This window comes from Pelobates fuscus, chromosome 3 (genome assembly GCF_036172605.1).
Source record: "Pelobates fuscus isolate aPelFus1 chromosome 3, aPelFus1.pri, whole genome shotgun sequence".
In the NCBI taxonomy this organism is placed as follows: Eukaryota; Metazoa; Chordata; class Amphibia; order Anura; family Pelobatidae; genus Pelobates; species Pelobates fuscus.
Window position 1 is genome coordinate 398,034,615 of NC_086319.1, and position 59,546 is coordinate 398,094,160.

General features: G+C 38.0%; 2 protein-coding genes across 2 annotated transcripts; both read right to left on the reverse strand.

Annotated features, from left to right (window-relative positions):
- Positions 1 to 2,167: 2,167 nt before the first annotated feature.
- On the reverse strand, positions 2,168 to 12,062 carry LOC134601900 (extracellular calcium-sensing receptor-like). Its single transcript, XM_063446405.1, has 6 exons — positions 12,010 to 12,062; positions 9,935 to 10,226; positions 7,746 to 8,576; positions 7,119 to 7,346; positions 3,733 to 3,862; positions 2,168 to 3,081 (listed from the first exon to the last, which is right to left on the reverse strand). The coding sequence occupies exons 1-6, from the start codon at positions 12,060 to 12,062 to the stop codon at positions 2,168 to 2,170; spliced, it is 2,448 nt and encodes an 815-aa protein (XP_063302475.1).
- An 8,914-nt stretch (positions 12,063 to 20,976) lies between these two features.
- On the reverse strand, positions 20,977 to 32,518 carry LOC134601901 (extracellular calcium-sensing receptor-like). The gene is made up of 5 exons (XM_063446406.1): positions 32,222 to 32,518; positions 30,060 to 30,890; positions 29,657 to 29,878; positions 25,087 to 25,210; positions 20,977 to 21,890 (listed from the first exon to the last, which is right to left on the reverse strand). Exons 1-5 carry the CDS (start codon positions 32,516 to 32,518, stop codon positions 20,977 to 20,979), a joined length of 2,388 nt encoding a protein of 795 aa, XP_063302476.1.
- Between the last annotated feature and the right edge of the window lie 27,028 nt (positions 32,519 to 59,546).

Consider the following 59,546-nt stretch of genomic DNA (forward strand, 5'->3'; position numbering starts at 1 on the left):
TATTTAGTGTACAGTGTTCCTGTGTCCTTCTAGTACCCTGCATCTAGCGTTCCAGTTTCATCTAACCTACTCTATGAACAGTGATTGTGGAGTGGTGACTATCCAGCCTGCACCACCTTCACTAAAGATGGGTAAGCAGGGGTTACACGTACTTATATATATATCTTTTTTAATTCTTTATTTTTGCCTCACTCCACTCGTGAGTATGCAACAAATGATCTGTTCATCACATTGGTATACATTAACACAGGCATATTGTTTAGACATTATGTATGGGTAAATACGGAGTGGTGTGAGGTTTTTTTTTATGAATAATTAAGCATGCGGGCCTAACAGGTAGTGTCCAACAAGATGTACACCATACTCTAAGTGCAAGGTAGCTCCCTCCCACAATATAACCATGGGGCATATGTTTCGTAATGTCAAGAGTGGGGAGGGTGGGGGCATCTTGAGTGTCGTGCACCCTCTTAGTAGATTCATCAGGATAGTGTCCTGGTCGGGGTGTATCAATTCCCCGTTGAGTTAACAGAGTTTGTTACAGAGGATGTGGAGGGTAATTTCGGTTGAGTAGGATCTCAGCAATGGATAACTATTCAACCAATAAACATGAACATAGTATTAGAGAATTATGAAGCATTCAGTATGCAGTTCGTCGGCATATTCCTGTGGTCACGTATAGTCCTTCAAGCTTGTTAGTGGAGATATCTCCTGCAGCCGGACTATGTGTCACAGGTCTGTCAGGTTACCGGTGGTCCAGGTGGGTGTTCAGAGAGTGACCTTGGTGTAAAAGACGGGATCCTGGACGGATCCATGTTGCGGAGACGGGAGGTCAATGTGTCCTGTTCAGGTAGCAGCTTCAGGCTGCGCATAGCGTCCTCCAGTTCTTGTGGGTTCTTGGCCCTGTAGGTGCCTCCCTGGTGGGTGAGTATGAGATGTCTAGAGTTTCCCCAGTGGTAGGTCACATCCTGGTCTCTTAGGGTGTGGAGAAGGGGTTTCATAGATCTGCACCAAAGTAGTGTCTTTTTGGTTAGGTCAGGGAATATAAGCAGGGATGAACCTTCGAATTGGATGGGGGTTTTCCCTCTCACTGCTGAAGAGATTAAGGCAAACCATTGCATGGTTTGAAAGCACAAAATAAGGTCCGCCGTGGCAGTGTCAGGGGTGTTTTTTGGTGTTGGTAGCCTGAACATGCCGTCCAATTTAAGTGCCTTTGCCTGTTTGGTCGGTAGCAGGGTGGATATGAGTCACCTTATGTAATGCGGCGTTTCCTCCGTACTCACTATGTCGGGGATGCCCCTCAGTTTAAGGTCGTGCCGTCACCTCGGGTCTTCCAGTTTGTCGACCCTGGCTTCCATTCCCCTCTGGGCCAAGTGGAACTTCTCAAGCCTCCGCTCCACTTTAGTGATTCTGGATTCTTGGCTGCTGGAGGTGGCCTCTAGGACCGTGAGTCGTGTGAGTGCCCCAATTACTGTCTCTTTAAATTGTGCAATGTCAGCTGCTATATTGGAGTGCAGCTCTGTTAGCATGGATTGCAGCATATCTTTAGTAATTGGTTCTTGGCCAGCAGGTGGGGTAGGTCGTACCTTCGGCACTGCTCCCAGCATGGCTCCTCCGTCCAGATCTGTATGGAAGTCCTCGGAGGAGTAAGAGGATGCTTAATCCGGAGGCGCCATATTGGGCCATGCGGTCTGCTGTGCGCGCCGCAGGAGTTCGCCGATATCTCGGCTGTTAGATGCCCAGTCCGACTTGGTTTTTTTAGATTTTCGGCCCATGATTGTGTGTCCACCTCCAGGGTAGGTGCCAGCCTGTTTGCCTCGGTTTTTGCGGGTCAAATTGGCCGTTTATCGCTTGTTCGCGTCGGAGCTCTTTAGACTTTCGTCTGGCCGGGTTCGTTGCTAGCTCCGCCCCCCACACGTACTTATATTTGAATGGCCCTCTTACAATACTGCAACAATAATGACAGATGTATTTCCACAGCAAAACTGTATATGTAAAAAAGTTGGTACATGAAAAATAGCATTAACAGAATTATTATAAATTGTATACTATGATGCAAATTAAAAAAGGTACTAAAACATGATGCAAAAAAATTTGATTTATAAAGGAATGTTGTTCACAACAACCATACAAATGGGTTACATATCAATGTATCTTCTTGTTATTAAACCTAATCAATTGGACTGCTGAATTGCTTCATGAGATTTTCTCTGGAGTTCAAATTGGGTTTAAACATTATAATAAAACATTTTGGAACAAACATGCACACTGTCAAGGCCCAGCTGGAACCCAGGATTGCAAATATCTCCATGGCCACAGTGTACTTGCTCTGAGCACTGAGTGAAGCTGGAATAAAGGAAACCCAGACACTGAGGAAGGCCAGCATGCTAAAGGTGATAAACTTGGCTTCATTGAATCTGTCAGGAAGTCTCCTGGCCAAGAAGGCAACAATGAAACTGACTGTTGCCAGGAGACCAAGGTATCCTAACATGCACCAGAAGGCAGTGGCTGAGCCTTCATTACACTGAAGAATGATAAGTTTGTTTTGGGTCCCTGTGTTCTGTTCTGGAAAAGGAGGAGAGACTGACAACCAAGTAATGCACAAAATAAACTGTACCAGTAAACATATCATAATAATCATATAGGATACCCAATGGTTTGAGAACTTCCTTAGGTTACTGCCTGGCTTAGTAGCTATGAAGGCAAAAACCACCATGATCGTTTTGGCCAAGATGCAAGAGATGCAGAGAGTAAAAACCATCCCAAATGCAACTTGACGCAGAAGACAGTTCTTTGGTTGAGGGTAGCCGATAAAAGCCAAGGAGCTGAGGAAGCAGAATGACAAAGACACCAGAAGGAGACAACTGAGAGAATAGTTGTTAGCTTTCACTATAGGGGTTGATTTAAACTGTATGAAAAGCTTCAGAACTCCAACTGGAACCAAAGAGGAGATGGCGCTTGCAGTAGCCAGCGTAGTGCCCAATGTATCTTCATAGGAGAGATAATCTATAGTCTTTGGAAGGCATTTGGATTTCTCTGGATTTGGCCACATGTCCCATGGACACTGAACGCAGGTGAAAGAGTCTGGAAGATAATATTATATGGAGTGGGATAAACTTACACAAACAAGCATTTATTATGCTGCACATCTTGTGGAAATCAAGCTTTGATTCTAATAAAGATATATAAAAATATCTCTTTATATAAAAAAATCCTCCTATCAGTACTCAATACTAATTTACTTTTTGTTTTTCTATATGTCCATGTATTTCTGTTAGCATAAACCATAAGAACTCGATACAGAATATGCAAGATTCTCGATGCACCAACATCACTAGATCAAGTTGTGACTGCTCAGTGAGTAATTTTTTTTTTAGGTAAATGGAGCACAAGGGGTATATTTTTACTTATTCTGAAGCTATTGACTTGCGTTAGTGCACCACCTTACAATTATTATGTATAATAGAAATATATACACAAATAAAAGCTCACTATTAGGAGTCCTTCATCATCCAACAATATCACTTAACATCTCACATTTTTATATTCACTTTTTAGAGTCACACTTATTCACAATGAATCGTGTGTCCTGAGGGTAGTGAATTGTGATCCCCAACAAAACCCTTTACTACCCTCAGGACACAATATTGTGTAGTTTATATTTGGAAAAAGTATATTTGGACAGCAGCACTAAACTTTAATAACTTTTATTAGTAAATTAAGCTATTAACTTGCCTGTTTGATTTGAGATCTCTCCTTGTGGACAAGGGACACACTGGAAGCAGCAGACAGGTTCTCCTTTTCTAGATGCCTTCCAAAAGCCAGGAGGACAGCTGAGACTGCAGACTGAGACTGGGACCTGGGGGGAATTTTAGGATTCAGTAAGTTCTAGTTTCTGACTAGCATAACTTCCTGGGACAAATGTGTTGAATCAACATCTGGTCCTTTTGAACAGAAAAATGCAAACAAACAAGAACTGCATAAAACAAGCTACATTCTGACAACTACACCAAAACAGAAAAGTAGATGGTATTATTTAAAGGGACACTATAGACCACTAAAGCACTAGAGCGTGCTATTATAATTTTTTTTATTTCATTTTACAAAATTTGCAGATTTTAATAGAATTTGACAGCTTTATTATTCCTCTGGAATATCAGTCAGAGGACCGTTCCTGGTTTGGTTAGCTCAGTGGAGCTATATTTAACCCCTTCAGGACCGCTGACGGTTCAGGACCGTCAGCGGTAAAACGTGCGTTTGGACCGCTGACGGTCCTGAACCGTCATAACGGTCTGGGGCTACTTACCTGATCGCCGTCGGTCCCACGGCGGCGATCAGTGCTCCACTCGGTCCAGGGGGACTGCCTGTCTGCCCGGGCAGTCCCCCCATGGCAGATCAGGACCCCACGGCCATGTGATCACTCGATCACATGACCGCAATAGGTGTCTGTGTATCTGCCTGCAGGGGGACTGTCTGTGCTGACAGGCAGTCTCCCTGCAAGTGAAAAATCCAAAAAATAAAGTAAAAAAAAAACAGTGTAAAATCAGTGTAAAAATAAATAAATAATATGTGTATATATATATATGATATATATACACATGTATTATATCTATATATAATATATGTATATGTATCATATATATAATGTCATATTAAGTGTATTTTTATATTTATATATACGTATATTAATATAAAAATACACTTATATTTAAATTACACACGAATATATACAATATATATATAATTGCTATATATATGGTATATATATATTATTATAAAATACAAATAATATGTTAATAAAAATAAATAACAAAAAATAAAAATAATTTTTAATAATTATAAAAAAATATTTATATATGCAATTTTATTCTAACAGTATTTTGATATATATATATATATATATATATATATTTATATCAAAATATACTTAGAATGTAATGATATATATATATCTATGTATAAATAAATAAATAAAAACAATACGAAATATACATATGTCCATATACATAATTACATAAATAATTTCATAAATATACACGTAGACGTCAAATATATAAATATGTATATATATTAAAATTCTACATGTGTATTTATGTAATATTTTTACCTAATTAAGTAATTTTAATGATTGCAATTTGAGGGACCTGCCTGCCAACCCAGGCCGAAAGTCCAGATAATTTAATTTGCTAGCACTGTGTTTAACCCTGTAACTTTCTATGACACCCTAAAACCTGTACATGGGGGTACTGTTTTACTCGGGAGACTTCGCTGAACACAAATATTAGTGTTTCAAAACAGTAAAACATATCACAGCGATGATATTGTCAGTGAAAGTGAATTTTTTTGCATTTTTCACACACAAACAGCACTTTCACTGAGGATATTATTGCTGTGATACATTTTACTGTTCTGATACACTAATATTTGTGTTCAGCGAAGTCTCCTGAGTATAACAGTACCCCACATGTAGAGGTTTTATAGTGTTTGTGAAAGTTACAGGGTCAAATATAAGGCTTGATTTTACTTTTTTTTTTTTATTGAAATTTGTCGGATTGGTTAGGTTGCCTTTGAGAGCGTATGGTAGCCAAGGAATGAGAATTAGCCCCATGATGGCATACCATTTGCAAAAGAAGACAACCCAAGGTATTGCAAATGGGGTATGTTCAGCCTTTTTTAGTAGCCACTTAGTCACAAACACCGGCCAAAGTTAGCGTTTCTTGCATTTTTAACACACAAACAAATATAAATGCTAACTTTGGCCAGTGTTTGTGACTAAGTGGCTACTAAAAAAAACTGGACATACCCAATTTTGAATACCCTGGGTTGTCTACTTTAAAAAAAATATGTACATGTTAGGTGTGTTTCGGGGATTTATGACAGATAACGGTGTTACAAGGTCACTATTGATACATTTAAAATATATATATATTGAAACAGCAATTTCCTACTTGTATTTATAGGCCTATAACTTGCAAAAAAAAGCAATAAAGCATGTAAACACTGGGTGTTTTTAAACTCGGGACAAAATTTTTAATCTATTTAGCAGTTTTTTTCATTAGCTTTTGTAGATAAGTAAAAGATTTTTCAAGTAAAAGTCCAAAAACATGTTTTTTTTTTACATTTTTCACCATATTTTATTATTTTTTTTAAATACAATATTGGACATAATACAAATAATGGTATGTAAAGAAAGCCCCTTTTGTCCTGAAAAAAACAATATATAACTTGTATGGGAACCGTAAATGAGAGAGCGGAAAATTACAGCTAAACACAAACACCACAAAAGTGTTAAAACTGCTCTGGTCCTTAACGTACAAACATCGCAAAAACAGGCCGGTCCTAAAGGGGTTAAATGGCAGACAATTGCTCAGAGCACCTGCCTTGAAAATACTTCTCATTAAGCTGTAATGGGAAGCCTGTGATTGGACAGCCACAGAAAATCTGGGCGGGATTAGAAGCAGGGCTTGCAAAGTATTCAGACCAGGTATCTGCAGATTTTGCAGAGTTTCTAGATATGCCCTCAATAAAAAAAAATGCATTACTAAATGTGTGCATGTTTTCATTGGGGGCTTATCTACTACATAAAGTTTTAATTTATTTTAATTTTTTTTCATTTGGGCGGTAGAGTACTCCTTTAATACTTTGATTGTACTAAAACTCTAGTTCCCTACTGTATTGTGGTTTTGCAACTCCTATGTTGAAAATAAATGAACAGTTATACAATGTTTTCCGAGTTTTTCCACACTCATAAAATCCATTCAGAGTCTATACAAGTGCAGTGACAAACACAAGTCTTAAGTTTTAGTGTGTTTTATTGGATTGCTGAGTGACAGATCTGCAGGATAAACTACAGAAAACGGGGTCGCTGAGTAATGCTCAGTATAATTGAGTAATTAAGTGTAACTATTTACACAAAACATAATTCACTACTCCAATTACTAGAGTGGAATCTAGTCCCACTCTAATAGAATAAATAGTGACTTTATATGTTTTGAATGAATGATACAGTTTATTGTATGGCCTGGTTTACTGTAGCTAAAGACAGGTTTTTTTTTACTGATATGCAAACCCTTCAGTTTACATTTTGATTTGAATGATATATGTATTATTTATGGTCATACCTTATTGTCTCCAGAGGACCACATGATGGCACTTGTGTTGATGGTGAAGATGTTACCCTGGGGAGCTGCAGTGTCATAGCTGCCCACTTTGACATATCTCATGGCACCACTAGGACTTAGCTGCCAATTTATAATGTCATAGACAGCAGGTGGGTCTCCATTTTCATCAAAGTAGATTGTTCTTCCACTGTTCAGTTTGAACCTCACCTTTTTCACATAGTGAAGGAACTGTAATTCAAGCAATATGAAGACTGAGTTTCTCCATGGTAATAAAAAGATGGCATCTCAGTTGCGATTTTTAATGTCTTTCATTGGTATTTTCTGAAGATAATAAACTTAAAAACATTTCTTGGGATGTGTGGATGGATGGATGGATGATGATAATGTTATGTAGATGAGATATGTGCCTTCCTCACAGCACAGTATCCTACACATAAAAGAAGCATTGAATATAAAACAAATGTATATGCACAGAACGTAATTAATTTTATTTATATATATATATGAAACCAAGAGGGCTGCATTATATTAATTGATTTAATGCTACGTAAAGATCTCATGTGGGATGGGCAAGTAAGAAGCATTTTGCTCACATCTTAGCTTCTTTATACTTAAATTAAATGTTACCTGCCATGGCCTGAAATTCCAAATGTCAGCACACAGCCCATGAGAAAATGGTCCTTCTCCTTTTTTGCAGTTTTTCATATCTTCCAAAGCTTTGACCACAACTTGGATTGCATTGTAGAAGCTATAAGTAGCTCTTAAACTGGATACATCATTGTATGCATTTTGCAAATGTCCTAGATTTTCTGCTCCTGTGCACTCTTTCATGGATGTGTTTAGATATACTGTTTCATTTTTATCAGTCACAAACCTGCAATTGAATGCTTTCTCCCAAAATATCTTTACCCAGTCTCTTCCCAAAGACATGAAGGGATGGATCATATTGAGAAACTCCTTAAGTCCAGGTATTGTTCCACTATGGAGGGCTAAACCGATTGTACCAGAAAGAAGTGTTGAAAAAATACCCAAAGAAGCTACAGTAGATGTTGACCAACCTTCACTTGCAACAAGTATGTTTTGTGTGATGTTCTGCTTTACCATCTCATCTAGAAGAGGAACAATATCAAAGTCGGTGGAATAAATAACCACAACCTTGGCTGTTGATAGTTTCATTACTTTGACTATGTGTGGAGCATTGCGGTTTGGATAACTTGTTAGAATGTTTTCAGTAAAAGCTACACATGCTCCTGCTTTGACTATCTCTTGTCGGAGAAGCTGAATTCCCAGTTGTCCATAGTCATTGTCTGTAGCTACTAATCCAACCCAAGTCCAACCTAAATGCAACACTAGATGTGCAAGTCCTTTAGACTGGAAGGCATCACTGGGAACAGTCCTAAAGAAAGAGGATTTCTCTCTTTTTTCACTGAGGAGGGCACTGGTTGAAAAATAGCTGATCTGTTGAAAAATTAACACTAGGTATAAAATACCATATATTTTCAAATTAAACTGATACTAACAGTCCACTGAACTCCAAAAAGATGTGGAAAGCTTGTGGTGGAACCTACCGCCAATTTCAATGTTTTGTCTTTTTTTGTTAGGGAGTTATGGTAAACAAACATTCTACATTCGACTCCTGAACAAGGACCACCCCTGTACCCCATTAGAACGTTCACACCAGCAACTTAAGTGTGAAACCGAAGGGAAGTAATTAATGAATGCCACCCTTTCGTATAACCGAATGCCATTTTGTCTCCCAAACGTGGGCAGAACTTGGTCGTCGAGTGCTTGGAACTCTTTGGTCATCGAGTGCTTGGAACTCTTTGCGGCTTGGCACTCACACGAACCCCAATAACAATTAGACCACTGCCCGTTCTACATCCCAACCTACTATGCAAATGATGTTCAGGAGATGGGAATTACCGACTAGGGGGAGCACTGGTACACTGAAATTAAGAGAATCCCTTGCATGGTGTTCACACAGGAACCACTGAACAGAGACTGGCCAGGGCACCTATTCACCTGGATCTGTTTTGGGCTATCTCCTTGTGTTCGGCCGGTCAAAATTTTAACCCGGTGGTAATCCAATTCCACCAAACCGATCTGAGTGATATTTGGTTATGTTATACACTCAGATCAGGGCTATCTAGGGGATATATTGTTTGTGGGGTTCCTAGTTATGGTGGGGTACTTTTGGAGTACTGTATATTTTGTATTTTTTTTGTACCTGAGAGATAATTGAATTATAGTTTTTTCTCACACAATTATCTCTCAGGCACAAAGGGAAGGAAAACCCTGGGAAGGAAAACCCTGTATTATTGTGTTGGAGACCCCATGTGCATAAAAACCATATGTGGCCTGAAATAAATCAGTTGACTCCCAGAACTATGTTTCGTCTGGTTACTGGGGGAATGGTTGTCTGCATGTTTTAATGGGTCCAGCCTGGTTGAGAGAAGGAATTAGCAGAAGTAACCAGCCAGGTAACCCGTGGTCCGCTACAAAGCTTGATAAGGTTAATAAAATATGTAAAGTTTAACACCTGCAAATAAATTACTTATTTACCTGGCCTGGTAAATTTTGCAATTTCTTGTTGACTTGAATAGTTCTAAGAAATATATTGTAACAAAGTTAAAGTAGCTGACACATTCCAGATTGACAAATTATCTTAAATAGCCATACATAAGAAGTATCTTGAAATTATTAAGTATTGTTACATATTTATATTCAAAGACTGTAATCTAGTATTGATTTTCTTGATTTGTGTTATGGATACTGAGTAACATACATGCATAAAAGACCATTTGAGCAAATCTTGCCTGTGGGTAATTGTAGATTCCTAGAACATGAGCCACAAGAATTGAGTGTGTGGAGATAGCAGGTCCAATTATGGAAGAGAGAGGAACATCATTAAGACATCGGTAATTTGGGATGACGCTTTCCTGTCCTGTCAACACTTGCAAAGCACCTTGTAGGTCATACTGAAGAACTGCACATGAATCATATGCTTGAAAACCAAGAGTGATGTTCGAGAGGATATGTGGATTTGAATTAATGTCATCCAGAGCAAATCGCAGGGTTTGGAGTTGCTGGTAACTCTCAAAGTGGAACCTTGAAGAAATATAAAAATGTACCATACTTAATGAGGAAAAGAGACATATTTTTTATTTTGACTAAATTAAAAAAATTTGGTTCAAAATATGTTATTGTTTTAATGTAAAGAAGAAAAATACAATGGGTGTTGGGTTTGCTATATCAAACACAATAACAAATAATCACATTTGTAAATTAAAGGGACACTCGTTGAAGTGGTCTCGGTGCAAGCTCCCATCACCCAGCCAGCCACCAGCCAGCCACCAGAGGGACTTCCAGAATTTAAACAGACTTTTGGTCTGTTATCTGATGCTGGATGTCCTCACACTCTGTATGAGGACTTCCAATGTCAGATTTTCCCCATAGGAAAGCATTGAATAATGCTCTCCTATGTGGAGATCCAAATGTGAGCGTGGGGGACATTGGTGGGTGAGGACGTTGGTGGGGGAGGAGCGTCGGCGGAGTTGAGCCAGCGCAGAGGGACATTGGCGCTGGACCCAGGTAAGTAACTGAAGGGGTTATTAACCCCTTCAGTGCTGCGGGAGGGGCCTTGTCAAATGGGAAATCTATAGTGCCAGGAATACTTTAAGCACTAAAACAACTTTAGCTTAATTTAGTGGTTTTAGTGTATAGATCATGCCCCTGCAGTATTACTGCTCAGTACTCTAGCATTTAGGAGTTAAAGCACTTTGTATCTGTTTATGCATCCCTAGACACACCACCTGATTGTGACTCACACAGCCAACATAAAAACATGGTTTTATTTTCAATTAGTGTGTTCACTTTAGAAGTCCTTATCTCCTGCTTTGTTAATTGACCTTAAATTATACACGTATAATTTATAGCAAGCTATTAAGAAAGCAGGAGATAAGAACTTACAAAGTTAGCACACTGTGCAAAATGGGGAAAAACACTTTTTGGGATGTAAGAAGGCAGTGTGAGTGTTAGCCAGGAGTGGTGAGGCTGAGGTGAGACTGCAGGGGGATGATCTATACACTAAAACCATTTAATTGAGATAAAAAATGCTTTGGTGCTTATAGTGTCTGTTCAAAAATATTTGTATATTAATTATCTTAGTCAGTTCTGGATGAAATGGACAAGAACATAAAAGAACAGAATGATAATTATTTGGTCATGTTAAAGTGGAGGTCTCCCATGAAGAAGTCGCAAAGAGTACCAGCCAGTAAAATTAAACATTTTGCAGATAATATTAATTTTGGAGTCAGATTATTAGCTGGACCTGCCATTTTTTACTTGATGGCAGAAAATAGTCAAGAAAAAAAGTCAAGAAAACCTCTCTACAGGAGCGCATTTGCGCGCCCCAGAGGTGAAATGCCAATTCTTTTGCACTTATTGTGTGCATGCTATATTATCTTGTGAGCACAATTTAGTAGTTCATACTCATGAGACAGTTAACACACGCGTACTATCTACTAAATCTTGCCCATGAGGTAATACACAGGGCAGCATGACAGGTGCATTGTCGCCATATGGGCTGGAGGAGCTGACCATTACCTTTTTCCAACCCACACCAATGAAACACTGACACTTTAGGGTATGGGTCAATATGTCCACAGCTTTTATTCATAATATATAATAATAATAATAATGATAATATATAAATAACATAAAAGTCATTGCCCACCCCCACATCCTCAGACATCCATCATTATCATTTTCCACATATCAATTCGCAAGGCAATGACCCATCACATATAACATAACATAACATTGTATAACAATCCATAAGTATAACAAAACAAGATCCAACATTTTCCACACGATCCTGGCAGGGGTATACCTTACCACCGAGCTCGAAACCACCAACATCTTACCAACAGGTAACCAGTCCATATTGAAACAGCCAACTCACTACTCTTGCTCTACGCTTCCTTAAGCAGGCCAGTTACCCCCTTAACTTTCCTTCCACTAGCCCGTCGCTGTGACCAAGCGGGTAGAATAAAACCCAACACTAAAGGGAGGGAGGGAAGGACCAATTCAGCCTGGTAAGTCAATTAGTAATGAGGTGTTATAAAATGGCCTACATTTATATCAGCCTACCCAGAATCCTGATCTGTCAATCACCAACCCCTGCTCCACCTAAGCCCGCCTCCAAGCCCTGTCAAGGCCCCCTCTGCTAAGCTGCGCTTTCTTCTTGGGGCTACAGTACTCGTGCCTCCTATTAGCACCTTTCTTCCTGCTGCCTCAGCTGGCTCTGGTGTTTATTGAGATGTGTTTCATCCCCACTGCTCGCGGCAATCTTCAGAAGCCCACCTTTTCAATGACACAGAGCTGCCTCAGCACATTCTACTCTTTTCTCTCTCCTCATTCTGCCATTTAAAATGCATTGACTTAGAAGGAGGGCAGAGGCAGAAAGGGGCTGATGCTGACAGTTCTATGTCACAGGAGAGGTGGGGTTCAGAGCACAGGGGGATACATAACACCTGATTCAGCCAAGTTATCAGGAAATGTCATCCCTGCTGCCAGGATAAAGTTATCTTGTGTGCATAATTTACCCCCCAATATTATTCAAAGGAGGCTCCAAGATTGCTCCTTTTCCTCTACCCCGTGGATCTTGGTGAATTGATTCTAATTCTTGTTTACCCCATATACTGTGATATGAAATGTAATCAATACTGGGTAGGGGCAAATATTAACTACCCCTTGATTTCCCACTGCTCACACTAATGTCAGGAAACTCAGCTAGCTAAACACAGAAATTCTCTAAAAAAACATAAAATACGAGACTCAAGCTCCCATGTACTAGTGTAACTGATTTCACTATGGATATATTTCTGTTCTGTCCTATTGTAACTCAGACTATATTTAGGACTCATTAAGCATGTGAGAATATTAACACTACAGCTTTCTGTGTTGTTGTTGTCAACAACAAAAAGGTTCTAAGTTCTATAAAATGTGTCAGATATGACCATTGAATTGATTTTCAATGTAAAGGAACTAACACTACAATCAACCTAAGCACTTTAGCTCACTGAAGTACTTTGAGGCTAAATTGTCTATGCCAGCAGGATTATTTTACAAATGTGTCACATTCAAGAGAAAAAAAACTTTCAGTGAGTGAGGGGGTTCATTTCTGTTCAGCTGAAATCACAAGACTAACAGCCTTGTATATTGCAAGGACTTCACATACATAATTTTGCACATGACCATTCTTGTTCCCCCTCTTCTAATAAGACACTACCCATGCATCCTCCTAGTCCACACCTAGTAATGCCCCCTAGATAAGCGTTAGAGCAGTGATTTGTTACATGCTGTTACCATGTTGCTCGCATGAGATGTCCTTGTTATTAGTTAATAGTTGATAATATTTGATTGGTAATTAATGATACTACTCCTAGACTCCCCTTTATGGCATGTTTTTATAAAACCTTTGTTCTGATTAATAAAGATCAGCCATTTTCCAAACTTTAATGCCTCTCAAGAGTGTTCCCAAGTAGGGGGTGGCTTGGTCTAGGTAGAACTGTAAGAACATGGCAGGTAATTCTGGTGATCACTATGGATATACACTGAACAAAACACAGCACTTTTGTTTTTGCCTCCATTTTTCATGAGCTGAACTTAAAGATCTAAGATTTTTTCTATGTACACAAAAGGCATATTTCTTTCAAATAGTATATAATCCATTCACCTCACAGGTGTGGGATATCAAGATGCTGACTAGACAGCATGATTATTGCACAGGTGTGCCTTAGGCTGGCCACAAAAAAAGACCACTCTAAAATGTGCAGTTTTACTGCATTGGGGGGATCCAGGGAGGTCAGGGGGGGGGGGGTCCAAAAACCTGTCAGTATCTGGTGTGACCACCATTTGCCTCACAAAGTGCAACACACCTCCTTCGCATAGAGTTGATAAGGCTGTTGATTGTGGCCTGTGAAATGTTGGTCCACTCGTCTTCAATGGCTGTGCAAAGTTGTTGGATATTGGCAGGAATTGGAACACGCTGTTGAATATGCCGATCCAGAGCATCCCAAACATGCTCAATGGGTGACATGTCTGGTGACATGTCTGGTGAGTATGCTGGCAATGCAAGAACTGGGATGATTTCAGCTTCCAGGAATTGTGTACAGACCCTTGCAAAATGGGGCCGTGCATTATCATGCTGCAACATGAGGTGATGGTCGTGGATGAATGGCACAAGAATGGGCCTCAAAATCTCGTCATGGTATCACTGTGCATTCAAAATGCCATCAATAAAATGCACCTGTGTTCATTGTCCATAACATAAACCTGCCCATACCATAACCCCACTGCCACCATGGGCCACTCGATCCACAACGTTGACATCAGCAAACCGCTCATCCACACAATGCCATGCACACTGTCTGCCATCTGCACTGTACAGTGAAAACCGGGATTCATCCGTGAAGAGAACATCTCTCCAAAGTACCAGACGCAATTGTTGCATCAGCTGTCTGGGTGGCTGGTCTCAGATGATCTAGGAGGTTAAGATGCTGGATGTGAAGGTCCTGGGATGGCGTGGTTACATGTGGTCTGCAGTTGTGAGGCCAGTTGGATGTACTGCTGAATTCTCTGAAATGCTTTTTGAGACGGCTTATGGTAGAGAAGTGAGCATTCAATTCACGGGCAACAGCTCTGGTGGACATTCTTGTAGTTAACATGAAAATTGCACGCTCCCTCAAAACTTGCGACATCTGTGGCATTGTGCAGTGTGATAAAACTGCACATTTTAGAGTGGCCTTTTATTGTGGCCAGCCTAAGGCACACCTTTGCAATAATCATGCTGTCTAATCAGCATCTTGATATGCCACACCTGTGAGGTGGATGGATTATTTCAGCAAAGGAGAAGTGAGGGGAGGGGCATTCAGCAGTTTTAACATGCACATATTCAGAGTACAATTTTCACATGAGTAGTGTACTAAGCTCTTATTTCAGACACTAGCTAGCTTGTGCATGTCAATGATTCAAGGACTGTAATGTTACATAAGATGGTGGATAGAAGGATTATACAGAGTGTCTATATCCCGGTGGGAGTCTATGGATAAGTTACATTTGTTGTATCACTTAAAAATAAAGACTGATCTGAGGTTATCTAAAGCAATTGATAGAGGATAGTGGTTACAAATATCTAGGGTGTACCGATATCCATGAGCTCCACACCTCCCAAGCATCAATGGTGGTTTGATGAGGAGGAAAGTGGTTTTCATAAATGTGCTCTTTGTCTATCTCTAAAAGCAAATTAGAACTGGATGGAGCCAACTGGGATTTGCAAGCACGTGCTATTAAGTATTGGGCTGTCAATAAAAGATGGTGAATTAGCTTTTGTATGTGACTGGGTATGTCAGTAGGTAGATTCATTAATATGTATGCTAAGGGTTGGAAGAGGAATGAACAACTTTTTGATACAGTTCCAAAATTGTGCAATTGGCTTGCACTGCCATCATATATGTTGTTCAGTGCCGTTGTGGGAGTCACATCTCCAGCACTGTAGAGAGGTAGTGGGAAATGTTTTAGTAAGTCACACCGGCACCATATACCACAAAGAGCAATTTTAGTGGTGACTGTACAATGTACAACAGCCATCAACAAAGGCATAAGTTGTAGAGCAGTACTCTGTACAATGGCCATAATGAAGGAGTTACTAAAATCTGGGTATATTTCAGAAGACACAGAGACAAGATACCTAGATCTAAACAAGAAAAACTCTAACTAAGCAAAGTAATAAAGAGTAATGTTTACAGAATTTACTACAGCATTACATATACTCTTACATTGTACACTTGGTTCTTGGTGGCTTTCTGCTGAAGAGGACCTGATGGTAGACGTTTCCAAGATGCAGAGGTAACAGCACACCTATTGTTATATCCCCAGACTGCAGCATCCCACTGAGCTCTGTGATGGGCAGTCTGCATTGATGGTCTTCAGAGTAAAACACTGGAATGAGGAGAAACACGATCAAATGCCAGATTGCCTTATACAGAAAGGCCATGATGAAGTGATATGCCAGACAGAATCTGCAAATACAACATGTCAAAAACATGATCATCTCGATGACCCCTTTGATTGTCCATATATCAACAATGTTTCCTGTGATAACACATGTAGATATGTTAGACTAATTGTAGACTGAAAAGTGATAAAATTCTGTCACAAAGAGTACATGCAAAATACACATTTGTGTGTTTATGAAACAGTCATAGAATTAGAAGTGGAAACCTCTCCTATGATAAAAAAATGTGTATTAAAACATAATAAATTGAGGATCTAGAATTAGAGATAACGGTGTACATTTTGTAGATTTTATTACAAACTGTTAATATTTCTTAACTCAGGAGAACACTGGCAGGCAAGACAGATGTACATACAGGGGACGTAGGCTGCGGTCTCACTGTACCACACTTGGCTGAAGAAAAGCAGTGGGAGGTGTGTTGGGATATCTGATACCACGCCACTGCCCCATTGAAGCAGCAAGAAGGAACTGTGCTATCCGAGCATAGTGTGGGCTTGTGTTTGGTATGATAGCCCTGCAGTTCTGATGCTCTTCAAGCTCAGACCTTCCACCAGGGATAGTTCCTTTGGATCTGGGTTTTGTGTGAAAAAAACAAACCTATTATTTTTCTTTGTACTTGTATTAATGCCTCAAATATCTTACTAGTCCCTTAAATTCTCATATGTAACATATCAAATAGATGCTATTGCATCATATTGAATCAGATGTAAAGAAACACTTAAATCACTGTAACAACTGCAGACTCTAGGGGTGTGTGTTTTTTTTTTAAACTGCTTAGTAGTGAAGGAGTTAACTGTTTCTGTTTCTCTTATCTGTTCTCCATAAAACATCATGTGTGCTAGCTGTGTATAAATTGTTTACACAGTAACAATCTTCATTTACATAAGAACCAATTGTATACTCAACACAAAGATATAAAAACAAAAAAAGAAAAACAGACCAAAATTATCTGACATCATCAGGTATGGAAGAATATAGCTATAAGACTCAAAAGAGACTGTGTATGTGCCTAGATGTTAAACGGAATGCATTATGTAGCTATAGGACATGGTCAGGTTACAGAGAGTGCAGAGTTTCAAAGAACAGCTGGAGAGAACATTGATGGACCGACCTGCTGAATAACATCTCTTGAAGGCCAAACAGGAACAGTCAGCCTGGGAACTGTAATCAAAGGAATAGCACAGTAATTTGATAAGGGAGATTCTGAGCTTTTACAACTAGAATCCTCCCCTTGCCTTTGTTCCATTCTCTTAATGGTGCCAATTATTGTATTTGTGTCTACCCATTGTACAGATCTGCGGCATGTGTTCTCACTTTATAAACAAATGGTCCACGTAAACATCTGCGTCTGTGGAGATATAAAAACGGTTTTCAGTGACAAATGGTTGTGGAGGGAATTGTTAGTAATACTAATAGGAAAGGCATTAACAATCCCATAATTATCATTCTACACAGGTGCTTGATAATGTCCTTCTACTCCCAAGTTCCTCACTCATAGCAGATACATGAAGATACTGAGCTTTCTGAGCTGTTTTAATAAGTGGACCTGTCAAGCTTTCGACTCATGAGTGACTTTATCCAGACGTAACAAATACTTCTTCTGTGCTGAAACATTAATTATTTAGTTGGACAGTTCAGTATAATTAAATTCTTACTTCAGTGTTTTTGTAGATTTTGAATTTATGTAATAAAGAATAATTAATGAGAGAATAGCAAGCCACGTTTATTGGGAATCTTTTAAGGTTTCTGTGTTCATGGCTTAACACAGCAGTGTTGAAACATTTCATACTTGCTGACATTTCTTGCATTACTTTGCAAATCTTAAAGACAGGAACTCTGTACTCACCAGAACCCAACATTTTACTGTGAGTGTCATTATACTTAATTGCTCTTTAATTGAGTGGTTAGTCACAGAATGTTTAGCCATAGAAAGGCCAGCAATTGAATACGCAGAATGGGCTGTGATCGAATTATCAAGCTTGATCAGTGACTGAATGAACAACAACAGAATAGTCAGAATACTGAGTGAAACAAAGGTTCGTAAAAGAATAGTACATCACACAAAAGTCAGTATCAGAATAATCAAAAATAGAGAAAAGGTTCGCACTCAATCACATATTCACAGGGTGCTAACTGAGTATGGGTCAGGATACCCCATAGAATATACCTCAAAGAAAAAAAATCACCTGTACCCAGGTCTTTATCAAGCTTGATAAAGACCTGGGTACAGGTCGAAATGTTGTGGATCCATTAAAGCTGTTTGAAACGTGTCACAGTTTCAGAATAATGATCAAACAAAATGGGCAGTAACACAGGAATCAGATAGTCAGTGACTTAACCCCTTAAGGACCAAACTTCTGTAATAAAAGGGAATCATGACATGTCACACATGTCATGTGTCCTTAAGGGGTTAATGGTCAGTAAAAGAATGATCAAGGACTGGATAGTTAGTTAAAGAATGGTCATTTTGATTAACAAAATATTCAGTGCCTGAATGGTTGATGTAAAGGATTATTATTATTAGAATGGCGATTCATAAAGTTACATGATTGGTCAATCACAACATACTTAGTAACAGAAGATTATGGAGGTGGCAGTGACAGGAATTGTATACCTTAGTGACTGTATCTGATTCTCTCTCTTCACAGTGTGTTGTCAAACAAGTCCTTTTTATAAAGATGATTCCCAATTGGATGTTCCTGTACGTGGTCCGTAGAGAGATTTTAAAAGGAAGATAATTTACCATAAGTATGATACCAGTGGGATCTACACCATACGGCATGGCTTTATCAAACTTAGAAAGTAATTGCATGGTCAATTTAACTGCTCACTCGAGAATCAAGCCAATTATGAGAAAACAGATAGATCCTTCGGTAGTAATATTTGCAATAGATAGATATATACATACATAAGGAAATAGGCGGAGTATAGTTGGTTTTCAGGTATAATATTGCTGCAAAAGACAAAATGACATGGCCAAAGCCTAGTGCAATATAGTTTGGTCTAAAATAGACAGATATGTGATTCTAATGGTATGGTACTCACAAAGATGGAGCCAATATAGGAGGCTCACCACAGGCACAGGTGGGGAAGTTGGAAGGGACCCCACTCCCTTGTGTTGTATTAGGAGTCTTCTTGTTGTCTAATAATTCCACTGCACATGAATTCCAGGGTCAGGAAATCCGAATAATGTTTGATAGCTGCTTCTCAGAGTCTGCTTTAGGGAAACACTTTTCTAACTAACACAATTTCGTCTATTAATCAGCCGGGATTTATTGATCACAAGTCACATATTATGTTCGATCCCTTTGTTGATAACATGTTGGGTGTATGTTACAGCAGGAATGTGTATATCAACAAAGGGAATACGCAATGTCATTAAAGGAAAACCCACCAGCTGAATTGTCTGATTGTCAGATGGGACACCCTATTAGGAAGAGGGAGAGTGATTTTAAATGGTGCCAGATGTAGATAATGGATCGGATTTACCATTTTTATTTTATATTGGTATTATCGTTTCTCCCCATCAGATGTGCAATATTTATAACATGAAGCCCCCCTGGAAGGCACTTTTGTGTGACAAAATATGTAGTTGACTGCAGCAGATGTTAACTGCAGCAAAAAGTCAGTTGGATGGAGATAAGCTTTTAAATTTTTTTTTTTTTATATGTTCAGTAAATTAATAATGTTCTTTTAAATTGCCATAGCAGCACTATTTAATATGTATGTTTTATTAGAAGTCTTTTATTACATACAATAAAAAATAAAGAAAAAAACGTACTTGCGCACTATCGCAAATCCCTATACACCTTTAACTAACTAGAATTTTTTTAAGTATCACTCCAATGGCCATTCAAGTGTAACCTCATATGTCACATCAAGGCAAAACCTTTTATGTGAGTCGTACACAATCAATTCACCTTGCTTTAAGCTTAAGGGTAAAGTCTATAATAAGACAGAGAGGGGTAGAAGTGGGAGTTTGAGTGCAGGATTTACCTTTGCAAGTTTCTCTTTTATTAAATGTTGAGCATGTAAATTACATACTCAGCACATAGACATATTACTTTCTCTCAGTTATTTAAATTATTGATTATACCAACATTGCCCAACTAGTAAGACCTTAAACATGGTCTCACTAGGGGTACTGTTTGCGCCATTAAGACTGTGAAATTCTAGTTAGCGAATAGCAGAAGTTTTTTTCCGGTTTCTATGGTTTCCTACAGAATAAGTGTGCTCCGATGAAACACTTTAGTAACACCAAGGTTACAGCAGTTAGTAAATAATAATTTGAATGTAGCTGTATTGCACCTCCAAAGGCCACTTGGGATCTGAGTGTACTGAATTGAAAAATAGATATTAAAAAATTACAAGATTATCATATTACCAGAGGAAGGGGAGGGGGAAGAGTTTATTGTACCTGATCATAAGCTTAGGCAGACTATGGAACACATATAGAATTGCCTTTTAATTACTTCCTATATTGTACTGTTGCAACATAATTTGTGAGATTATTACAGGATTTCTTCAGATGTGCTTAAATGTTAAAATTCAGTACATAAAACTACTGAGTGTGCTACTTTTAAAATACTGCACAACCAACATCAGTCTTATCTTTGCTGCAAGAATATTTTTAATTTGATACAATAAATACAGAATAGTAGTAATTAATATAGCTAGTACACTGTGACAAAGTATGTATAAATGTACAAAGTCTTTTATAAGCAGACCATGAGTGCAACAATTAGATTGAGCGCTAATTGTTTTTCATATTTACCAAATCTATCCCGTTTGACTCACAGATTTATTTGTGAGATGCTCTCTGGAGTTCATATCAGGTCGGAATAATATAATGAAACATTTAGGGAAAAACATACATATAACCAGGGCCCAGCTTGAAGACAGGATGGCAAATATTTCCATGGCTACCATGTACTTTCCTTTAGCACTGAGAGAAGCTGGGATATAGGACACCCAGACACTGAGGAAGGCCAGCATGCTGAACGTGATGAACTTGGCTTCATTGAAGCTGTCAGGGAGTGTCCTAGCCAGGAAGGCAACAATGAAACTGGTGGTGGCCAGTAGACCAAGGTAACCTAGCATGCACCAGAAGGCAGTTATTGAGCCTTCATTACATTGTGCAATAATATGGGTGGCCTGCATTTCAATGTTCTGTTCTGGAAAAGGGGGGCTGAGAGACAACCAAGATATGCACAAAATAAACTGTATAAATGAGCTTCCAGAAATTATTACATTGGATACCCGAGGACTCGTCCACTTCTTAAGGTGGCTGCCTGGTTTAGTGGCCATGAATGCAGACACCACCATGATTGTTTTAGCTAAAATGCATGAGATGCAGAGGGCAAACACCATCCCAAATGAAACTTGACGTAACAAACATTTCATGAATTCTGGATATCCAATAAAAGCCAAAGAGCAGAGGAAGCAGAAGGACAGTGATATCAGAAGGAGACAACTTAGAGAATAGTTGCTGGCTTTTACTATAGGGGTTAATTTAAACTTTACTAAAAGCATCAACATAGCAGCTGGAACCAAAGAGGATAAGGAGATAGTTGAAGCCAGTAATATTCCCAACGGCTCTTCATAGGAGAGATATTCTATGGGCTTTGGAAGACATTTGGATTTTTCTGAATTTGGCCACATATCCCATGGACACTTTATGCAATTGATAGAGTCTGAAAGATAATAAAACATAATGACTATGTGTGCATTACATGCATTAATCAAATTTACACTGTACATGATAATTTAAGGAGTAAATGTTAGTTGAAAGGGGTGGGTAACACTGGTAACATTACTGTACAGCTGGAAATAACTGAAGACAGACTCTGGACAGACCTTACCAGACTGCTTATTAAAAATGTATAAAACTTACAGCAATGCAACTCTCTTAGTGAGCACACTAAGTCAACACGCTACCTACAGATCTTTTTCAGCTGAACACTGCTGGAGGAATTCTCACACCTTGTCAGATTTTCTCCATCACAAATTAATTTTCTGCTCATACAGAACAGCTCTCACTCTTGATAAACAATCATACTGTTCCTCTTTCATAAGTACATGTTTCTAAAATCCCAGTGGTCTCTTTGATACTATCAATGCATGGCTACCCCTTAAAACCAACTTTTCAGCTTGTAGCCTTGCAAGCTGTTTTAGTGACCATATTATTAGGTTAAGGAAATAATTAACCACCCCCCCCCCTCCACTCCTGTCTCTCCTAACCACACTTGAACCATGCCTTTACAGCCCTCCAGGCCTTCTCTCCAGCTACTAAATAGCAGGTGACTGTGTTACTCCTTTCCACTCGCCCAACTAATTGTCCACTTGATTCTATTCCATCTTAACTTATCCGATCTCTCTCCCCTTGTCTTGTGCAATCCTTAATGCACATCTTCCCTCCATTAGTCTCTGTTACACTGTACTTTTGTGGTTCTCATACTATCTTTCAAAATTCATTCAGTGTCTCCATTTCTAATAACACCTCCTCTCCTCACCCTGTCTCAATTAGATCCCCTTAAGACTCAGTACTAGGTACCCTTTTGTTTTCTTTTTACACTGCTTCTCTTGGCAAACTTTATAATTATTTTGATCATCTGCCACTACCACTTGTACACTTGTGACACTCAGATATATCTCTCCTCCCCTGTTTGCTCCCCCGCTGTCCTAGAATTCATCACCTGTTGCCTTTCGTCCATCTTTGATTGGATGTTCTCCTGCTGTGTAAGACTCAATCACACTATAGCTGAAATTCTTATCTTTCCTCCTCATAAAGCTAATTCTCCTCTTTCACGCTACCTGCAAGTTGCATTAGCCTGTCATTGTAAGTTTGCTGTGTTGGTGTTATCTTTTATTTTGGCCTCACCTATACGCCTCACTTCCAATCTGTTACTAAATCCTGCCAATCTCCCCTTAAAAACATTGCACACATTTGCCCCTTTCTTGTTAATACCCTTGTCATTTTTCGGATTGATTACTCTAGTTCTCTCCTAATTGGTCTCCCCAGAAACTGCTTCACTACAGCACTACAGTCCATAATGGATGCTGCTTCTAAGGTGCTTTTGTTCTGTTACCATATAACAAAATGCAGAAAAGTGCTTTTTAGCAACACAGAACAAACAAAGACCTCGATTTTGAATTGTGAAATAAACTTTCTAAATGGTGTAATACCTTAAGATAATTATACGAAGAAAATGAAAAGAATTAACCTAGGGCCAAAATTTAGATATCACAAGGTAGAGGGCACAAAAAAGGTGGGTAACCCCTAAATGGTGAATATCATAGAGAATAAACAAAAAAAGAAAAAAATGCCATTCTACCTGTGTATGATTTACTGAGAAGATTATAGGCTTAAAAAGTAACTTTTAATAAATAAATCTAAAATAAAATTATAGAAAAGAAAAATCATATGAACAACAGGAGTGGGTGGAGACTATACAGCGAGTAAAACTCTGTGACTACTTATACAAGCTGTAAAAGTGTATACATAATAACACTAATGCTGAAGCAATACTGTTTTGCTACAATATAACATCGGTGTATTCCCAAGTAATAGAAGTGAGTTTTACTCACTGTATAGTCTCCACCCACTCCTGTTGTTCATATGATTTTTCTTTAATATATTTTTATTTTAGATTTATTTATTAAAAGTTACTTTTTAAGCCTATAATCTTCTCAGTAAATCATACACAGGTAGAATGGCATTTTTTTCTTTTTTTGTTTATTCTCTATGATAAATACCTTAAGATAAACTTTAAAAATTATTTTTATTACATTTTTTATTAAAATATAAAAAAATCATACAGAAAAAAATACCAATATATAAAAAAATACCAAAATACTACAACATTTTAACATTTTTCATAATATTTAATATTGTACATTTTTTAGCCAAAAGTATTAAATAATTTGGAAAGCTTATCCTAAGTTTAATAAGCTTTCCAATTGATTCCATATTATTAAAAAAAACTTGAAAAATAATTTGATGAAGTGCACACTCAGTATTGGAAATGAATAATAAAAACCACCACTGGTGTGCATGTGGAGCGCTTACAAATTTGTTGACTCACCCACGTTTTCCATACATATGTATGTTAACCCATATGGGTGAGTCAACAAATTTGTAAGCGCTCCACATGCACACCAGTGGTGGTTTTTATTATTAATTTCCAATACTGAGTGTGCACTTCATCTTTTTTGTACTAATCTATAGGGTAGAGAGTCCCTATTTGTGTGGTAGCTGCTATCATTCTATTCAATTATTACCTGAAAGCGCCTTGAAAACACACAATTTCTTATTTCTTTAAAAATAATTTATCTACGGAAGCCACTATTAATTCGATGGGAGTATGTGTAGATAAATAATTGGGAATATTTTTCTAACAGTACTGAATCATTTGGAAAGTTTATTAAATTTAAGTCATGCAGAGGAAAATGGTAAATTACTTTACACTAGCTTCGAGAATATATATAGTACAGCTATTCTGACCTTAAATTTAAAATTCACATTGAATTTACATTGAATTCTCACTTTAGTGAATAACCCTATCACAGTCTTCAACAAAGCCCTTATGTGTGAAACGTGTCAGGCTGCCCTACCCCCCATTTCTCTTTATACAAACAACACATTTTACCATCTGTCACTGCAAAAAAGAATTCAGATTTTTCAATGATGTTCTGGTGAAGGCTGCTTTACTGATGACATTTATTGTGATAATTTATTGCTTTTACTTTATTTAATTCAATGTCTCTCTGTCACAAAATGCATCCCAAATGTTTTATGCACATTGATGGTAGTGAATTGAATGAGTATCCACTTTACTCAGGCTCCATAAATCCTAAGATACATTTTGAAAAGTAATTGGATTAACCTGCCTGTATGATTTGAGATCTCCCCTTGCGGACAAGGGACACACTGGAAGCAGCAGATAGGTTCTCCTTTTCGAGAAATCTTATGGAAGCCAGGTGGACAGCTCTGACTGCAGGCTGACACTGGGACCTGAGAGAAATTCAGGGTTAATTACTTTCCAAATAATGTTTAGGATAACAAATTGGCATATACTGATAAAGGGTCTGTTAAAAATAAAGTCTAATTGTGCCATGTTTAAAGGGATTCTATAGAATCCTACAGTGCCCCCCTCCCTCGTGCCCCCCTCCCACGGCGCTGAAGGGGTTAACCTCCTTCAGTCACTTACCTGAATTCAGCGCCGATGTCCTTCGTGCTGGATCAAGCTCCGCCCACGCCTCTCCCCTGCAGATGTCAGCCGGTGGGGGAGACCTAATGTGAATGTACGGCACTGGCTGCGCTCGCATTAGGATTTCCCCATTGGAAAACATTATTCAATGCTTTTGCAATAGTGAAAAATCTGATGCTGCAAGTCCTCATGCAGAGCATGAGGATGTCAAGCATCAAATACCAGACCAAAGGTCTGTTTCAATCCAGGAAGTTCCTCTAGTGGCCAACTAGTAGACAGTCACTAGAGGTGGAGTTAACCCTCAGAGGTAATTATTGCAGTTTCTTAGAAACTGCCATGATTTCACTGTAGGGTTTAGGGACATGGGATATGGCACCCAGATCACTTCAATGCGCTGAAGTGGTCTGGGTACCTACTGTGTCCCTTTAACATCTGCACAAATACTTGTAAGACGTTGGTTTATGATAATGCTTAAAAAAGCACCACAACAAGAAATGGACAGAGGCAGTACACAATTGTTAGTACATTTAAGAATTTATGTAAAAAAAAAAAAAAAAAAAAGTCCATCTATTTAAAACTTGCACAAAGATCTCAAACTTCACAAACCTTTCTTTATCCATGCATAAAAGTTCAATTGTATCAGTTTTAAAACAGTCTTTCCTTAGGAAAAAAAAAGTGTTAATTCAATGTTCTCTTTATTCAGCAGGCTTTTATTATCGAGACTATCATAACTATCATATTTATGATGTTATATTATCTTTTGTTAAAAAAAAAAATCGAAAACAATGTCTTAAAGGCACCTGCTGTGATTAGTTAAACAGCGCCTTATCTATCTCACACTAAATAAATCTCCTTCTGTAATTATCCATATTTACAATTCTTTTTCTAAATTACCGTCAGACAAGTTTTACAATTTTGCAAGGTCTGATTTCTTCAAAAATGAATTTTGTATGTCGGCAGATTGCAGGAAAATTACTGACACTGCAAAGAAACAACTCTTTCTTATATGTTACAATCGTGGAGATAGAATAAAAAAAGTGAATTCGGGGAATGTGTCAACAACTGAATTGTTAACAATAATCTGTCAATTTAAGGGGCTGAAACAGAGATTCTAAAACAGCAAATCTTGCATGCAACTGAAACGCGTGCCTCTGTCAACATTCAATATTGTAGTGGGTGGAAGATGGTGAAAACTGTATTAGATGGAGGTACCTGCATCTGTTCATGGTTTTCAGTTCTAAAATGGGACAGGATGGACTGATTTTGTTCTGAAAAATGATGTTATCTCATTATAGTAAAAATAAGAAGGGCGACTGACCAGGGAAAAAAGCCTTGATGCACAATGAACAGTAATAATATCTTTGTCAACAGTTGCGGCTACCTTTGCTTTCATGTACAACACAATATAAGTGTACTCTGGAGAGGCAAGTGGTGTAGGAAACAGAGGCTAACATATTTTGATCAAATCCAACAGGAATGTGACAAAATCTGCTAGTCAAACTCTGAGTTTGCTCTCACCCTGAAATACAAAATTATCAACTTCTGGGTAAAGAATACACAAAATATCTCCTAACTAACTGACAATTTTCCAGAAGGTGTCTACAGACCTCCAGCAAACAGCAGATAATCCAAAAAACAAACAAACAAAAAACCCAAATGTTTAAAGTTTAAACAATTTGTTTTATTAAATACTGACACAGTAGCTGCCTTTCATCACAGAGTTAGGACTTTATCAAGTCATGTTTGAAGAATGTTTTATGTGTGTTTGTTGTTTTTTTTATAGGGAAAACAACACATGAGAAGACTTTGGGAAAACATATATACATCAAACTAGACAACAATGTCTGCCAGTAGCTGCCAGTAGCTGCTAAGGCCAGCAAGGTATTGTCATGAATAAAAAATAATTTTGACTCTTTATATATCAATGGTAAGAGCAAACTTTGAATACACGGTGCATTTTCAGCTCTTGTTCTCAATAATTAAATTATGTCATTAGAAAAAGTGCATATGAGGGCTACAAACATAATAAGGGGAATGAAATGTTTTATTTATGAATAAAAGCTACTAAATTGAAATCTGTTTAGTGGAGAAAAATGGTGCCTCAGCGGGGACCAATATAAACCATTGTCTGGAAATCAATTAATAGGACTAGACTGAGAATGAGGTCACCATTTTAGAATGGAAGAAAACAGGTTTAGTCTAAGGCAAATTAAAAGGTTCTTTACGGTAAGAACAATAATGCTATGGAGTTCTGTGCCTGACTGAGAACAGTGACTGGATGAATTATTGCAAAAACATAATAATAATATTTAATACTTGGAGTAACAGCATCTACATCTAAGGAGAGGTCTCACTGTCATTCTGGAGTAGAGAAGTATTTTTTCATTGTTTGTTGCAAAGTTGAAAAGCACTTCAAACAGAAACTTTTGGATCAGCAGCAAAAGCACATATGAGAACCCTGAACTTGATAGATGCCAGACTTTTTTTCAGCCTATGGCCTTAATTTAATATTTTTGGCTACAATTTTCAAATACTTTCATTTTTAAAATATAAATATATTTTAAAATACATCATTTAAAAAATAAAAAATATGTCAATCAATCCAACAATATTAAGTCAAGGGCTCTTTAAATATGTAACTCAGACAATGTGAATTGTGGTCAGTTTGTAAAGAAAATTGTCCCAGAAACTGAACATAAAGTTTATTGAGTCCATTCACGCAACTCAAGACAAGATCCTAACTTGACAAAGACCTTTGGGTCGAAACGTTGTTTATTGGATCGTGGGTTGAATAAATTGCCTTTATTTGGATACTCTGGAGTGCCTGGATTACTTTTTACATTTCAATTACATATTTTGGTCTCCTGGTACTGGGACTGATCCGGTTAGCACCCAGGGATACCCTAGCTGAAGGTTATGAGTGCAGTTCCACATTTTCTTTTCTCTATGAAGATCCTAATCTTCTCATGACCATGATGTTGGTATAAAGTCTTCAAAGTGTGGCATGCTTACATGGGATTTTTTTATAAAACGTTTATATGTTGCATTCTCCCACACTGAGGTTGGTGATATAGGGGTTAATAATACCAAGCAGGTGGACATTCAAATAAGTTAATGGATGTAGAGGTTTGTGGAAATTGATAAATTGGAGGCTATGACAATAGCCCACTTAATGAGTAAGTTTAGAAATAGAACCTAGATAAACAGATATGCAAGAGCACAGCACAATAAGTGAGAACTACTCAACCCAATTTGAGAAGTAAATACTTTATTCATAACTGCAGGCAAACCTATAGGGTACACATCTATAAACTGATCTAATCAAATCAATAAACACGCCTACAATATTCATTATACTGAATCCTTGAATAAACAGATTTATCTTATATAAATCTAGATACTTTAATAATATGCCAGTTAAAAGAAAACGATCTTAAGGAAGCGTATTCACAAAATAAGGAAAATTAAAAACGCAAAATATACATGTTACATAGTTACATAGTTACATAGCTGAAAAGAGACTTGCGTCCATCAAGTTCTGCCTTCCTCACATTTGTTTTTTGCTATTGATCGAAAAGAAGGCAAAAAAAAAACAGTTTGAAGCACTTCCAATTTTGCAACAAGCTAGGAAAAAAAATATTTCTTGACTCCAGAATGGCAGTCAGATTTATCCTTGGATCGAGCAGCTATTACAATACATTGAAAGATTATATCCTTGAATATTCTGTTTTTGCAAGTATGCAGCTAGTTGCTGTTTGAACATCTGTATGGACTCTGATAACAAGTATATTCAGACTATAATCATACAATATTCAAAACCATGTCAAAGCCTGAGGATGTCTGTATCAATATCCCCAGATGCAAGAGCAAGAATGCTGTCAATCAACGTGGAATTCAATGGAAAACAAAATCAGAATTCATAATGCGGACTAATTTTTATCCAAAGCAAAAAATAAAACTCTTTATTGGAGAGTTTGTTAAAAAAATCAAATGTCCCCGGTTACAGCAGTAAATTTGCTCCATACCTTCAAATAAGAAAAACATGAATTCTGTTTCCTTTAGGATTTCATTGCCTACGGTAATTTTCTTTTACCAAGTGGATATTATACAGTGATGAACACATGCACATGGTGGGCCTTTTAATTCTATATAAATGTGATATGAATTGCAGGTTGTAAAATACTGATCGCTGCATAAATATACCACCAATGTTTTACAATTTTACATAATGAATGTAATTGTGCTCACACCTGCTGCTCTTTAGATGTCCACAGTATGGCACTTGTGTTGACAGTGAAGACTTGAGCTAGGGCCATGTCATAGCTTCCCACTTTGGTATATTTCATGGCACCATTAGGGCAAAGCTGCCAATTCACAATGTCATAGACGGCAGGTGGGTCTCCATTATTGTCAAAGTAGATTTCCCTTCCATTGTTCAGCATAAACCTCACCTTTTTCATATAGTACAGGAGCTGTACAGCAAGAAAGCTGAAGAAGTGAGTATGTGTTGCATCACATGAAGAAGTTGTCTCAAGATAAAAAGAAAATAACAAAATGTAAGTGTGTTTGAGTACTCTTAGCAAAATATACTATTTGATCCTTGGATGATATTACAATTAACTTTAGTTTCTACATGATGAAATCAAATATTACCTGCCATGGTGAGAAATTCCAAATATTGGCACATGAGTCTTGAGAAAAAGGACCTTCTCTTTGCATGCAGTTTTTCATATCTTCCAAAGCATTGGCCACAACTTGCACTGCAGTGTAGACACTGTAAGTGGTTCTTAAACTAGAAACATCATTGTAGACATTCTGTAAAGTTTCTAGATCTTCCAATCCTGTACACCTGTTTGTTGAAATATCCAAATACCCAGTTTGGTTTTGATCAGCCTTGAATTTGCAATTGAATGTCAGCTCCCAGAATAGTTTTACCCAGTCATCTCCTAAAGACTGAGAAGGATGGACTTTGTTGAGGAATTCTTTTAGCCCAGGTATAGTTCCACTTTGCAGGGCTACGCCTATGGTGCCAGAAAGGATAGTGGAAAATGTTCCCAACGAAAAAAGAGTGGATGTAGACCAACCTTCACTGGCAATAAGTATCTTTCCTGTGATATTCTGTTTTTCCATCTCATTGAAAATAGGAACAATATCAATTTCAGTTGCATAAATTACAATAGCATTAGCTGTGGATGCCTTCATTACCTTGACTATGTGTGGGGCATTGCGGTCTGGATGTCCTGTTAGAATGTTCTCAATGAAGGCCACACATGCGCCAGCATTGACTATCTCCTGTTGGACAAGCTGAATTCCCTGTTGACCATAATCATTGTCAGCAGCTACTAATCCAACCCAAGTCCATCCAAAATGTAGCACCAGATGTGCAAGTCCTTCAGATTGGAAATTGTCACTGGGAACAGTCCTAAAGAAGGATGGAAACTTTCTGTGGTCACTAAGAAGGGCGCTAGTTGAAAAATGGCTAATCTGTTAAGAAAGTAAAATCATATATATTTAAGAATTCACCCAATGGGATCCAGTAAGACATTACTTGTTTTGTAGAGTGCTGTATTTATCTCTTTAAATGTAGCGAACTACAAACTATTCAACCTTTCACATATACAAGAGACCTGTGACCTGTAATAACCTAGAAAAACATCAGGCAATACGCTAAGATGTGTTTTTTCATACAAGAGAGAAAATGGGCAGTTTTATTACTCTCCAAAAAGGCACATATAATATCCTCTCTGTAGCATTACTTACCCAGTTGCTCAGACTGTTTTGATTGGTCGCATAGCCCGAAGGTTATAGGTGTGAACGCTGTTCATATACAGAGCACATTGCTAGTGTACAGAGCACATTCTTAAAGGAATAATAGTAGCCCAACATCGCTTCCAGCTCCAATTGTTACCACCTCATTCCGGCGCCACCATTCACGCATGTTTTGAGGTTGCAGGCATGACATGGACCAATCAAAATCCACTTAAAAGTATTTACATTTTTCTGGACCCATCTACAGTGTCATATTGTGGTTTCTATTCCCAGTACCCTTTAGTGTGTTCCTTAAATCATTGACCTTGGCTTTGTTACTGACTCTGAGTTTGTCTTTAACCTTTGCCTGTCTAGTTTGTCCATTTGACTATTACCGTGTACCTAAATTTGGCTAGTTTTCATTTTCACTGTCTCTCTGTTACCTTGACATAGGCTCAAGTATTGTCTATGCTTTTCTCTATTTTACATGAAATCAGGCCACTCTAAGGCTGGGTAATATGGTTATTCTTTGTCTATTTGCTATTGCTATTCTAAACTCTGCGATTTGTTTTTTTTACTTTGACTGTCCATTACCAATAATGTATATATATATATATATATATATATATATATATATATATATATATATATATATATATATATATATATATATATATATATAAAATTATTTTCTGCAGAGTTGTACATCCATACTAAATATTGCTATTTTCATATATTGAAAATCGGAATGAAAATAGAGTTACACAACAATTTTTACAACACATGAATAGAATCGTGTCAAAATTTTCTTTTTACAAATCATTTTTATAATGAAAGAGTAAATTTAAATAAATAAAAAATAACAAATAAGAAATGAAGACATTACAATTACAAGTGCAATGTATACTGATTTTATATTTAAACTAATATCTATATATATATATATATATATATATATATAAATACACACATTTTTAAATTAAATATTTGAAATATGTCATATTTGCCATACTTCTTGTTTCATGTCTATAGACGATAATATATTAAAAATGTATTGCATATTGTACCTGTGGGAAATTGTAGAGACCTAGAAGATAAGCAAGAAGGATTGAATGCGTAGATATAGCAGATCCAATTATGGAACTGAGAGGAGCATCACTAAGACAACGATAATTTGGAACAGCTCTGCCATGACCCGTAAGCATTTGCAAAGCACCTTTTAAGTCTTGTGGAAGAACAGCACATGAATCATATGCTTGAAATCCTAAAGTGATATTAGGAAGAATATTTGAATTTCCATTGATCTCATCCACAGTGAATCGCAAGGCTTGGAGTTGCTGAAAACTCTCAAAGTGGAACCTCATGAAAATAAAATGATTAAAAATAACATTAGTGAGGTTTGGACAATTGAGACTTTGTGTTAAAAAAGTGACATATACTTTATTTAAAATTACAGAAATTAGTTCTGCACTCAAACATCCACAACTCTTGCATAGCATAATATTAGTATACAGTGTAGCATATATTAAATAGTCTCATACAAAATATATAGTCAATTTAAAAAAAAAAAACTTTTATACAGAAAAGAATGATTATTTATGGAACCATGCCTATGTCTGTTATTTTTTGCGAAGAATTCCTTTCTCACCCAAACCAGTTAATTTAATTATTTTCCTAATTTCCCCCCCAATTATCCTTCAAGAAAGCTAGTTATAAATGGAAAATTTGGGTAATTAACCTCTTTTTTTCCTTTCAAACCAACTCAGCTAATTAATGTTGAGATTAGCTTAAAAACTCATGATTAACCTCCTCCAGAAAAACAAAACAAACAAAATACACCTTTATTAAGGTGCTCCGAAGACATTACTTAAAAGAGAATAGGAAAAAAAAAAGATATTAAGAAATGAGATTTTATACCTTATTGTTTTGTTTATACAAATCCCTTTTTATTTTTTCTGATACATGTTTTGCTTTATTGCAATAAAGTCTGGCTACAAAAAAAAAAAAATCCTAAAAAAGAAAAAACTACACAACATGAAAAAAATCCAGAAAAAAAGATGTCTGGTTTCTTTACCCCACAGTCATCTAAAGAACAACTAAATAAAGCATCTAATGAAATCATCAATTCCTCAGTAGAAGAACATTTAAATATGTTACCACACACTAAAGGCAAAAACCATATTATTCAAGATTTCCTTCAAAAATGTCTAGACAATCAATTACGACTGATCAAATTAGAAATTGAAAATAATTCAAATAAACTAAAGCAAGAGATCCAAATTATAAAAGAAAAAAATCACTATAAATTAAACTACAATAGAAAAACTCAAAACTGAACAAGAAACTATAAAAGAAGAAATGGGAGATATAGTTATTAAGACTCAAAAACTACAAAGCAGAATAAATGATTTGGAAGACAGATCTAGAAGAGGAAATTTGAAAATAAGAAACATTCCAGAATCCATTACCCATTACCCAGGACAATCTCAAAATTAATTTTGTAAACATTTTTAAAACATTTGGAGCAACAATTCAAGAAAATGATATTATTTTGGAAAGATTCCGTCGACTAAACAAACCAAAAAATCTTGATTCAAATATCCCTGGAGACATAATAGTTAAATTCTTTTAATTTCAAAGAAAACATCTTAAAATTGTTCAAAAATGTCAATGATATGGAGGAAACTTATAAAGATATCCAACTATTCCAAGACCTATCAACAGGAACAAGAATGTGGAGAAAATACTTAAAGACATTTCTATTAGTTCTCAAAAATGTTCATCTTAAATATAGATGGGGATACCCTAATAAATTGAGAATTTTTGGGAAGGACTCCATCCTAGAATTTGACAAGGCGGAAACGTTAAAGGAATACATGCATAAAAAATAGATCAACTAAACTTGAACTTAAAAAACTAAAAAAAAAAAAAAAACTAGAAGATTCTAAGAAACACAATAACCAAGAATAAGAAGAAGTAAAATTAATAAATAAAAAAAATAAGTAATTAGAAACAGACATATATAATTGTGTTTATTACTAATTTATTTTGTCTCCAAACCAAGGGTTGATCTGGTATATTATATTTTTGTTTCCACCTTACATATGTCAAAGATAGAGACATTTGTATAAAATTGAGAAATATATAAAGTATATAAAATATATTAGTTTAAGAAGAAAAAATAACAAAGCAGAAACAAGATAAATGAATGGAATAATGCCAATGATATACATTTATATTTATATATGGTAAAACAAGGAGTTGGAGAAAGGGGAGGAAGGGAGGGGAGGGAAGGAGAGAGAGAGAGGAGAAAAGTTTTTTTTTAAATTATAATTCAATGTATTATTGTACAAACACTTAATTTACTTTCTTACACACAGGTTCACTTATTTTAACACTATCTCACTATTCTATTACATTATTTTTCATTAGACACTATTTTAGGCTGCACTACTCATTATCACCATCCATATTTATCAACATTTTTTTCTTCACATACTAATTGACATATTTTCACTTTATCATTTCTGTTATTACACTAAATACACATTACACTGTAGATTTACACTAGGGTTACACCCTCATTCCAATTTTATTCATAAACATATTTCGGAACACTTACATACATGTATTTTTTTTCTTCTCTCTTCCCCCTCTCTCTCTTTCTGTCTTGCTCTCTACCCACCTCTTCCCCCCAAAAACGTATGACTCTTTTTTGCCTATCTCTAATTGGAAAGGCATTGACAACTTGTTTATAAATGATAAGCACTGAAGGTTGTACATCTGTGACTGATGTGTACTATGGTCGTTGCTGCCGCCCAGGAGAAATGGGAATTTGAGCGCAGGACCTGTTTTTTTTTTCTGTATTTTTGTTCACTTTTTGTATCACACAGCTATGTTACAATGTTGCCGCTCATCCCATGTGTTCCCTATTAAGGATTAATAAATATTAAGGGCTGTTTATAAAAAATACCCCTCTCATTAGAGATATCTTTGCCAAAAGCTCAAGGAAGCAAGGTAACAGGTCAGTGCAGGACCCACCTACGGGGTTTGCCTTGACGTGGCAGGCGGGAATTCCCTCCAATGGCCTTTGGAGTAACTAAATAACCTCCATTTGTTTAAATATACATAGGGATTTAGGAGAGAGTGCATGTAACTTGTCTTTGGTTTTTAAATGTATATATATGTTTGTATTTTTTTTTAATGTTACTTAAGGATAAAACTAAACTGATTATCAATATGCTGCCCGAACTCTAATTATTGTTCTCACAGTACTTTCCCTATATTTTGCCATATGTGAACTTGTTTTAATACATATATGTGATACCTCAATAAAAACAGATTGTCAAAAAAAACTAAACTGATGTTAAGTATTAAACTGCCGAGGAAGGGAGAAAAAAATAAACAAAAAAATTGTTAAAATAATATCTGTGAACGCACAGGGTTCAAACTCTCAACATAAGAGATCGACTGTCCATATATTTTTAAAGAAACATTATGTGGATCTTGCTTTTATACAGGAGACACACTGAAGAATCAATGATAAAAAAACAACAACGATTTTCCCACTATAATACATACTTCTAATAAGGAAAAAAAAAACAAAGAGGGGTTGCTATCATAGTGGCAAAATCAATAAATTTCAAACTCATTCATCACATTTTAGATCCTATGCGTCGCTACATGATAATGGTTTGTAAAATAAATGAAGAAATATACACTGATAAATGTATATCTCCCCAATGTATCTCCAGTTTGTCTCCTGAGGAAAATATTGGATATGGCAGATAAGGTTAAGAAAGGTTTGCTTATAGCAACAGGAGACTTTAATTGTGTCTTAGATGTAGATTTAGACAATACATATTAAAAATCCATTCCAACTAATAATAAAATACAAAAAAAAAAAAATTGGCCAACACCTTGTTGACTGCTGGAACATTTTTCATCCTGGTGAAAAAGATTTTACCCATCTCTCCAGAGTACATATGTCATATTCTGTGATTGATTTGACGTGTGGAAATCAATCTTTACTAAATAGAATTTCTAAAATAAATATTTTAAATAACACATGGTCAGATCACAATATACTTATGCTTGACCTAGAAGATGCTTTTAAATACAACGTTAGACTGCCATGGAGATTAACCCCTTAAGGACACATGACATGTGTGACATGTCATGATTCCCTTTTATTCCAGAAGTTTGGTCCTTAAGGGGTTAACAAACTCAGTATTTGATATTGTAAGATGGTAATACATCCACAATTACTTAGTAATCAGAGCCATAGAGCTCAACCAATAAACATACCCCAAGGGACACAATGCATGCATCATATACTTTACAAACAACATCATATGTTATCTTACATTGTACACTTGGTCCTGGGTGGCCTCTCATTGAAGACTACCTGTTGATAGACATTTCCAAGATGCAGAGGCAGCATCACTCCTATCATTATATCCCCAGACTGCAGCATCCCACTGAGCTCTGTGATGGGTAGTCTGCATTGCTTGTCTTCAGAGTGAAATACTGGGAGTAGTATGATAAATTGCCAGATTACTTTATATAGAAAAGTCATCCTGGATTTATAACTGGTATAGATCTGCAAATACAACATGGAAATAATGAACGTATGCTGTGCTAAACTGTTTTATAATGTCTAGTATATCTAAATTGCACATTATTGATTTTTTCCAGCATTTTCAGTTGTTTTTTGTCCTTAGTGTTAAAGGACCACTCTAGGCACCCAGACCACTTCAGCTTAATGAGGTGGTCTGGGTGCCAGGTCCTTCTAGGGTTAACCCATTTTTTCATAAACATAGCAGTTTCAGAGAAACTGCTATGTTTGTGAATGGGTTAAGCCTTCCCCCTATGTCCTCTAGTGGCTGTCTCATTGACAGCCGCTAGAGGCGCTTGCGTGCTTCTCACTGTGATTTTCACAGTGAGAGCACACCAGCGTCAATAGGAAAGCATTGAGAATGCTTTCCTATGTGACCGGCTGAATGCGCGCGCAGCTCTTGCCGCGCGTGCGCATTCAGCCGACGGGGAGGAGAAGAGGCGGATCGGAGGAGGAGAGCAGGAGGAGATCTCTCCGCCCAGCGCTGGAATAAGGTAAGTTTTTACCCCTTTCCCCTTTCCAGAGCCGGGCGGGAGTGGGTCCCTGAGGGTGGGGGCACCCTCAGGGCACTCTAGTGCCAGGAAAACGAGTATGTTTTCCTGGCACTAGAGTGGTCCTTTAATTTAAAAGATAAGCTTTAAACATTAAACATTCCCATTAAAGCCACCACTTGGATAATTTCGCCAATGCTTCAATATCGCATATGGATCATATATCCCATCTCTATCTGGGCTCCTAGTATTATTCTGGCTATTACAGCATGCACAGTAAATACATTACCACCTCTATTGTCAACCTCCGAGGCCACCGATCTTTATGTTGCACGGCTAAAGGTTCAAGCTAAAGGGCTTTGTGTGACTATGAACCCTTAAAGTCAATTAGGTAATCTGTGTTTCTCCCATCCTGGGGTTATTTTCTGGGGTGTTTTAGCTGCTAACTGGCTTCGTGCCGGTGCTCTCGGGTCTTCTGGTATCGGTATGTTCCATTCTGCTAGGGCGCGATGTCCATCTGCTGTTGTAAGGATGTGTGTTTCGGCTCCATCTTTCTTCACAATGAGACGTGTCGGGAATCCCCACTTATATGGAATCTCCGCTGCTCTCAGCGCTCGAGTGATGGGCGTGAGGGACCTTCTTGCAGCTAGGGTGTTTGCTGATAGATCTGTATAAAGTTGAATCTTGTGGAAAGCTTCAGGGAGAGTAGGATTCTTCCTGGAGGCCAGCATTATCAATTCTTTGGTGGTATAATAATGCACCCTTGTGATGGTGTCGCGGGGTGTGGAAGCTGGCAAGTGTCGAGGTCTGGGCAAGCGATGTGTTCTGTCCAGCAGCAGATTTGACTCGGGTATATTCGGCAATAAGTGTCTAAAGAGAGTAGTAACATAGGTGCCTAATTCTCCAGGGCTGACCTCTTCTGGGATCCCACGTATTCGAATATTATTCCTCCTATCCCTATCCTCTTGATCTGTTAACTTAGTGAGAATATATGACAGTTTAGAATCCACGCTTTCAAATGATGCTACAGCATTGTTGTGTGCTGTGATTATCTCCTCTGTCTTATTCTCCAGGCAGTCAGTGCGTTCTCCCAATGATTGTACCTCTGCTCTAATCTCTCTGGCTAATTTGTCAAAATCCGCTTGTAAGGAAGATTGCAGGGCATTAAGCATCTTTTGGATAGAGGCTTCAGTGGCTGGCGTTTCCCTGCGTGAGATGGAGGTAAGATCACTCCTGCCGGAACTCGAGGCCGGTGATTGAGGCCTACCGCCGCCATCTTTGAGGTCTCGCTGCGTTGAGGCCATAGCTGCGATCTGGAGGGTAGGTGTTTCTTTTACCTTCCTTTTAGAGGATGAACGCTGCGCCATGCTGACGGGTGCTTACTCCGGTGTGTGTTACAGTTTTGAGGGTTAGTCTCTCGGTAAATGCTCGTTTAGTTGCTGTGTTAGGGGAGTTTGACTCGGAGCCCGTCTCTCACACGTCCATTCACGTCCGCGGTCAGGCCACGCCCCCCCCAGTTGTTTTTTTTGGTGTTTTAATACATAGACACAATATATGAGCAGGAGTTATACTACAGGTGTTGGGATCATTTTACACTGCTGGGCACCTCACTTTTGGACCGAACGTTCGGGGAGAGCCTTTTCAATTTGGTCTACTACCAGTGTATTAATGGTAAGGCAAACATATTTATAGACAGAAGTTACAGCAAAAGTAACATGGCAAGATTACATCAGCTAAACACTATATCGCTTATTCAGCAACGAACAACATGTATTTCTGGTAGCAAGGTCAAAAAGGTTCTCATTAAAGGTCGGCAACCGGTTCATGTTTAAGCTGACATTTAACTAGACTATTTCAAGAATAAGCTGCCCATTTACACTAGTCATATATTTAATTTTTTAACCCTTTCAGTTCCATTCTTTTATTCTGTAAGAATAATTCATTATGGATTTTATATGGTAGAGGGTTAGGTGGTGGCTGTCATATAAGGCCAACAATCATTACAGGTGCCTTCTGTGGCCCCTTCCCCACTAACCATAGGACGCGATGCAACTTAAAATAAATGAAAGTGGAAAAGGTAAGCCTTATTATTTCTACAAGTTTAGAAAATTAATAGAATCTAGACTCAAGGTTCACAGTTTACATCAAAATCACAACTATTTTACTCAATCCTACACCTATCCCTGGATCTGATAACAATTATTCTCTCTCCGGCTAACTCTACAAAAAGGAAACAAAAAAAATGTTGTTATAAAATATTTTAACAGAAAAAAATAAAAATTAGTCTTTTAAATAGCAGACGGAAACACAGTCTGTACTCCATAGGTTAGACTTCATAGAATTGGTTTATAGTGGCCAAACAAGCACAATTTCAACTTCATTTAGAGTTAGCCGTAAGAGATTGGTGATAATCAGCTCCCGAGGATCAGGCGGAACAAACATTCCAGGACGGGCACTACAACACACAAACAGAAGCCTCAGTACCACAAAAAATAATTTCTACAATGATATGTTATTTTTGTTAATTAACCAAATACCTAGACTAAAAGTCCAGTCAAAACCGAATTTAGACCCAGAGATAGTGTATCATGGACTTATTCCAGCTTGGTTGGTACTGCATGCAATTGGTCTATTACACAATTTTACATCTCTTCCCCTTTGCTTTCTTACAGATGAGTTAAATGTCACTCTTCATAAATGTTTGAATAGACAATATCAAGCAGGTGGTAATATAATGCATTATATAATGGAAATAAGTGGTTAAAGAAAACGTTTGAAGCTAGTTGTATTAAAGGGAGATTGTAGGGCATTGAAAGGGTTAACCCTAATTTAGAAATGTAAACAAAAGCAGAAATAATACTGAAAAATGAAAAAAAAAACTATCTTATATCTTAATGTTAAAGTTGCATACGGAATGGGGAATTTACTTAAATTTCTTTAAAATGTTTTAAATCCGACAAGGGCTTTGAACCTCCCTTCGATGCTAACTTTTAATTTAGTAATTTAAAACTATACCATTATTAAAGCAATCTTTATAAATTACTCCTGCTCATCAGAGACCTTCACAAAGTTATTAATTATGTTATTAAATTATGTAATTGTGTCATTGTGTTAGTATGTTATGTTATTATGTTATTCGTTCTTCATTTGTTAAAAATGCCTCCTTAAGAACAGACTAAATCTTTAAATAATTTAACACATTGATATAGGGATAATTCCCAGAATCAGACCTTGATTTAGTAATCCCAAATAATTCAATACTATTGGATAAACTTCCAAAATGATTTCCTTTCAAAACATGCATAAAGATCACCTTAAACGTTTATCCAAAAATACCCCATTAGGCCTTAATTACTAGAACCATCAGTGCTGGGTTCTTCAACTATTAACAATTTGCTACTACAAAAGCCTACCCTCTAGCACTTGCTCATGAATGGACATGATATTGCCTAAATAAGACATGTTAATTGAGTGTATTTTGTATTTAATTCTACCCTGTTTTGGGTCATTTTTCTGAAATATCTTCTAATAAGGTCTACCAGAAATATGCTTTTAATTTACCAGTACAAATATAAAGATGATTTTTTTTACAGAGTATTGATAATTAATAGGATTATCATGATATCCAGCATTAGCAATTCAGCACTAAGAATTATATACAATAAACAGGCTTGTGCGAAACTAATACTCCCCTTATGATAATCTTGCACAAGGGTAGGTTACGTTCTTGGCCATCCGCTCAGAGTTCAGTATAAGGGCACGTTCAGGACAAGTCACTTTGCGATGAGAAACTTGGATCCAGGTTTGACTTTAGCAACTGGAACAAGCTGTGTTGTTAATTAATAGTATTCAGAGGGGCCATTCCACCAAGGTTGGAATAAGTGCTTTTCTTGCATAGTCTCTTATCATTATATAATTTCCAGGAGCGATGACATGCAACAGGTGGTTCTCTCTAGCCGACTGTACAGCTCTTGACCTATTTAGAAAAAACTAAAGGCTTTTCGTTAGCGTCATGCAAATTGTCTTCTCTTTGTCATAAAACATATTTAGAGCAATCACTAGATGTCTAACTACACACTAGGGAACAAATCCAAGTATCTAAAAACTATCTTAAGCATAAAAATACCACTCCACTTATTTCCTTTTAAACCCATAGACAGACAATGCTCATTATCACAGAACACACAAACCCATCATACAAACATAAACATATAATTCCATCCTTACATACACACATAACAAAAAGATGTAGTAGAGACACGCAATGGATATCCAGCAGAGGGGGTAATGCAATAACACAAATTCATGGATATGGAAAAAGAGCACAACACCTTAATATAGCAATACTTTAATAACTCCAGCTAGATGGTCACATTATCAATAAAAAATTAGATTTCAAAGGAATCATTTAAAGCTATACTAGGTATCACCATAGAGAGGCTACCAAGTCACAAACGTAATAGAATAACTAAAGAAACCTCACACCCTGTGTCTCACAGAGGAAAAGTAAAACATTACAATAAGTCAGATTTACCTGCAGCAGCATAGTTAGTTGCCCTGCTCTGGTTTAATGAGATTGGAGACCAGGCATGAAGGTAACTGATTACAGATGTAGTCTCAAAGTAACACATACAATTACATTTTATACCAAATTATCTATCTAGTGCACAAGACTATCAGTAATGAAATCTATACAGTTTACCAAGATCCTTTTAAACAAAATTGTGCATGTTTTATTTTATTATTATTATTTATTTTTTTATTTTTAAGCAATCAGTGCACTTCTACCAAGGCGACCAATACTTAATAGACAATGGCACTCAGCAAAAGGAACAATTTTTATCAGCCAGAAATTATTACAAGACATCAAATATCAATGAATTATACCGACTGACCACAAACTCTGCAACTGAACAAAACTTAGAAAATAGGAAGTCTGACACCTTGTTGTTGAACTCTGTAGCTTAGACTCCGATTTTTAAAATGTACTTAAAGTAAAACACATTTGACTTGTAAGAACCAATAAACATACCCAGTAATATATTCCATACAATGGAAATCTGCAAAATATGATTTTCTATTTGGTAAAAAAACAATGCAGATTAACTCAACACTTTTAAAACAGGCAAGTCAGAGCATGCCATCATCGACTAATCCAAAAAACATCCAAGTGTAGCTTACCTTATGAGAATTTCTTAACAATTTTGTATATATCTTTTTCTCATTATTCGAAATTAATTAATTTACTCTGCATTTCATATCACGAATAAAACATCAACAGGATCTTTAACCCCTTAAGGACCGGTGACGGTTCAGGACCGTCATCGGCATTTTTGCGTTGCCGACCGCTGACGGTCCTGAACTGTCACAACGGTCTTATGTACTTACCCGATCGCCGTCGTTTCCCTGGCGGTGATCGGTGGTGCTCCCAGTGTGGGGAGACTGCCTGCAGCCCAGACAGTCTCCCCATGGCGGATTAGGACCCCTGGGGCCATGTGATCGCTCAACAGAGCGATCACATGGTCACCATAGGTGTTCAAGTGTCTGCCTGCAGGGGGACTGTCTGTGCTGACAGACAGTCTCCCTGCTAGTGTAAAATCAAAAAATAAAATAAAAGTAAATTTTAATAAAAATATATAATAATTATATATGTGTGTGTATATATATATATATATATATATATATATATATATATATATATATATATGATATATTAACATATATTATATCTATATATGTCTATATATTATATATATAATGTCATACTAAGTGTATTTTATATTAATATGTACATATATTGATATAAAAACACACTTATAATTAAATTACACACATAACAACTATATATTGTGTATATATATTATTATAAAATACAAATAATAAGTAATTTAAATTAAATAAAAAATTACAAAATAATAAAAAAAATTCAAAAAAATATATATATCTATATGACATTTTATTTTAACTGTTTTTTGATATTAATATATATATATATATATATATATATATATATATATATATATATATATATATTTATATCAAAATACACTTAGAACAAAATTGTATATATATCTATGTATATAAAAATAAATAAAAATAATATGAAATATACATATGTCCATATACAAAATTACATAAATAATTATATAAATATACACGTAGACTTCAAATATATAAATATGCATAAATATTTAAATTCTACGTGCGTATTTATGTAATATTTTTACATAATTAAGCAATTTTATTGATTGCAATTTGAGGGACCTACTTGCCAACCCAGGTCGAAAGTCCAGAGAATTTAATTTGCTTGCACTGTATTTTACCCTGTAACTTTCTATGACACCCTAAAACCTGTACATGGGGGGTACTATTTTACTCGGGAGACTTCGCTGAACACAAATATCAGTGATTCAAAACAGTAAAACATATCACAGCGATGATATTGTCAGTGAAAATTACTTTTTTGTGCATTTATTCACACACAAACAGTACTTTTACTCATGAAATAATTGTTGTGATACGTTTTACTGTTTTGAAACACTAATATTTGTGTTCAGCAACGACTCCTGAGTATAACAGTATTCCCCCCCCCCCCCCACCTATGTACAGAACCCCCCATGTACAGGTTTAATAGCTTTTTTGAAAGTTACAGGGTCAAATATATGGGTCAAATATTTTTCATTGAAAATGGTCAGGTTAGTTACGTTGCCTTTGAGAGCGTATGGTAGCCCAGGAATGAGAATTATCCCCATGATGGCATACCATTTGCAAAAGAAGACAACCCAAAGTATTGCAAATGGGGTATGTCCAATCTTTTTTAGTAGCCACTTAGTCACAAACACTGGCCAAAATTAGGGTTCAATTTAGTTTTTTACTTTTTTCACACACAAACAAATATGAATGTTAACTTTGGCCAGTGTTTGTGACTAAGTGGCTACTAAAAAGACTGGACATACCCCATATTGAATACCCTGCGTTGTCTACTTGAAAAAAAATATGTACATGTGGGGTTTTATTCAGAGATTTATGACAGATAATAGTGTTACAATGTCACTATTGATATATTTTAAAAATTTATGTTTTAAAACCGCAATATCCTACTTGTACTTATAGCTCTATAACTTGCAAAAAAAAAGCAAAAAAGCACGTAAACACTGGGTATTTTTAAACTCAGGACAAAATTGTGAATTTATTTAGCAGTTTTTTTCATTCGCATTTGTAGATGAGTAAAAGATTTTTCAAGTAAAAGTAAAAAAACATGTATTTTTTTCAATTTTTTTTTTTTTTTTTTAATTCTTTATTTTTCTTGTGCATGCAGTTTCCAAACAGGCTTATAGCGCCACGACAGCGAGTACAAGCTACATATTGGTTTACAATATCATGGCAGAGTTATCAGCACATTTTAAGTTTTGTAAAATAACACGCTTAAGGTACATGAAGTGAGATAGCGGCACATTGTATACAGTTTAAAAGTCAAGAGTAATGCAGATGTGTACTTAGGTCTGCCCACCCCTCTCGATTTAGTTGCTCATAGCTATGCTGCTTTAGAGTAGTAGGCTAAATAAAGCATCACTTTAACAACGCTGGTTACTTGTGTTACATATTATGCATCATTCAGGCGGTCATCACTTAGAGGAAGATATAACTTATTCTAACAACATGACTAGTCTGGATAATGCCACATCTATCTGGTCTAAGGCTGTATACCTTCATATGACTAGTTGGCATGAGTATGTCTAAACGTCCATTCTTAAGGCTGTAACTAAGAACGTTTTTGTTTATAGTGATATCTATTGCTATAGCTTAGAATAAGTGTACAGGTAATAATAAAGTACATGCTGGAGTGAGGTATGTTGCTTCTTTAAGAATATCACCCTGGTTGATCGAGGCTTCTGGCGTTGCCACGGCAGGTAGGGGCCGGCACCATGGTAGACTCGAGGCCGCACGGGAGGGAGCTGTCTGTTGCTGAGCCGATGCCCGATCTGCTGTATTGTTGTAGCAGGGGGTTGCCTGTGAAGGCTTGTCGCTTTTCTCCACGCTGGGTTACTCCGTGAGTGTAGCTGAGTGGAAGGTGGGTATGGGGCTAACTTTGGTGCAGCCGTGCCTTGTTTACCAACAGAAGCGGTGTAGTGTGATGGAAATGTCCTCCGTGTCATGCTCCTCGGTGTAGCAATTTTCGGCAGTGTGGATGGAGCACCCCCATAGTCCACTGCCGGTCAGATAGCTGTCAGGATAAGTGAGGTCGGGAGGTCGTGGGTCCACTGAGCTTAAGCCCGGGAGCTGCGCTGGTTACCGTTGCCGTGTGATGGGGGATGGCCGTCCCTCTACCTCTTGCGCACATGGCGGTCGCCATCTTAAGTGCTGAGCTCGGCCCACCATCCACAGTAATGTTGTCGCAGGGTTTTGGTTGCGGTGTTGTGGTTGGGGCCGTCGGGTGAGGACCGGGATTACCCCCACCGGTCCATAGGGGGGGAACGGTGCCTGAGCCACTCAGAGCTGGGACCCTGATTGGGCTCCGTTTGGTAGGATAGGAGGGCAGCGGCCGTCTGCCCCACTCACCACCAGGGAAGGCCCCATCTGAGACATCCATGGTTTCTTCTCCAGGGGACTGTAGCTCGGTGAGCCAGCCTCTCCCTGGATCCAATGTGCCCCAAGCGTTAAGGTCCGTCGCTGCCATTCTGTTTCCAGGCTGTAGGCCATGATTCAATGCCTTAAATTATAAAGGTTTTGCAGGAGCTCAGCCTGCATGCGACTATCCAGCTCGGCGGTTGGCCCCGCCCCTTTTTCAATTTTTTATCATATTTTTTTATTTTTTTAAATTATATAAATAATGGTATGTAAAGAAAGCCCTTATTGTCCTGAAAAAAACAATATGTAATTTGTATGGGAACAGTAAATGAGAGAGCGGAAAATTACAGCTAAACACAAACACCACAAAAGTGTAAAAAGAGGCCTGGTCGCAAATGTACAACATTGCAAAAACAGTCCGGTCCTTAAGGGGTTAACAAATGTCCTTTGTTTTAAACAAAATAGCAAATTTTTATTTATGTATTTTTTTTTTTTAGCTGTGTTACTATCTTTTGATGACATCTGCATTTTTCTCTACAGTTTGACAGAGGGTCAACTGTCACACAGGGAGTAAAAAGAAGGGGCGGGAGGGGGCTTCTAATCTTACACACAGACTCATTAACCCGTTACCCTCTTGTTTGTCTCCTCATCTGATCTAAAAATACTCCAACTCCCACTACTCTTGAGTGGCATCAATGACTATAGTATGCAACAGCCCAACGAAAATGCAAAACCAGTATTAAATAAGTTATTAAGCTGCTATCCCTGTCTATATCTATAGATTACAATAAACTGATTAGTTACATGCCTTAGAAAAACAACACTCTAAAAGCAATACTCCATATTTCAATTTGAGATACATTTGCATACCTTCTGGTGTAGCAATGGGTATCTAATCCACATAATGACACACAGTCACATTTACACACACAATACATTTATACCAACTGCAGTATTCACCATATAATTACATATTTCTGTAAGGTATACCATTATATCAACATGTTATATAACATTTTCTACTCATGTTTTCTTGTATGCTTTTAATCATCTTATTATACTCAATTTATTGTTACATGTTTTAGAATCAAAAGGGTCCCTTTATATAGTGGGCTTTTCCCTTAGAATTATGTTTTCATGCTCTCTAGGATTTAAGATGTAAAAGGATCCTTTTAGTGGCCACGCATTTACATTTTTCCTGATTAATTTTGCCTATTTAAATACAAAATAGTTAAAATGCTGGGTTTTGTTTCATAAGATAGACTGGGGAAGCATCAATTAAACTGCCTTCCTTGTTTCAACCTCATCTTTTACAAATAACCCACTACTGTATCACCCTTTGAGAGATGGTGGCCACAATTTTCAGTTTAAGACTTGCTTCTCATATTGCATGTACACCAAACAAAATTCTACTCAAAGGATGTGACACTTAGCCAAAACATAAACCATATACACATTGTTTAGCAGAACACAGAGATAGCTTTTCCCTGTACCATTGTACACCTTTTTAGACACTCAAAATTTTTAATCTATTGCCCAAAGTGATAATGGGCTGGCTTACCCTTCAAACGACCGGTCAGTTTTGAGTGTCCAAAGGGCCAGGCAGGTACAGGTAATTAATTAACCTTTGCTATTATCCTGTCCATGGTCACAAAACGTATACCACTACAAAATATGAAAAGGAAACTTAACACTGTAAAAACTGCAAAAATTAAGCTTATCACTTATACCTTAATAATACCAAATGTTCTCCAGTAGTGGGTGCATGGATTCTTATACAGGGCAAGGATTTTACAATTTACCTTATGCCAGTTAAGAATAATTTAACTCTTACTGAAGCATCTGAAAGGGACTGTAAACCCTTTCCTTGCCAGTTGGGAACTTAAACCCATACTGACGTATCTGAGAGAGGTTTTAACTCTCTCTCCTTGGTAGTTGAGGGACTTTAACCCACACTGACCACTGGTGTGAACTTGCTCACACCTTAAAATCCCAATATGCTATTTACCTTAATCCACAGAGAGGGTAAGGATCATAAAAAATATCTACTCACCCTCTGTGTAGAGCCCACCCGCTACCACCAAATTGTTGGGATCACTTTACACTGCTGGGCAAAGCATTCCATGCACCTCACTTTTGGACAGAACGTTCGGGGAGGGCCTTTCAGTGATACACTCAATTTGGGCTACTACCAATGTATTAGGGTCTGGCAAACAGTAGCGAGGGCAAAAGGTTCTCATTGATGGTCGGTTCATTTTTAAGCTGACGTTTAACTAGACTATTTCAAGAATAAGCTGCCCATTTACACTAGTCATGTATTTAATTTTTAACCCTTTCAAACAGGTAAACAATTATTTTTAGCAAATGCTGCCCTTTTAATCCAGCCCTCTGCCAATAATGATTTTGCAGTAAAGGAACAATCCACTTTTTTATTCTCAGGTCCTCTGCTGGGATGTCATGAGAAAAGCTGAATTAATGAAGGCAGCTGCAAATAGCAACTGGTGCCTGGTGGTATACATTCCATTATAGGTTAAGGAATGCTGTCTCTAACCATAAGCCTAACCTCAACCTTGCAAATATATTTATATATTTGTTTAATATATATAATAAATTTAAATCCACAATAATAGGTGATTATCTCCGAATGTGTCTGTGCTTGAAAAACAAAATGGAGTTACAGCCACTGTAGATATACAATAAAACATAGCCATTCAAAAAAAGTATTAACAGACTGTTTTTGTTTTTTTCATAAGATCAGTCATCAACAGAATGCTAAGCCACATACGGGTCAGTAACAGAATTATAAGACACAAACTTGTCATTAGCAGAATACTAAGCCACACACTGGTCAGTAAGAAAATACTAAGTCATAGTATGGTCAATAAATAAATGCAAAGCTGCAGACTGGTTATTAACTGAATGCTAAGCCACAAATTGGTCTGTAACAGAATATGAAGCCATAGACTGGTCAGTAATACAATGCAGAGCCACAGACTGGTCTGTATCAGAATATGAAGCCACAGACTGGTCAGTAACAGAATGTTAAGCCACAGACTGGTCAGTAATAGAATACTAAGCCACAGACTGGTCTGTAACAGAATATGAAGCCACAGACTGGTCAGTAATAGAATGCAGAGCCACAGACTGGTCTGTAACAGAATATGACGCCATAGACAGGTCACTAATGCAATGCAGAGCCACAGACTGGTCAGCAATAGAATGTAAAGTCACAGACTGGTCAGTAACTGAATGCTAAACCACAGATTAATGAGTAGCAGAATGCTGAGCCACAAACTGGTAACAGAACGGTTTATGATAGAAGGGTTAATAGAATAATCTTGTGTATCTTGCAATGATTATAATGTTATATGGAATCGGTGACAGGAATGTTTACCTCTCAGTTATTATAACCTAATTTTCTTTCTTCCCAAAGCAATCCCTTTCTTAAATGAGACATTTATAATCCAGAGGATTAGATGGCCTGTAACCATTGAAATACACTATATACACATGTCTGACACACATTATATAGAGAATTGAGAACAGCAGTGTGAATTGTTAGAAAGCAGAAGTTTCCCATTGAGATATTCTATTATAGCCCCATGGAGAATTTGCCGTAGGAGACAAATTACCGCAATCACGATCTCACTGCAACTTGGATAAAAGAAACAGTGGCATTAATTACTCCCATGAATGATAATCATTAAATCAATGTGATCATTTAATAAAAACATTACTACAGGACTGTCCTTTTATACTTCTTCAATTGATAGATTTAAGGAAAATATTAAAGGAACACTGCAACCACCATGACCTTGAAGTGGTTATGGTGGTAAGAATATCGATATGCAGTGATTCTGCTTGAAATATACTGAGTCATTGTTGGCCAGAACATGTGACATTGGAAGCTGATAACTCTGTTTTGGGCTGAAAATATCAATTATGTGCATATTTGACATCTCCTGCTCCTTTTTTTCCTAAAAACAATTCCCATCAATCATCTGTTTTATCTGATACTACAAATTATACTCTGAATCATGGATCAAACTACACAGCTCATTATTAGTCCGTTTAATTTGTTTTGTGATTCGTTTAAATGGTGATTCGGAGTTATGAAATTCAGCCAAATTACAGCTCGTTTGAAGCTAAATGCACAAGTCTCGTTGTCATACTTTTGACTTATATTACTTCTGAAGATGATGGGAAATGGTACTTACTGGTAATGAATGACCATCTTTTGGAATTTGAAAAACAGGATCTGTATCTTGTGATCTTAATAGACGTATTCAAAGACCCCACATTTTGCTATGCTCTTTCACATACTTTAAAGTAAAACTGAATGTGGCTCTTGACACCATTGAATGAAACATGTTGGAGAAAAAGGATGGCGGCACAGATCTGAGACCTACAAAAGTAGATATGTTTAATTTTATAGTGTAACAAAGCTGTCATAATCACAACTTTCAGACTATTGAAACTTTATTTAGATCTATAAAAATCACACATCTATCATGATTAATAATTGGCATAAAAAATAACATGTAATAAGATACAAAACAATACATGTATATACAAAGCCCATATGGTAAACAATATTTGAGTAAAAAGCAGCTCTATACACAGTAAATAACTGATTGGCTTCAAAATATATTTTAGTTTAAGTCTCTGTCAGGACTGTGGCGAAAGTAACCTTGCCACTGATTCTTGGAGGGACCTTGTGGCAAAACTAGCCACTTCATTGTGAAAAGACTACGTTAATTAGTCTAGGTTGTCTTCAAGAACAGAACATGGACATATTGTTTGTGAAGTCGAATAAAATACCAAATGAAAGACCACACAGTGGAGTCGTGTGTCTCCAATTAAGAGATTGCAACATGGTAAACTGCAAGATCCTAATGGTCAGATGGGCACCATTCATATGAACGAACACATGGCGGCGTCCATCTTGGCGCACGAACGCCCGGCGGTGTTTGGTCATCGAGTGCATGGAACTAAAATTGGCCACTCAACCTCGCGAACACCGCTGGACTTCCATCCTGTTCGTACATGTACTTCCGTTCGCCCAAACAGAGCGGCATTCGCCTAAATGAAAACACTGACATCCAGATGCACGACTACCCCATTTAGAAATATGTACATCTGTTCATTCGTATGAACTCCCAATAGAAGACCGGTCAAAGCCTGCAATTGCCTGGAATTGTTTTTGGGGCTTCACCTCGTGGCTGACCGGTCCAAAACTTCACTCAAATGGCTTTTCTATTCTACCGAAATGATCTGAGTGGTATTTTGACAGATTGGGCGCTCAGATCCCAGCTATTCAGTGAAGGGAGTTCTGATAAATATTATACAAATTATTATGTTTTAAAAATATTGTGTAATGTTCTGTACTGAGAGATAATTTAATTAAAGGCTTGCTCTTGCGCAATTATCACTCCAGTACAGAAAAGGATCCTGGGAAATGTTACTGTACTCTCAGTTTTCCTCAAGGTCCCCCAGGGGAAAACCCCTGAAATGTCATTATGGAAACCCCTTGCATGGGGATTTGTATGAAGCTGGCTGTGGTTCAATAAAAGTTCAGTTGTTGGGGAATGGGATTGGAATTACTACGCTACCCTTGATTTGTATGCTGACTACATCTACCAGCGGAGATATTGCAGTTTATACTTCTACTTCGCTAGAGGCCTGTTTGAAAGCCTCCTATGGGCCATGCAAAAAGGCTCATAAAAGACATTGTTCGTGCCTTTTTGTTATTCTGTTTGGTAGATTGCATTCCCCTCCTATTCTAACATTGTCCCATTTGGATACCGAACAACCGCACAAACCAAGGACCACCCAGAAGCTTGTTAATACCTATTAACAACTTGGAATGGTTCTCACTGCAGTGTTCTAATTGTTCGTGTGGGTGGCCGCAATTCCTATGGAAAACCACAAGGTGGCGGCCATCTTGTTCGCATTGGACCCAGGCAGCGGTGTTTGGGCATGAATCTCATGGGACTAAAATCGGACACAGAAACTCCCAAACATCGCTGGACTTCCATCATCACCTGTGTTTGTGTTCTATACAATTTAGAAGGGCACTGTTCGGTGAAATCATTTGTCTGGATGAGGGGAACAAGCTCCAGGGTAAGGACATTGACTATGTTCGGTAGTTTGTTCGTTTTCCAAACTACCGAACTATCGAACTAGACCGACCACAAGCCCTGATTCTCTGGAACTGTTTTTGGAATGGGACCATGCGTGCGGTCGGTCGAAAATAAGACTTTCAGGAAATTCCTGAACCCCTGAACTGATCTGGGTGATTTTTGGAATTGTTGGTCACCCAGATCAGGGTTATCAGAGGATGCAACTTTTGTGGGGGTTTTGTGTGGTTTAAGGTATTTTTGTGGTTTTATAAAAATGTGTGTTTTTCTGCCTGGAGATAATTGAGTTAGTACAATCCATGACTCAATTATTTTCCAGGTACAGAGGAGGGATTATCTCATTATGTATGGGAGTTTCCTGGATCTGAGAGCCAATGTGGTTGTGTAATTGTTCATACTGTGGTTTACTCTCAGGTACAGGGGGGAGTGCACTTGCATGGGGACTTGCATATAAGGCTCCCATTAAACAAATTGTGGTTCCCATTAAACGAGTTTCTGCTTACCCTCAACATAGAGCCTCCTCTCATGTGTGGGGGAAACGGCTGTATCTACCCTGGGGATTAATATATCACTATACTCCTCTGGGTTATAATCATTTGCTCTTGTAAGAGCAGCCTGCTACACTCTCTTGGAGGAGAGGTCTACCCACTGGAAGCTGGATCTGTAAAAATAAAAAAATGTTTTGCTGTAGACTAAATATCCTTCATTCCAATCTAAATGTGTGACTTTGTGTCCTATTTATATTCCTGTCTATGAATAGACTATATTTGTATAATGTTATCATATCTCCTCTAGAACACAGTTTTTCTAAACTAAACAGGATACCTATAGTGTCATTTTAAGTATCTCTACTCTATTACAGTACAACCTTAAAAGAGTTAAGTCCAGTCCCTTGTCCTAAGTTTAATCACTCCTTCTCCCACCGATCTCCCTTTTAGATTGCCTGGGCCTCCAAGATGAGGTCCAATTCTTCTTCTGAATCAAATATTTACATTGCCTACCAACTTCTGCGCACATAACATTTATTTAAAAAAAAAATATATAATATTCTTTTTACCTTAATGAACTATAAAAATCACTTTGCAGCTTGTACAAATGAATGAATAAATACAAAATAATTAACCCTCTGGAAAATTAATTGAGCCAAGGCCAGTCAGAGTTTAATTTCCTCCTCATAAAAAACATATACGCAATTACACACACACAGCTACATACTAACATAGAAATACCCACAGTAGCCCACATAGAAAAACACTCACGCATACATGCACATACATTCACTTGCATACAGGAACAGTTACTTAAACACACACATACACACATAGTCACTTATATACACACACTTTGGTGCCCTGTCTATGTTTAGGCACCCAATGCATTATTGAAGAAATAGAGGCATTTTCTGTTTGGATATTGTTTATTTTCCCTATTTTTGCATAGAAACTTTAGAACCTCAATATTTACTGAAAATAAGAAAGTGCATGTATCTGGGAAAATAACTGAGTTGGAAAATTTCTATCATGGTATTACGATCTAGATTCCTTTTTTTTAATAAATAGTTTGCACAACTCTCTGACTGCAATTAGATCTTTCGAGTAAGGCACATCCACCCACTACACACATATAACTGGATTTTATTTAGTGAATGCAGGAATAATGGACATACATTTTTCTGATGAGCAGAAGCAAGTGTTGCTTCACCAAAACTAACCGGCCTCTCCACTAATAGCAATTCAACTAACTTATAAGCATGACTGCACATAGAAGTTATAAACAGCAACCATTATTAGTGATGTACCGAACTGTCCGCCGGCGAACAGTTCCCGGCCAAATTAGCGTGTTCGCGTTCGCCGCGGCGGGCGGACACATGCGCAGTTCGATCCGCCCCCTATTCGTCATCATTGGGCAAACTTTGACCCTGTGCCTCTCGGTCAGCAGACACATTCCAGCCAATCAGCAGCACTCCCTCCCTTCCACACCCTCCAACCTCCCTCCCAGCATCCATTTTCGATTCATTCGGAAGATGCATGCTTAGTGAGAGGAGGGAAAGTTTAGCTGCTGCTGATTAGATAGGGAAATTGATAGCTAGGCTAGGGTATTCAGTGTCCACTACAATCCTGAAGGACTCATCTGATCTCTGCTGTAAGGACAGCACCCCAAAAAGCCCTTTTTAGGGCTATAACATCAGGCTGCTTTTTTTTTTTTTTTTTTTCCTGTGTAATGTAATTGCAGGTGCCTGCCTGCCAGCTTCTGTGTGAGGTTCACATTGGATACTGTGCCTACTTGCCCAGTGCCACCACTCATATCTGTTTTAACAATAGGTTAAGCTTTACATTTAAAATAAATATTTTTTTTTCACTGTAATAGAAGAGCAGTTGCCTGCCTGCCAGCTTCTGTGTGAGGTTCACATTGGATACTGTGCCCACTTGCCCAGTGCCACCACTCATATCTGTTTTAACAATTGGTTAAGCTTTAGATTTAAAATAAATAATTTTTTTTCACTGTAATAGAAGAGCAGTTGCCTGCCTGCCAGCTTCTGTGTCAGGTTGGATGCCTTGCCCATTTGCACAGTCAGTGCCACCACTCATATCTGTTTTAACAATAGCTTAAGCTTTAGATTTTAAAGAAATCATTTTTTTTCACTGTAATAGAAGATCAGTTAGTTGTCTGCAAGCATCTGGGTGTCAGGCCTACTTCAGCGTGTGCTCTGCAGACCTGTGCCAGCGTGCTTTGACAGTTGCCAATCATATCTGGTGTCTCTTTAGCGTGCTTTTACAAAGAAAAAAGGTTTCCAGTGTAAGCTAATAGCAGACAGTCAGTGTCCTTCAAGCGGCTCTGTCAGGCCTTCCTTCAGCGTGTGCCCTGCACAACCCTGCCAGCGTACTTTGACAGTTGCCACTCATATCTGGTGTCTCTATAGCGTGCTTTTACAACCAAAATTTTGTTTCCACTGTAATAGAAGAGCAGTTGCCTGCCTGCCAGCTTCTGTGTGAGGTTCACATTGGATACTGTGCCTACTTGCCCAGTGCCACCACTCATATCTGTTTTAACAATTGGTTAAGCTTTACATTTTAAAGAAATCATTTTTTTTCACTGTAATAGAAGATCAGTTAGTTGTCTGCAAGCGTCTGGGTGTCAGGCCTACTTCAGCGTGTGCTCTGTAGACCTGTTCCAGCGTGCTTTGACAGTTGTCAATCCTATTTGGTGTCTCTATAGCGTGCTTTTAAAACCAAAATTTGTTTTTCACTGTTATAGATTGAATAGCAGTTACTTGTCTTCAAGCGGGTGTCTCAGGCCTACAGTGTGTGCTCTGCAGAACTGTTCCAGTGCACATTGCCAATCATATCTGGTGTCTCTATAGCGTGCTTTTAAAACCAAAATTTGTTTTTCACTGTTATAGATTGAATAGCAGTTACTTGTCTTCAAGCGGGTGTCTCAGGCCTACAGTGTGTGCTCTGCAGAACTGTTCCAGTGCACATTGCCAATCATACCTGGTGTCTCTATAGCGTGCTTTTAAAACCAAAATTTTTTTTCACTGTTATAGATTGAATAGCAGTTACTTGTCTTCAAGCGGGTGTCTCAGGCCTACAGTGTGTGCTCTGCAGAACTGTTCCAGTGCACATTGCCAATCATATCTGGTGTCTCTATAGCGTGCTTTTAAAACCAAAATTTGTTTTTCACTGTTATAGATTGAATAGCAGTTACTTGTCTTCAAGCGGCTCTGTCAGTCCTTCCTTCAGCGTGTGCTCTGCAGAACTGTTCCAGTGCACATTGCCAATTTACGTTGCACTCATTAGAACTAAACACTGTGGGGTGATTTCACCAAGGACCACACGACGGAACAGGATCTGATTTTTAGGGTCCTTCAAATTGAAAAGGAGGATCCGGTATTTATTCTTATATCTGCTGTCAGTACACAGGAAAAGTTTAAATATTTCTTGTTCTACGTTCTCTGCAACTCCACGCACCGACTCATCCAATACGTGAAGATCTGGGGTTTCTCTTACTCTCCTCAGTAGTGTATCAAACAGAGTCTGCACTGTGGTAACACGGACATCTTCAGGACATAACTCAACTATTTGCAGATAGGCAGTCTGCAGCTTCTCTTTTTCACCTGTTCTCTTCTTTCTCTTATGCGTATTCTTGTCTATATGCAGGCGGTCTCTTGCCTTTCTTTTAACCAATTCGTTCCTTCCATATGGTTTCAAAAGATCTCTGGCATCATTACTTTCAACGCAAATAACGTCATCATAGTTAGTCTCCTCATTATTCGCCGGGAAGAGAGAGCAACGACAGGGTGCAAGTCCCAAGGAGAAGGATCATTCACTTTATTATCTGTCTTTATTTCACAAGTAGTGCCTGGAACATCCTCATGGGTCACAAGATGTAAATCTGGACTAATGTCAACCCCAGGGTCTGGAAAATCATCAATTTGAAATTTTTCGAATAATCCCAGTGGGCTGCCACATTCTTCCTCCTCTGGTGGTATTAAAGTTTGCAGAGATTCACTATGGGGTGGTGTCAAGCATTTTGGAGAACAATTAAGCATCTCCATCCCAATACGTTTCAGATGTCCTATCAGCTCTTCCACCCTATGCGATACTATGGGCAGGCTACCCATGACGTCATTACTCACGGCCCTATTTCACGCGGACACTCTGTGTCAGTGTGTATCATGGTCTCTGTGGACAGGGACCAGTCTCTATTCTGCTCTGTGTCAGTGTGTCAATCCATATCTGCCAAGTGACCCTATGTAGGGGGAACAGTCCCTATTCTGCTCTGTGTCAGTGTGTATCAGGGGCTTTGAGGACAGGTGTCAATCCATATCTGCCAAGTGACCCTATGTAGGGGGAACAGTCTCTATTCTGCTCTGTGTCAGTGTGTATCATGGTCTCTGTGGACAGGGAACAGTCTCTATTCTGCTCTGTGTCAGTGTGTATCAGGGGTTTTGAGGACAGGTGTCAATCCATATCTGCCAAGTGACCCTATGTAGGGGGAACAGTCCCTATTCTGCTCTGTGTCAGTGTGTATGAGGGGTTTTGAGGACAGGTGTCAATCCATATCTGTCAAGTGACCCTATGTAGGGGGAACAGTCCCTATTCTGCTCTGTGTCAGTGTGTATCAGGGGTTTTGAGGACAGGTGTCAATCCATATCTGCCAAGTGACCCTATGTAGGGGGAACAGTCCCTATTCTGCTCTGTGTCAGTGTGTATCAGGGGCTTTGAGGACAGGTGTAAATCCATATCTGCCAAGTGACCCTATGTAGGGGGAACAGTCCCTATTCTGCTCTGTGTCAGTGTGTATCAGGGGCTTTGAGGACAGGTGTCAATCCATATCTGCCAAGTGACCCTATGTAGGGGGAACAGTCCCTATTCTGCTCTGTGTCAGTGTGTATCATGGTATCTGTGGACGGTGAACAGTCTCTATTCTGCTCTGTGTCAGTGTGTATCATGGTTTCTGTGGACAGGGAACAGTCTCTATTCTGCTCTGTGTCAGTGTGTATCAGGGGTTTTGAGGACAGGTGTCAATCCATATCTGCCAAGTGACCCTATGTAGGGGGAACAGTCCCTATTCTGCTCTGTGTCAGTGTGTATCAGGGGTTTTGAGGACAGGTGTCAATCCATATCTGCCAAGTGACCCTATGTAGGGGGAACAGTCTCTATTCTGCTCTGTGTCAGTGTGTATCAGGGCTGGGCTTTGAGGACAGGTGTCAATGTTAGGTGATTTCTGCCCTTTATGGATTAAAAGCAGACTCTGCATCAACTGTGCAATTTTCCATGGGAGTTTTGCCATGGATCCCCCTCTGGCATGCCACAGTCCAGGTGTTAGTCCCCTTGAAACAACTTTTCCATCACTATTGTGGCCAGAAAGAGTCCCTGTTGTTTTTAAAATTCGCCTGCCCTTTGAAGTCAATGGCGGTTCGCGCGGTTCACCAGTTCGCGAACATTTGCGGAAGTTCGCGTTCGCCGTTCGCGAACCGAAAATTCTGGGTTCGCGACAACACTAACCATTATCTCCTGAGGTTTGATACTCAAAACGTCTATCTAAAATAGCTATGCCTTTCCTACAGTACAGACGGGTTTAGGAATGATCACTAACTCTATATACACTATATTCTGTTTACTTTCTACTTTAGGTTTATGCTGTGATTTGTAACACTATATGTATGTTGGAAACCAGTGACAAGTTGTTATAATGTCCTGTTAAGACACCTCTGGCTTAAGGGAGTAAAACCGCCGTTTAGTTAAGCTTCCCCTTTCGCAATAATGCAAACTCCATTCGTATACTCCAACCATACGAACTGCAACCAGGGGAATGTACCAGTCTCCCGACCGGGACCCGTACGGATCCCAAAACTCACGAATAAGAAATCCACAAATCGCGACTAACAGCCGATCAAATATAACATCCAAGCGGCTTACGTTTCCAGTAATCAGTCGCTAACCGTGTAGTAAATCTCCCCTTCAATAACGAGATCAAGCTCCGCATTGAGGGTAAAATAAGAACTGGCTTTACTGTGGGCTACCCGCCCGTATTTATGCAGGTCTCCCACTTGGTGGACACTCACCTAGGGTCCAAATGGGAGGCTGTAATGACAGACAGACATATGGCACTTTCGGACATACAGGCACAAAATATTCCCACAATGCATCCCGGTTTCCTCCCCTCTGCCCTGGAGATAATCAAGAAGTAATTCAATTATCTCCAGGACAGAGGCAAATCGCCATTTTAAATTAGACATAAAAAAACGTATACAATTGCATAAGTTTACAATTACCGAACATCTTACATTCGTGAAACGTATCCCCAGATAGCCTGGATCTGAGTGCATATTCTTAGCGAATAGCACTCAGATCCCATACGTACAGTTCAATCGCCATGGAGTCAAAGTCTCTTACAGTCTTTTGTATGCGATTGACTCCATGGGATGGCTATCTGGGTTAAGTCCATCTGTGTAATCCAAACTCCCGAACGGCCGGTAGTCGCATGCCTTGTCGACTGAGATGGGCGGTCGGTAATTTCAGCGGTGTTCGGCAGAAAGAGTGTCCGTTTTTAGTTCCATAGAATCTGTGCCGAACACCGCTGGTCTTTCGCGTGGTGTAAAATGGCCGCCGCCTCGTGGTCGGCATACGAACGACGACCACCCTGAATACGGTTGGAATGGAGAGGTGTCTGCGGTTAACCACAACGTTCTAATTGGGGCCAAGAGGTTTACCAGCAGCCCACTTCTCTCCTGGGTGACCGTCAGTTCGGTAGTTTTAATCGGTTCTTTCAGGAAACAAACAGAAAGGGGTATACTGACAGGCAAATAGACGAAAGGGGGCAAACAGACGAACCAGCAATCTTAGTCTATACCGATGGGTCTGTCACATGTCCCTTTTCTATATTTTAAAGTGCTATGAAATACATTGATGCTATAAAAATAATAATATAATTAATGACAATATTCTATTTTATTGTCAATAAAAATACTAGAAAATACAAAAAAACAAACAAACAAGCAAACAGTGTTTTATTGATATTCATGGTTGTTTAGTTTCCATCCATTTATCTCACCTGGTCTTTTTGGAAGTGA

What these genes read in the sequence shown, in the direction of transcription:
- LOC134601900 (XM_063446405.1), bottom strand. Translation starts at nt 12,062, where the DNA reads ATGGACTGGTTACCTGTTGGTAAGATGTTGGTGGTTTCGAGCTCGGTG. An exon ending in GAATCTACAATTACCCACAG is followed by an intron (nt 8,577 to 9,934) that starts GCAAGATTTGCT and finishes ATTTTTCAACAG; the next exon opens with ATCAGCTATTTTTCAACCAG. An exon ending in AGAGATCTCAAATCAAACAG is followed by an intron (nt 3,082 to 3,732) that starts GCAAGTTAATAG and finishes ATTATCTTCCAG; the next exon opens with ACTCTTTCACCTGCGTTCAG.
- LOC134601901 (XM_063446406.1), bottom strand. Translation starts at nt 32,518, where the DNA reads ATGAGGTTCCACTTTGAGAGTTTTCAGCAACTCCAAGCCTTGCGATTC. An exon ending in GTCTCTACAATTTCCCACAG is followed by an intron (nt 30,891 to 32,221) that starts GTACAATATGCA and finishes CTTTCTTAACAG; the next exon opens with ATTAGCCATTTTTCAACTAG. An exon ending in GGAGATCTCAAATCATACAG is followed by an intron (nt 21,891 to 25,086) that starts GCAGGTTAATCC and finishes ATTATCTTTCAG; the next exon opens with ACTCTATCAATTGCATAAAG.